This window comes from Saccopteryx leptura, chromosome 9, assembly GCF_036850995.1.
Source record: "Saccopteryx leptura isolate mSacLep1 chromosome 9, mSacLep1_pri_phased_curated, whole genome shotgun sequence".
In the NCBI taxonomy this organism is placed as follows: Eukaryota; Metazoa; Chordata; class Mammalia; order Chiroptera; family Emballonuridae; genus Saccopteryx; species Saccopteryx leptura.
This window is the reverse complement of record NC_089511.1, coordinates 86,488,126-86,560,214: the sequence shown is the minus strand read 5'-3', so window position 1 is coordinate 86,560,214 and position 72,089 is coordinate 86,488,126.

Genomic DNA, 72,089 nt, shown 5'->3' with positions numbered 1-72,089 from the left:
ACAGAAAGGTCAAAATAAATACTATTTGACAAACACCTAAGTTCCATTTAATGGGTAAATGTACCTGTTCCAACTTACATACAAATTCAACTTAAGAACAAGCCTACAGAACCCGTCTCATTCATCACTTGGGAAATGCCTCTATCCCAAAAGGGAGCAATGGGGAATTGGACTACCATGAGTCCTGCTTCAGAGTCAAAGAACACCACAAAGATAGCTCCACCCATTATGGCCCAGCAAGTCCTACACACAGGAAGGGGACTTAGAAAAATTTTAGGTCCACAATTCCAACAATTGAGACTCACATAGGACTAAGTCCAGGCTCAAGGAAGTTGCCTGCCAGTCCTGTCTGGTCACTGTCACCTAAGAGGGATACAGACAAGTTCAAAGAAAGCACTTCTATAAAGCACAGGACCTTGGACAGGGTTGTCACTACCCAGGAATCATGGAAAAAGAGGCTCCCTCCCTACCTATCTGAGCAAAGTTCCCTGAGTGACTTGCAATGAGGATGTAATGTGAAAGAGAAACAAATACTATTGCTTTGAGCCATTGAGATTTGAGATTGTTACCACAGCAACTTGGCCCATCCTGAATGATACACAGGATGACAGCTGTCACCAGGCACAGAATTGTCAGTCCAGACTAAAACATAATAATCAAACAGGAGGATGTGTTGAGGGGTATCAGTACAAATATGCCTTCTGCTGTTATCAATTTATTTATTGACCTGAGGGAGAGAAAAGGGGAAGAAGAATGAGAGAGAGAGAGAGAGAGAGAGAGAGAGAGAGAGAGAGAGGTTTGTTGTTGCACTTATTTATGCATTCATTGGTTGATTCTTGTATGTGCCCTGACCAGAAATCAAACTGGCAATGTTGGCAAATTGGGATGATGCTCTAACCAACTGAACTAACCTATCATGGCTGCTATTATCAATTTTTCAATATTTTTAATTGCTTATGTTTTGGCAAGCCTAACCCAGATTCGTGCATTTTAACTTGACAGGGCCATGCAATGATAATGTTCTTTCATTATAACACTGATTGCAGCCCCACTGAAGTGTCCTGTTTTGTCCTAACCCTGGAAATTGGCCATGTGAACTTAACATGGAAAAGTGATAACACTCCAATTCTCCTGACCATATTCCTGTGCCCACCTAGTGTCTTACCCATCCTGCCACCCTGCCACATGCCCCTTCAGGTCCAGAGCCTCCGCATAGCCTCTCCCATCGACATTCCCAGATGGTCTTGTATGAAACCTCAAGGACAAAGAAACTAAATAATGAACCAAAAGCCCCATTCACCTGATCTCCTCCTGCTGGTCAGGTGGCAGTTATAACACCTTTTCTTAACCTACTAATCAGTCTTCTCATTTATTTAAATATAACTTGGATACAATATTTGAAAAAAAAAGAAATCTAATCTCATTTCTTCCTGGGGCCTCCTTCCCTTTCGAGTTAACAACAAAGAAGCCCATAAACCAGTAGGGAGGCCTCCAGCTCCCACCCTGGTCACTGCAGACACCTTCAGTGGGCCACTGGGGACCTGCAATGCTCCCTTCAATGGCATGGGACACACTGCAGGAGTCTCTGCTAAGGATGACAATTCTGGGACAAAGAGAAATGTGCGCCACTCTTCCTGGACGCACATAGCAGCATTGCCCCTGAGACCTTGCTCCCTCGACAGAGCTGCACAAGGCAGTGTGTGGGTGGCTGACCCTCATCAGCCTTTCTGCTCCTGCCGGACCCTTTCCTGGGGCAGAGCAGGGCAGAACCACTCCCTCTTCTCTTTTTGCCTTTACAAACCTTTCACAGGATGTCTTCAATTTCAGGCTTTAGGAAAGTCAAAGCTTTGAAGACCATATTTTTTTTTTTGTATTTTTCTGAAGCTGGAAACGGGGAGAGACAGTCAGACAGACTCACTCATGTGCCCAACCAGGATCCACCCAGCACACTCACCAGGGGGCGACACTCTGCCCACCAGGGGGCGATGCTCTGCCCCTCCAGGGCATCACTCTGTTGCGACCAGAGCCACTCTAGTGCCTGGGGCAGAGGCCAAGGAGCCATCCCCAGTGCCCGGGCCATCTTTACTCCAATGGAGCCTCGGCTGCGGGAGGGGAAGAGAAAGACAGAGAGGAAGGAGAGGGGGAGGGGTGGAGAAGCAGATGGGCGTTTCTCCTATGTGCCCTGGCTGGGAATTGAACCCAGGACTTCTGCACGCCAGGCCGATGCTCTACCACTGAGCCAACCGGCCAGGGCCAGAAGACCACATTTTAAAAGTCACTGCTGGCCCTGGCCGGAATGTTAGATTCAGGGAGTACTGGGGCTGCCAAAGAGTGTAACTATTGAAGGAACAGGGAGTGTTGCAAAGAGTGTAACTATTGAAGGAACAGTAAGTGCTGATATGGCTCCTGTGAGGCTGAGAACAAAGAAAGTCAGAGACCCTTATCAGAAGTTTATGTTTGAAATTCGCCACTAAGCTAAAACCGGCCCCTGTTGCTATGCCAGCCCCTGTTGCTATGCTGCGTGTGACCTCCCTAGCCAATAGCTAAACTGCCACATCTGACTTGCTCACTTAGGATATATAAGGGCCTGGCTGTAAGCTCCAGGTGCGGCTTCCATTTGCAGCTCCTTGTGGGCATGGTGTCTCCGGACATCTTGGGAGTTCGCCCTTGCGCAGGTTAAACTGGCCAATAAAGTAACATCTTAACTCCTGAAAGTCTCCAACGTTTGTTCTCATACCTGGTGGATGCTAAATTTTGAGGGCTCGCCCAGGATTCTCCCTTGGCGGAGTTTTGGGTCAGAGACCAGAAGGACAGCTCAAGCTGAGTAAGTATTCACAGAGGATCCTCGTTTGGTTTGGCTTTTGGGCTCCGGAGCACATAATCCTGAGGTAGTAGGTCGGACGCTGCCGGTAACCTACCCACTCTCTGAAATTTGGATATTTGGATTTGTTAACTTTGGAGTGACCAGTCACATTAGGAATCCATTTTGTGCTGCACTGCATTTTGTCTGAGCTCAAATGACTGAGTTGAGTGTGAGAGAGACAAGTGTGTTCCTGGTGTTAATAGTGTGTGTTGCCTGTATCCTACCCTTTCTCATTATTCCTGAGTCATCTAGGATGGGACAACAGGAGTCTGTGCCAGGATCCCTGCTTGAGTGCCTGTTGAAGAATTTTTCTGAATTCCAGAAGAGGGCTCAGGGGTACGGAGGTCCGCAGCCGAGTCCAGGTTTCCTCTGGATCTTGAGCCAGCTAGAATGGCCTGCATTTAATATGGGATGGCCCACAGAGGGCACTTTTGACCTTCCAATTTTGTTTGCTATCAGAGCCATGGTCTATAGGGCTCCCCACCCAGACCAATACCTGTATATGGATGTGTGGGTAGATACAGCCATTTTTGCCTCCTCTTCCGGGAGGCGCAGCATTTTGTTTCCTCCTCTGGGAGGCGCAGCCATTTTGTCTCCTCCTCCAGGAGGAGCAGCCATTTTGCCTCTCCAGGAGGTGCCGCCAGCACCAGATGCTGGCCTACGGGCACCTCCTCGCCTCATCTATGTGCCTTTTTCCACTAGTGATTTATACAATTGGAAACATCAGAATCCCCCATTTTCCAAGAAACCTCAGGGACTAATATCTCTCCTTGAGACCATTTTTAGGACCCATCAGCCCATGTGGGATGATTGTCAGCAGATTTTACAAACCCTCTTCACTTCCGAAGAAAGGGACAGAATAATGAGAGAAGCTGCTAAGGCGGTATTAGGAGAAGAAAAGGAAACTTGGGAGGGAAGAAGGGAAATAGAAGATGTTCTCCTATCTCAACCTCCTACCTAGGACCCTAATACCGCTGGGGGGAAGGGACATGCTCCTCCAGTATTGCCGGGCTCTGTTGAGGGGGCTCAAGGCAGCAGCTAGAAAGTCAACCAACTTTAGCAAAGTAAGTGAAGTCATCCAGGGAAGAGAGGAATCCCCAGCAGCCTTTCTAGAGAAACTCATAGAGGCTTATAGAGCATATACCCCTCTAGATCCTGAGGCAGAAGAGAACAGGAGACTAGTAAATATAGCCTTTGTGACTCAGGCCACTTCAGATATTAGGAAAAAGCTTCAGAAGATTGAGGGGTTCAAGGGAGAGAATAGAAGCAAGCTATTAGAGATAGCCCAGAAGGTGTATGTCAATAGGGATGATCTGGAGGTTGGCAGAGCGAAGGAAGTTGCCAAAATTCTGATCGCTGCCACTACCCAGAAACCTCCCCCCAAAGGGAAAGGGGGACAGAGGAAGGGTCAAGGACAGCGAATAGACAAGGATCAATGCACCTATTACAAGGAGAAAGGACACTAGAAAAGAGAGTGTCCAAGGTTGAAGGCTGACAGCCAAGGGCCAAGAGGTCTTGCTCCAAACCTTAGACTGACAGGGCCAGGGCTCCATTCCCGTTGGCTCCCAGGAGCCCATGGTCACCTTAACAGTTGAAGGAAAGCCAATAGACTTCCTAGTCGACACAGGAGCCACCTACTCAGTTCTAAAGAAACCACAGGGCCAGATGCAGAAGACAACTACTAAGATAAGAGGGGCAACGGACAAAGCAGAAGCCTACCCATGGGCCACCGCAAGAATTACTGACTTAGGTCGAGGTGCCATCACCCACTCTTTCCTAGTCATCCCAGACTGCCCTTACCCACTGCTTGGAAGGGACTTATTGCAGAAACTTCAGGCCACCATAACCTTCCGACGGGAGGAAAGCCCTATGGGGAACAAAGAGGCAGAGGTCAGCATGGAAGTAACTGTCCCACTGTCTGAAGAACACTTACTTGCCACTGTCCTAGAAGGTAAGGAGGCCGAGGAAGGGGTTCCAGACACCCTGTGTGCCTGGGTACCTGAGGTTTGGGTGGAAACCAATCCCCCAGGTTTGGCTGCTCACCAACCGCCTGTCCTGGTGCAACTGCTTAGCACTGCTAGACCAGTTAAGATCAGGCAGTACCCGGTCCCAGCCTGAGCTAGAGAGGGAATCACCCAGCATTTGCAACGCCTGCTGGAGGCAGGCATCCTTCGAAGGTGCCAATCAGCCTGGAACACCCCGCTGCTTCACGTCCAGAAACCGGGGAGCCAAACTATCATCCGGTCCAGGACTTGCGGGAGGTGAATGCACAGGTAGAGACTATTCATCCCACGGTGCCCAACCCATATACCTTACTGAGCTCATTGCCCCCAACCCATACCTATTATTCTGTCCTGGATTTGAAGGATGCCTTCTTTTGTATTCCCCTGGCACCTCAGAGCCAAGGGATCTTTGCCTTTGAATGGAATGACCCGGATAATAGACTGGTGGGGCAGTTCACTTGGACCAGACTACCACAAGGGTTTAAGAATTCCCCCACCATTTTTAATGAAGCCCTCAGCAAAGATCTGCAGGCTTTCTGCTCCTCCCATCCATCAATTGTACTGCTCCAGTATGTGGATAATATCCTCATAGCTGCCAAGAATGAAGGAGAGTGTGAGGAAGCTACCTTGGACGTGCTACAAGATCTTGGGTGAATGGGGTATTGAGTCTCCGCCAAGAAGGCCCAGATTGTGACACAAACTGTAAGTTATTTGGGGTATAACTTACAGGAAGGGCAAAGGACATCGTCCAGCCAGCGAATTCAGATGGTCTTGCAGATCCCCGAGCCACTAACAAGAGACAGGTACGAGAATTCCTGGGTGCAGTAGGATACTGCCGACTGTAGATATTAGGCTTTGCAGAACTAGCTAAACCCCTGCACAAACTGACCAGGGGTAAGGAAGAGCAGTTCACATGGACAGATAAGGAGAAGCAAGTGTTCCAAGCGCTGAAAGAGGCCCTGGCGGCTGCCCCGGCTTTGGCCCTGCCAGATCTGGCCAAACCCTTTCAGCTATTTATAGCAGAAAGGGGTAGGGTAGCCTTAGGAGTACTGAGCCAGGAACTTGGGCCGTATAAGAGGCCTGTCACCTATCTGTCCAAGAAACTTGATCCTGTAGCCTCGGGATGGCCAACATGTCTGAGGGCACTTGCTGCCACCTCCATACTAGTCAAGGAGGCTAGTAAATTAACTTTAGGGCAGGACATCAAAGTCATTGAGGAACACTACGTAGAGCAAGTGCTGCAAGCACCTCCTGACAGGTGGCTATCTAATGTGCAGCTAATGCAGTATCAGGCTCAGATGCTGAACCCTCCATCTGTTCAGTTCCTCAAAACTGCTGCCCTGAACCCAGCGACTCCACTTTGGTCCACAGTTGCAAACAAATCCTTGACACAGTGTCTGGCTCCGGCTCGGACTTAAGGGATCAAGCATACGGGAAGGCAGACCTGACCCTCTTTACAGATGGGAGCAGTTTTATTAAGGATGGACAGCAACATGCAGGGGCAGCAGTGGCCATGGAAAATAAGGTCCTGTAGCAGAAAGCACTGCCCGCAGGAACATCTGCACAAAGGGCAGAGCTAATAGGACTAACCTGAGCCTTACAGATAGCAGAGGGAAAAGTTGCCAACATCTACACTGACAGCCGGTATGCATTCACCACTGCCCATGTCCACGGAGCCATATACAAGGAGAGAGGCTTACTGACAGCAGGGGGGAAAGACATTAAAAATCACAATGAAATTCTTGCCCTCCTAAACGCCATTTGGCTACCTACCAAAGTTGCCATCATCCACTGCAAAGGACACCAGAGAGGGAACTCACCTATTGTAAAGGGTAACAACCTAGCAGACTCAGCTGCAAAAGAGGCAGCCACTAGGCCACAAGAAAGTCTTCTGCCATTGGTTCCTAAGCCAACACTACCTCTGGATCCTAGATATTCCCCAGAAGAGCAGGAAGGGATGCAGTTGAAAGGGAAGAAAAATCAGCAGGGATAGATAGAGCTTCCTGACTCTCGGCTCTATTTACCCCAAGGAATAGTAAGAGAAATAGTAGGAGATATTTATACTAGTACCCATCTAGGACAAAACAAGCTAGAACAACTTATCAGAAAGTATTATGTAGGGCCCAACATCAGGGATATTGTCCACTCCATTGTCTCGAGGTGCAGCATCTGTGCCAGAGTAAATGCGCAGAATAAGAAGCTACCCCCCGGCCCTGGCTGGTTGGCTCAGCGGTAGAGCGTCGGCCTAGCGTGCGGAGGACCCGGGTTCGATTCCCAGCCAGGGCACACAGGAGAAGCGCCCATTTGCTTCTCCACCCCTCTGCCGCGCTTTCCTCTCTGTCTCTCTCTTCCCCTCCCGCAGCCAAGGCTCCATTGGAGCAAAGATGGCCCGGGCGCTGGGGATGGCTCTGTGGCCTCTGCCCCAGGCGCTAGAGTGGCTCTGGTCGCAACATGGCGACGCCCAGGATGGGCAGAGCATCGCCCCCTGGTGGGCAGAGCGTCGCCCCTGGTGGGCGTGCCGGGTGGATCCCGGTCGGGCGCATGCGGGAGTCTGTCTGACTGTCTCTCCCTGTTTCCAGCTTCAGAAAAATACAAAAAAAAAAAAAAAAAAAAAAAAAAAAAGAAGCTACCCCCCTTTGTAAGGTATCGAGGGAAAGCTCCGGGAGAACTGTAGAAAATAGATTTCAGAGAGATGACCCCTGGGAAGTCAGGTTATAAGTATCTATTAGTATTATTAGACACCTTCTCAGTATGGGTGGAAGCATTCCCCACACGAGGAGAGGCTGCTTCCACAGTCTGCAAAGTCTTATTAAGGGAAATCATACCTAGATATGTCATTCCCCTAGCCCTAGGATCAGACAATAGACCTGCATTCATATCCAGGATATCTCAAGAATTAGCCACTAAGTTTGGTATTAATTAGAAATTGCATTGCATTTATAGGCCCCAAAGTTCAGCACAGGTAGAAAGAATAAACAGGATTCTGAAGGAAACTATAATTAAGCTGAGAGGGGAGACCGGCAAAAACTAGGTTGAGCTCCTCCCTTTTGTCCTTTTTAGAACCACATGTACCCCTTATCTCAATAAATAGACCCCTTATAAAATCTTATTTGGGGAACCTGTGCCCCTTGTACCTCAATTGACCAGAGGGGAACTAGAGATTTCTAATCATAATTTCCTCAAGTCCTTGTAGGCCCTGCTCCAGAGTAGAAAAAAAGGTCATTAAACTGAAGCCTGCCAGGCTTCCTGGCCCCATCAAGGGACACGTCTATACTGTGGAAAGAGGGACATGAGAAGGTTTTACAGGTTACTCAGCAAACTGTTCAAAGACTGTCCAAGAGGCACTTCTAGCAGTACACCACCCAAGGACTGACTCCCACGTAGACGGGTCCACACACCATGATCCTGAGCACCCCCACTACTGCCAAGGTAGAAGGCATACCCGCCTGGGTCCACCGCAGCCAGCTGAAGCTTGCAGTCCCAGCAGAGACACCTTTGTGGACAGTGAAGACTGACCCCGCCAACCCTTGTAAGCTGACCCTGAGAAGGACAGCATGCCCTGCTTCAGCCATAAACCAGAAGTTAACTGGTCCATGCATGGCTAATGCCTAGAGGAACTAACTAAGGACTCTTTTAATCAGGCTTTAGGAAAGGAGAAACTAGGATAAAAAGAAAGTCAACTTAATTGTCACTAAAGGTTAAAGATTTTTAAATCAAGAGTTTTGACTAGAAAGGAATTGTATGGTTTTGATAATAGAAAATATGAAGTGTAGAGGTACTTTTGAAAAGAAAACGGAAAAGCAAGCTGTTGTGAAGGCCAGTTATTTCTAGATAAGAAAATGCATAAAAGTTGAAGGTTTATGTAAGTTGCAGAAGGTTTGTGCAAGTTGTAAGAAGTTAGTGCAGAGAAGAAAAATACAAGGCAGGACACATTCCTTGTGTATCAGCCCTGCGGATATTGCAGGAAAGTAGTTTATTATCTTAAAACAATGTGTGCTTGTGTACTTTTGCAAAGATATTGTACAAATGTGCTGAAAACATTGTAACCTTGTAGGCTTCACCTCTCCCCCTGAGCTCATCGCTGACCATTATGAGAGGCATAGTAGGCTAATCACTAGCCAGTGTATAAGACCCAATTAGCTTATAGCTACAGCTAAAGTAGAAAATTCTCATGAGCCCCAGCCTTATACCATTCTCCCCACTGATGAAGAATCAAGGGTTTGACTTATGCCCAAAAGAGATGGCGGAATGCTAGATTCAGGGAGTACTGGGGCTGCCAAAGAGTGTAACTATTGAAGGAACAGGGAGTGTTGCAAAGAGTGTAACTATTGAAGGAACAGTAAGTGCTGATATGGCTCCTGTGAGGCTGAGAACAAAGAAGGTCAGAGACCCTTATCAGAAGTTTATGTTTGAAATTCGCCACTAAGCTAAAATCGGCCCCTGTTGCTATGCCGGCCCCTGTTGCTATGCTGCATGTGACCTCCCTAGCCAATAGCTAAACTGCCACATCTGCTTCTGTACTATGCTTGCTCACTTAGGATATATAAGGGCCTGGCTGTAAGCTCCAGGTGCAGCTTCCGTTTGCAGCTCCTTGTGGGCACGGTGTCTCCGGACATCTTGGGAGTTCGCTCCTGTGCAGGTTAAACTGGCCAATAAAGTAACATCTTAACTCCTGAAAGTCTCCGACGTTTGTTCTCATACCCAGTGGATGCTACAGTTGGCTCAGTGGTAGAGTGTCGGCCTGGTGTGCGGAAGTCCCGGGTTTGATTCCCGGCCAGGGCACACAGGAGAGGCGCCCATCTGCTTCTCCACCCCTCCCCCTCTCCTTCCTCTCAGTCTCTCTCTTCCCCTCCTGCAGCCGAGGCTCCATTGGAGCAAAAGATGGCCCGGGCACTGGAGATGGCTCCTTGGCCTCTGCTTCAGGCGCTAGAGTGGCTCTGGTCGTGACAGAGCGATGCCCCGGATGGGCAGAGCATCGCCCCCTGGTGGGCGTGCCGGGTGGATCCCAGTCGGGCGCATGCGGGAGTCTGTCTGACTGCCTCCTCGTTTCCAGCTTCAGAAAAATACAAAAAAAAAAGTCACTGCTGTTTTGGACCCTGTAATTCATTGCCTGTTTCATTCCTTATGTCTGCCAGCCAAGTCAAGGACATAATAGACTGTTAACCTTCGTGGACTGGCGTACAAAGGTGGACAAATACAGAGAGAACCCCTGAAATTAATGTCCCTCTAAAGAGCAGAGAAACACAGGCTAGAAATGCCCCAGACGGGTACACATAAAACTGACACATGCATGTCCAGCTTGGAGACCCACAGAAACAAGCATCAGAGACTAAAGAACAGAGCATCTGAACCTGTAATTTTCAAGTTCAGTCAAGTCCAGGCAGAACTCCTGGGATAATTTCTTATGAATCTAGTGCTTGATGTTGGTGGATTCAGAGCATTTAACAGGTACCTCTGATAAGTGGTCCTAGAAGCCACTGCCCCTTTTGTCTAATTTAGTTACTTCACTGGATCAAATCCCATTTTGGGGCTACAAAGTGCAAAGCCAACAATGAAAAGTGTACTTGCAAAGTGAAGTAAAAAAGGTTTACTCAGACTTCAGAACCCAATTGTCTGTAATGAAGCTCATGCCTCTGCCTCTCCCACCGGCTCCATCTGGAGCATCCATCTCTCCCACCACGCACACCGCACTTACTCTATCATTAGTTACAGCCATGCTCACCTCAAGCCCCGCACTTGTGGGCTTCTTGCATTTCTCAGTGAATAGCCTAAAAAAGAACATTTTGCAAATTACTACTCTGTAGCTCGAAATCGTCAATTCTCTTTTAAAACAACTGCAGCACCCTATTTTGAAAATGACTATTGTTATATAGTCGTTTTTTTTTTATGTAATAAAAAGACCAACATTATTGAATACAGCTATTGAAAGCAATTTAGACCCATTTCATGCCTGCCATATTTATTCCTGCTCCTCAATGGAGGTGTGGTATGTGAGTATTTAACACCCTTTGCAGAGAGGAATGACAGGCTGGCTGTGCATTCTTAATGGGTCTGCCTCTACAGTCCAGGAATGAAATGGGGGACCTAATTTCATGTGCAAGTACTGTCTTTGATACACACAGAAAATGAGCTGCAGCCAATCTGGGCAGGACCTGGTGTGGGTATTTGTAAAAGTGTACGTAAATGCATAGAACTTTCCCTGTGTGTACAAGTAGGAATGACTGGTGTAATGCCTATGGCCAAGGCCAGGCAGATCCACATTGGATTTGGGCAGACAGTAGAGAAACTGCAGAGCCAGAAAGTGTTGGACCATTCCCGTTTAACAGATTCTCCCAATAGTGGATGAGCACACAGGCAGAGGAAAACTGCTTCTCAGGCAAAATAACAGCAAATTGACCCCTCACAGTGGTGGGCAGGCAATCCACAATCCACCATCCACCATCCGCCATCCTCCATTCACCTTTTGCCCTGAGGGCAAGCATCCATAGCCTTACATAGACTATACATACATGGGTCTGCCACGTGCTCACATACTAATCAGACAAAATACAAACAAGTAAGTCTAACACAACTGTTTTCCCAACAACTGGGCAGGTGTGACTTCTGTGTGTGGTGGACCCTGAAATACAGGGAAATGGAAGAAGTATGGGACCCTCCTGATGACACACTTTAAGCATGTTCAACTAGCTATTGCACAGGTGTGGATGGTTAGCAAACCACCCTCTGCCATGTGCAGGTAAGTGTGGTAGATTAAAAGGACTCCTATTTTTGGAGCTAAGAGTGGGGAGAAAATATGCAGGCCCTGGGACACACGAGGGGAAGCCAGAGCAGGTTTCTAATTTTCTTATCTTAGGGAGGCAAGAAGCATGCATCTGTGGTCATGGCCGGTCAAGAGGGGGCTGGTTTGCATCTAGTGGCCTCATTCACATATCTCACAAGTGTGGCCAGGACTGTTGGCACTCAGTTTTCTCTCCACGTGGTTTGCTTGGTCTTCTCCATGAGCTGGGTCCCAAGAGGGCAGGCCCCAGTGTACAGGTATGGAGCAAGCCTAAACTCACATCACAGTCGCTGGTGTCCCAATGAGCAAAGCAAGCAGTGGTCTGGCCCAGAGTCACATGAAGGGGTCTGTACAAGCTAATGGACACAGGAATGTGTGGTTCTTGGAGGACCATTCATGAAACAACTACCACAAACTGTACGGTACTTCGGAAACCCCTTTGGAACTGGTGAGCCAGCTCCCTCCTCATCCCCCCAACACAGTTGGTTCTCTAGCTGGCCTGGGATAGGCAGCACTCTGCAAGAAGCCAGAGTTTTGTCCAATGGGCTGTGCAGAAGATGCTCTTGGTAATGATGCAGCATGAGTCCTCTGTCACAACCATTGGGTGGTTATTATGATTTCCATGGCATTGCCCAGGGTCACCTTGAGCACAAGCAACCTGGCCAATGACTCGCTACAAAGTTCGTCACACCAAAGAAGTGTGCCCTGCTCCTTCCGCAGAGCCAGATGAGCGTACACAGCACTGAGAGTGCTGTGCTCAATGCTTATTATTTCCCTTAACCATGCACACACAACCCTGCAGAGCAGCAATCATCCAACCCACCTTATGCATTGGTAACCTGAGGCTCAACACACAGCAACTTAATCAAAGTCTCAAGGCTGGTGATTCCAAGCTTTGTTTCTCTCCGAAACCTGTGTGAGACTGCATACCTCCTTGTCTTTGAAAAGATGCTCTGCACTTGGACTTCTATCCAAACTCCAGGAATGCTCAGTGTTCTAGCCCATGGGCCTGCGACATTTGGGGTGGCTCTGCAGGGTGCTGGAGCAATTGAAGATGTGGCTTTGAAGCATGATTGCCAGGGTTTGAATAGACTGCCTCTATCGTAGGCTGTTTTCTAAGCTGTACAATTGGATTATCATAGTCCTACCTTAGAGTGTTATTTAAGGCTTAAATAAGTTAGGTGGCAGAAAGTACTTTAAAAGAGCACCAGACTCAATATATATTCATAACTACAATTATTACAGGCTGGGCTCCATCCTATCACTTAAGTGCAGATGAATTGTACATTATCCCAGGACACAACCAGGTAAGGCAAAATCAACAGGAAGAGAATTGGTGCAGAACAACAGTGTGAGTTAAGGTAATGTTGAAAATGGACCCTGTGTGGTACGGGACAGGCAGTGACCATTCTGAATAGACCTAAAGGTTAACAATCAGCATGTCAGCCCATAGTGACAGACTAAACATAAGCCCTCAAGCTACAGACTTGGCCAGAGAGGCTGGGAAGAGGGCTTCCCAAGGCTTTTGGCTGCTCAAAGCCAGCCCTGGGATGGGGGGGGGGGGGCTGGGAGCAGGGCCCCACTAATGCTAGCTGATCTGGATGGACACTCTTGCCAAGGAAAAGAAGGAGTCCTCAGAAGACAGAATCCAGGAGATGACGTCAGAGTAATGGCGTGGTAGGAAGCGATACCGATAAATCTCCCCAAAAACTCAACAAGATCTTCAACCAGAAACAGAAAAACCTATCCTTGGAGGCTTCAGATGCTTCACAACACACCCAAAGGTATGGTAGAGTGAAAGATTGGCTAGATATATGGTCAAACCCCGGGGGAAATAGGGAGTAAGAAATGCTCCGCATTCCTCGCTAACCCAAACAGGACGGCTTTCACTGAGAACTGAGAATATAGAAACTAAGGCGGGCAAAGGGAGTGAATAGATCCAGGCCGCGATACAAACGACCGAACCAGGCTGTGGCACGGAGATCTAAGCTGAGGAAAAACCCGGGCAATTCAAGATAACACACGTGCCAAACCGAGACAAAGAAAGACAAGTGGGGCAGCCGTTTTCCCCATCTCCTGGTTGGTGCGCGTGGATAGTGGGCGAGAGATTCCTACGAACACCTCAGGGGTGGGCGACGCCCATGCTAATCCACAGAGAGGCAGAGTCAGAGGCCTTTGTGTGGGCCAAAAGCAGAATCTCCAAGGAGCCCCAGCGCCCTGAGGGGGCCAGGCACGGAGAGGGAGCTGGAGCCAATTCCAACGCTGGAACTTTTCTGTGCGGGTGGAGGCCTTTCTCGGAGTAAGAGGCTGCTGGCCTGATATCCTGGTCAGTGCGCACATGGAGAGTGGGCAGGAGATTCCTCCGATCACCTCAGGGGTGGGCGCCCGTGTTATACCACAGAGAGGCAGAGTCAGGGGCCTGTGTTTGGGCCAAAAGCGGAATCTCCGAACCACTCCAGTGCCCTGAAAAAGCCACACACAGGAACGGAGCTAGAGCCAATTCCAACGCTGGAACTTTTCCGTGCCGGCGGAGGGCTTTCTCGGAGTGAGAGACGACTGGCCTGATATCCAGGTTGGCACGCACGGAGATTGGGCAAGATATTCCTCCGAACACCTCAGGGGTGGGCGCCCATGTTTTCCCACAGAGGGACAGAGTCAGAGGCCTGTGAGCGGGCCAGGAGCGGAATCTCCGAACCGCCCCAGCACCTTGAGGGGGCCATACATGGGGAGAGAGCGAGAGCCAATTCCAACGCTGGAGCTTTTCCGTGCAGGCAGGGGTTTCACTCAAAGTGTGACGCGGCTGGTCTGACATCCTGGTCAGCACACATGGAGAGTGGGCAAGAGATTCCTCCGAATACCTTAGGAGTGGGCACCCGTGTTATCCCACAGAGGGGCAGAGTTAGAGGTCTCTGTGTGGGTGGAAGCCCCACCTGATTATGCTAGCAGCTCTGACTGAGCCTTACCCAGAGCCCTGTGCTGAGTGGGAATAGAGTGGGGAGTTGCCAGCTCTTTGAGCCTCTTACTATCCAGGCAGAGGCAGCAGCAACCCCATAGCTGGATTATCAGGCTTCTAATTGTGGAAGGAAAGACTAGGAGACAGGCTCCAGGAACACGGACCCTCTCACTGTCGAAGCCTATAAACGCTAATGAACCTCGACTGTCAACGAGACTGAAGCCCAATACATGACATCACCATAGAGAATTATAAACTGCAAACCTCTACCAGAGCGTGCCACAGGGGCAGAACCCAGGGTACAAAGTCACCGACCAGGAAGAGAGACAGAAAAGAAAAAGCAAGACGATAACCTCTCAAAATCAAGAATTACCCGCAGACTTTATAACCTATCCCATTTTATTTTATTTGTTCGTCTGTGTCTCTTATCTTCATTCTCGATTTTTCTTTTTTCCTCTTCCAACTTGGTCGTTTAATTCTCTGTCAGTCTTACTCTCGCCTCTCTTTGAACTACACTACCCATAAGTGTTACATCTCCCATTATCTTTTCTTTGCTCTTTCTTTCTCTCTATGAGGGTTGCACTCCAAAACCCCTAACTCTCTCTCTCTCCTCCTTTTTCTTTTTTCGTCTTTTAGTGGTTCTGTCTTTTCTCTCTCTTTCTCTCTCTTTTCTCCCTCTATATTAGTATCTTCCTTCCTCCTTTAGGTTTTCTCTCATTCAAACCTCAATAATGAACAAATTATCTTATCTGGGACTCAAACTTATGTTTGTGGCATTTTGGGGGTTTTTTTACTTCACCTTTTTAACTCATTAGCAGTGCTCCCATCCCTGGTTCTCCATTTTACCTACTTCTTGTTCCACTAAATACAATACTAATTTTTTAATTCCCCCCCCCTTTTTTCCTATTTCCCTCTTATTCCTCTCATCATAACTCTTAGTCAGCCAACACCTAAAAGCAAATCATTTTATTCTTGACCCAAATTTTTTCCTTATTTGCTTTTTGTGAGTCTATACCGCCACCACTTTTTTTTAATATATATATGTTTTTATTTTTATTTTTATTTTTTTCTTTTTCCTTTACCCCTTTATTACTTCTTCCCAATTCAGGCCCTCCATTACAGGCATTGTTTGTTCTATTTAGTACAATATAATTCACAGTTCACCACAAGATTTTCTCAAGAAAGAGGGAAGAGGAGAGGAGAGGGAAAAAAAAGGAAGAAATAATTCCTTTTTTCTCAAATTTTTATTTTATTTTATTTTTCTTTATTTAAAGATTAATTTTTTAAAAAACCTCAATTTTTTATTTTTATTCTTATTTTTTAACTTTTTATTCTTTATTAAATATCATTAATACTATCAACAAAACCACCCTCAGATGCCATTAAAGAAGAGAAAATCTAAAATCATGGATACAAAAGAAAGAGAGGTAACACAGATAGATGAGGAAAAATCTATGGAGAAAAAATTTAACATATTGGAAACCTTGGAGTTAAACGACAGAGAGTTTAAAATAGAAATCGTAAAAATACTCAGAGATATACAAGAAAACACAGAAAGGCAATTGAGGGAGCTCAGAAAACAACTCAATGAACACAAAGAGTATATTTCCAAGGAAATTGAAACTATAAAAACAAATCAAACAGAGATAAAAAACTCAATTCACAAGATGAAAAATGAGGTAAAAAGCTTAGCTAATAGAATAGGCCAGATAGAAGGTAGGATTAGTGCAGCAGTCTCAAACTCGTGGCCGTGTGGCCCACCCACCAATTTTGTGCGGCCCGCAGACTAATCAAACTTCGTGGATTAGTCTGCAGGCCAGTCTGCGGGCTGCACAAAATTGGTGGGTGGGACGCATGCGGCCCATGGGCCGCGAGTTTGAGACCCCTGGATTAGTGAAATAGAAGACAAGCAACTTGAGGCACAACAGAAAGAAGAAGAAAGAGACTCAAAAATTAAAAAAAAATAAGATAGCCCTACAGGAATTATCTGACTCCATCAAAAAGAATAACATAAGAATAATAGGTATATCAGAGGGAGAAGAGAGAGAAAATGGAATGGAAAACATACTCAAACAAATAATAGATGACAACTTCCCAAGCCTGTGGAAAGAACTAAAGCCTCAAATTCTAGAAGCAAACAGAACTCCAAGTTTTCTTAACCCCAACAAACCTACTTAAAGGCACATCATAAAGAAATTGGCACAAACCAACAACAAAGAAAAAATTCTCAAGGCAGCAAGGGAAAAGAAGAATACAACATATAAAGGAAGGCCCATTAGATTATTATCAGATTTCTCAACAGAAAATTTACAAGCTAGAAGAGAGTGGACCCCAATATTTAAAGTCTTGAAACAGAGGAACTTCCAGCCACGAATACTATATCCATCAAAGCTATCCATCAAATATGAAGGAGAAATAAAAACATTCAGATACAAAAAAGATGAGAGAATTTATCATCAGAAAACCCCCACTCCAGGAAATACTAAAGGGGGTTCTCCAATCATATACACAGAATAAAAACAAAAAAGGCACAAGTAAAAGCTCCAAGAAGAACACAATAAGACCAACTTTAAACAGTGACAACAAAAAGAAAGGGGGGGAGAGGATGGAGATTAACAGTAGCAAAGGGCGATGCAGTGCAAAAGTACTCACAAAATAGTGCACTACAATGAACAGGGTAGGAACCCTTTTCATTACTCAAAGGTAACCACCATTGAAAAAAACCCCACAGAAGCACATGAAATAAGAAAGATAGCAACAGAGGAAAGATGTATGGAACACAACCAAATAAAAACAAAAGATAGAAAAATGAAAGAGAAGGATCAAACAAGACACAAAACTAACAGAAAGCAATCTATAAAATGGCAATCGGGAACTCACAAGTGTCAATAATTACACTAAATGTAAACGGATTAAACTCACCAATAAAAAGGCACAGAGTAGCAGAATGGATCAAAAAAGAAAATCCAACTGTATGTTGCCTACAAGAAACTCATCTAGGTAACAAGGATAAAAACAAATTCAAAGTCAAAGGCTGGAAAACAATACTCCAAGCAAATAACATCCAAAAAAAAGCAGCCGTAGCAATACTCATATCTGATAATGCTGACTACAAGACAACAAAAGTACTCAGAGACAAAAATGGCCATTTCATAATGGCTAAGGGGACACTGAATCAAGAAGACATAACAATTCTTAATATATATGCACCAAACCAAGGAGCGCCAAAATATATAAGACAGCTACTTGTTGACCTTAAAACAAAAACTGACAAAAATACAATCATACTTGGAGACCTCAATACACCGCTGACGGCTCTAGATAGGTCATCCAAACAGAGAATCAACAAAGATATAGTGGCTTTAAACAAAACACTAGAGCACCTGGATATGATAGACATCTACAGGACATTTCATCCCAAAGTGACTGAGTATACATTTTTCTCCAATATACATGGATCATTCTCAAGAATTGACCATATGTTGGGTCACAAAAACAACATCAGCAAATTCAGAAAAATCAAAGTTGTACCAAGCATATTTTCTGATCATAAAGCCTTGAAACTAGAATTCAACTGCAAAAAAGAGGAAAAAAATCCCACAAAAATGTGGAAACTAAACAACATACTTTTAAAAAATGAATAGGTCAAAGAAGAAATAAATGCAGAGATCAAAAGATATATACAGACTAATGAAAATGACAATACGACATATCAGAATCTATGGGATGCAGCAAAAGCAGTGATAAGAGGGAAGTTCAAATCACTTCAGGCATATATGAACAAACAAGAGAGAGCCCAAGTGAACCACTTAACTTCACACCTTAAGGAAAAAGAAAAAGAAGAACAAAGACAACCCAAAACCAGCCAAAGAAAGGAGATAATAAAAATCAGAGCAGAAATAAATGAAATAAAGAACAGAAAAACTATAGAAAAAATTAATAGAACAAGGAGCTGGTTCTTTGAAAAGATCAACAAAATTGATAAACCCTTGGCAAGACTTAACAAAGAAAAAAGAGAAAGAACTCATATAAACAAAATCCAAAATGAAAGAGGAGAAATAACCACGGAAATCGTAGATATACAAAGAATTATTGTAGAATACTATGAAAAACTCTATGCCACTAAATTCAACAACCTAGAAGAAATGGATAAATTCCTAGAACAATACAACCTTCCTAGACTGAGTCATGAAGAAGCAGAAAGCCTAAACAGGCCTATTAGTAGAGAAGAACTAGAAAAAACCATTTAAAACCTCCCCCAAAATAAAAGTCCAGGTCCAGATGGCTATACCAGCGAATTTTATCAAACATTCAAAGAAGACTTGGTTCCTATTCTACTGAAAGTTTTCCAAAAAATTGAAGAAGAAGCAATACTTCCAAACACATTTTATGAGGGAAATATAACCCTTATACCAAAACCAGGCAAGGATGGCACAAAAAAAGAAAACTACAGACCAATATCTCTAATTAATACAGATGCTAAAATACTAAACAAAATACTAGCAAATCGAATACAACAACATATTAAAAAAATAATACATCATGATCAAGTGGGATTTATCCCAGAATCTCAAGGATGATTCAACATACGTAAAACGGTTAACGTAATACACCATATCAACGAAACAAAGAACAAAAACCACATGATCTTATCAATAGATGCAGAAAAGGCTTTGGATAAAATACAACACAATTTTATGTTTAAGACTCTCAACAAAATGGGTATAGAAGGAAAATATCTCAACATGATAAAGGCCATATATGATAAACCATCAGCTAACATCATACTAAATGGCACAAAACTGAAGGCTTTCCCCCTTAAATCAGGAACAAGACAGGGTTGTCCACTCTCTCCACTCTTATTTAATGTAGTACTAGAGGTTCTAGCCACAGCAATCAGACAAGACAAAGAAATAAAAAGCATCCATATTGGAAAAGAAGAAGTAAAGGTATCACTTTTTGCAGATGATATGATCCTATACATCGAAAACCCCAAAGAATCCACAAAAAGACTACTAGAAACAATAAGCCAATACAGTAAGGTGGCAGGATACAAAATTAACATACAGAAGTCAATAGCCTTTGTATATGCCAACAATAAAACATTTGAGAATGAACTCAAAAGAATAATCCCCTTCACGATTGCAACAAAAAAATAAAACACTTAGGAATAAACATAACAAAGAATGTAAAGGACTTATACAATGAAAATTATAAACCATAGTTAAGGGAAATCGAAAATGATATTATGAGATGGAAGAATATTCCTTGTTCTTGGTTAGGTAGAATAAATATAATCAAGATGGCCATATTACCCAAAGCAATATACAGATTTAATGCAATTCCCATCAAAATTCCAATGAAATTTTTTAAAGAAATGGAGCAAAACATCATCAGATTTATATGGAACTATAAAAAATCCCGAATAGCCGAAGCAATCCTAAAGAAAAAGAATGAAGCTGGGGACATTACAATACCTGACTTCAAACTATATTATAGGGCCACGACAATCAAAACAGCATGGTATTGGCAGAAAAATAGACTCTCAGACAAATGGAACAGAATAGAAAGTCCAGAAATAAAACCACATATATAAAGTCAAATAATTTTTGATGAAGGGGTCAACAACACACAATGGAGAAAAGAAAGCCTCTTCAATAAATGGTGCTGGGAAAACTGGAAAGCCACATGCAAAAGAATGAAACTGGACTACTGGCTGTCCCCCTGTACTAAAATTAACTCAAAATGGATCAAAGATCTAAACATAAGACCTGAAACAATTAAGTACATAGAAGAAGACATAGGTACTCAACTCATGGACCTGGGCTTTAAAGAGCATTTTATGAATTTGACTCCACAGGCAAGAGAAGTGAAAGCAAAAATTAATGAATGGGACTACATCAGACTAAGAAGTTTTTGCTCAGCAAGAGAAACTGATAACAAGATAAACAGACAGCCAATTAATTGGGAAATGATATTTTTAAACACCTGCTCAGATAAGGGCCTAATATCCAAAATATACAAAGAAGTCCTAAAACTCAACAACAAACAAACAATCCAATAAAAAAATAGGAAGAGGATATGAACAGACACTTCTCCCAGGAAGAAATACAAATGGCCAACAGATATATGAAAAGATGCTCATCTTCTTTAGTTATTAGAGAAATGAAAATCAAAACTGCAATGAGATACCACCTCACACCTGTTAGATTAGCTATTATTAACAAGACAGGTAATAGCAAATGTTGGAGAGGTTGTGGAGAAAAAGGAACCCTCATCCACTGTTGGTGGGAATGTAAAGTAGTACAACCATTATGGAAGAAAGTATGGTGGTTCCTCAAAAAACTGAAAATAGAATTACTTTATGACCCAGCCATCCCTCTGCTGGGTATATACCCCAAAAACTCAGAAACATTGATTTGTAAAGACACATGCAGCCCCATGTTCATTGCAGCATTGTTCACAGTGGCCAGGACATGGAAACAACCAAAAAGCCCGTCAATAGATGACTAGATAAAGAAGAGGTGGCACATATACACTATGGAATACTACTCAGCCATAAGAAATGATGACATTGGATCATTTATAGCAAAATTGTGGGATCTTGATAACATTATACGGAGTGAAATAAGTAAATCAGAAAAAACCAGGAACTGCATTATTCCATACGTAGATGGGACATAAAAGTGAGACCAAGAGACATTGATAAGAGTGTGGTGGTTACGGGAGGAGGGGGGAGCGGGAGAGAGAAGGGGAGGGGGAGGGGCACAAAGAGAACTAGATAGAAAGTGACAGAGGATAATCTGACTTTGGGTGATGGGTATGCAACATAATTGAACGACAAGATAACCTGGACATGTTATCTTTGAATATATGTATCTTTATTTTACTGATGTCACCCCATTTAAAAATAAATAAATAAATAAAATTATAAAAAAAAAAAAAAGGAGACAGAATCCACTAATCTTACCAGAGTCCTGGGGAGGCCTGGGACTGGGAACATGGCCGGAACCACATCAAAGAGAATGATCCTGGAGGGACTGCAGATCCTTTATTCTGCTGGCTCAGGTCTGTATTATCTCAAGAGCCTGTCTGCCCCCAGAGTAGGAGCCTAGGGATGGAGGAACAAAGGAGAGAGGGCTCGAAAGCCATAAATAAAACAGGCCTGTCCGACTTCCCCTCTGAGAAGCCACCTGGCACTGTGGATTCTGCCGCAGGTGGATACCCAAGTGGCCCAGCTCAGCCAAGACAGGGTGGGTGTGGTCTTTCCCTCTCTCCTCCATGGTTAACAAGCCTACTCTTCCTAGCAGAAGCACACTGTGGGCAGTAACAATAGCAGGAGCATTAGCACTGCAGCCTCAGAGTTCACCCTGCCACCGCCACCTCCCTGCCGCTCTGACCTTCCTTCTTCCTCCCTCTACACTGAAGTTCCCATTAATCACCTGATCCCACTTCACTGATGGCCCTTCTCAGACCCTTCAGTCTTCTCCACATGGGAAGGACACTGGAGAAGACCCAAGGATGGACCTTGGCTTTCCTCTCTGGGTTTGTGTGGGAAAACCTGCTTTGGCTGAGGTACTTCTGCTGTCGCAAAGGCTGATCATGAACACCTGGGAGGGGCAAGTGCTTTCAAAGATCATTTGGCTACTGACCCCTTCAAAGCAGCATAGCCAGAAGGCTGACCCCCCACAAATGCAAAGGGGTCAACCCCACGTCCTCTACCAGGGCAGTGGGACTTGGAGACGATCATACAGACCTACGTTCTGGAACCAAGAACTACAACCTTGAGACATGACTTCACTGTGAGCCTGTTTCTTTGTCAGCAAAACAGAGATAAAAATGTCACTACCTCTTAAAAGTTGAAAGAAGATTAAACAAAATAACCTAGAGAAAGTGTCCTTCCTGCAATTGATGCCCAATGCAGCTTCACTGCCATCCTTTGTCCTCCTTCCCATTCCTATAACAGTGGTAACAAATCCTTTCCTTTCCTCCTAGAAGGTTCAGTGGAGCCAGAATTGTAAGCAGTATCCCAGACTCATGTTCACTGGTATTTCACTGCCTGAGTGAGCTATTCATCTGGCTAAACAGAGGCTCCCCATTCTCCCCCCTGCTAGTGCCCATTATTTAACATAGTTTGCAGCTCCCACCTAGGCCATTTTTATAATGCCCATGAATGCATCTTACCTCCCTTAACCTTCCTAAGCCCCAAACTGAAAAAAGCTGTCTTTTTTCATTCTCCCTGACCATGTCTGAATGTACAAATCACTTAGCATCCAAAGAAATAATAAATTTTCTCCAATTCTGCTGAGGCTACCCACCATGGGCCATTAAAAGGATACTCATTTTTAAAATATACTTGACAGTCTGGAAGATATATTTGAGATATCAGAAAACTGAGCCCATTGTGGAGCACTTAGAATATGTTTGTGGTGATATATTTCTAAAATGGGCAATACACTTTATGAATTTTTATTGCATACATGGCACTTAGGTATTTGTGTTATTTGCCCTCTGCAGATCCAAAGTTTCTAAATGACTTCCCTGTTTAAGCTTTCCTTTCTTCTCATTGGGTCTCTGGCCAACATAGCAGGAAAATAAAAAAGACATGAATGCAGAGTTCAAGGTCAGTTAGTTGTTGATTTCTCACCAAGTAGCACCATGGAGCCAGAGGAGTGCAGAGAAGGCAGGTGCTCCTGTTTGCCGGATGCACTCATATGTACACCGCCCAAGATTACATGCATTAGGCAGGAGCTAATTTTCCCATTCTAAAATTGAGCAAACTGAGGCTAGAGCAGTGAAGTCACTTACTCTTATTTATGTAATTTATAAGGGGAAGAGAAGTGATGACATCCCAGGCCACCCAGATGCTGAAAATGCACAACTGCCCATGATACCTCACTGCTCTCAAAGAAGCGCTCAAGGGCCAAAGGCCACTGTCAGGTAGGGATGACAGTGATAATGGCACAGGATTCAAATCTGAGACACAGAGGACATGAAAGCTCCTCATCAGGACTTCTTGGGCTTGGTTGGATAGAGATGAGACTAAAGGGAGTAGGCTAGAGGAGAAGAATACAGTAGCAAAACTTGAACCCCTTCACGTGGCATGCAAAGCCTACTCAGCCTAGCCTCAAGTTTCCTGTCTTATCTGCTCTCTCCTTTTTACCCATTATATGCCCCAGAAATGCTTTGTCAAGTCTTTCAGCTAAGGCTTCCCAGTGTCATTTTTGCCTTTGAACAACCTCTTCAGCTTATAGTTCCTGGTCATCAACTTCAGTCCTCCTCCAGGTCTTTCCTAACCCACAATCCTGATGGCCCTCTCTTCAGGTGGCATTCACCATGTTCCTGCCATCAACACTTACCTTTCACATGTTCACTGTGTCATACCCTAAATTCCCACTCATCTACCTAAAGACCAGGCCCAGATGACATGCTCAGTGAACACCTATCAGATGAAATGAATACTCTGGAAACCAATTGTCTCTTCTCATTTTGGGTTTATTTATATTTTTCTGAATTGCTCAGAATCATGCTCCAGGGCTTCCCAGAGAATGCAGACTTTTGAGAAAGGCCTTTTTTCTCTGGGTAGTACATTCAACTCCAGTTTTTTTCCCTGGATGTTGAAAAGATAGGGGATGAAGTCAGAGTATGGTGGCATAAGAGATGCATTTTATCTCTGTGAAGGAACTCCAGCTGGACTCACAGGTGTGCCTGAAAGATCTGTCTACCAAATCCACTAAAGGTGGGAAGTGCTGAGAAATGAACAGAAAATAAGACACTCTTGTGGTTGGTCCAGAGAGGAGAGAAACCAGGAGTGACTGGGTCTTCTTCTTCCTGGAGGAATGGAAATATTGGCAGGGGCAGGGAGCATTAGTGTGATACTGAACCAAAGCAGTAGAGCATGGGGTCACCACCAGTGCTCCCGCAGTCAGTTAGCAGCCCACAACCAGACAGAGACACAAAAATACAAAGTGTGGCCCCCCACCATCCCAGATCCTGCCTCCCTTTCTGGTGGATACAGAGAGTGCCAGAGATTTACCCAACAGATGAAGAAGAGAGGTGCTCTGTGTCTGTCTGGTCCCCTTTCCTGTTGAGACACAGGGAGGAGCACCCGAGGTCTGAGCTCACCATGGCTCAAGCCATAAAGCCATAAAAACAGGTCCCACCCATCATCACTACTGCAGCCCCACCTCCATCGTTGTGACGGCAGCTTCTCAGCAGAGTTCCTCTTAGAATTTTACAGAGCTAACACTTATAATTCAGCACCACCTACTGGAAAAAGGATAGGAAAACCTCCTGTAAATGTTTTTATCTTATAATATTTTGTTTTTCTTTAGTTTATGTTGTTATTTGTTTATAATTATTGGGGGGTTTTTGGTTTTTATTTGGGGTGGTTTTTCTCTTTAATTTTTTATTTTTTACTTGTATTTTATTTTATTTATACATATTTTTGTTGTTGTTGTTTTTGCTTGCTTTCTAACAATGCCACTCTCCAAGAGAATACCATATCCATCAAAATTATTCTTAAAATATGAAGAAGTAAAATATTTTCCAGATATGCAGAAGTTGAGGGAATTTATACCAGAAAACCTCCACAGAAGGAAATATTTAAAGGGTTACTTTACTGGATACAAAGAACAAAACAAAACAAAACTACAAGTAAAAGCTCCAACAAGGTTATAATATAAACAAAAATAATCTATGACAACAAAAACATAAAAGAGGAAAGGATAAAGTTCTGAAGTAGCAAAGGAGGATGGACTGCAGAAGCACTCATAAGACAGAGGACTCTTGTATATATGAAAACTTTCCTCTTAATAACCTAATGGTAATCACCCATTAAAAAACTAACATTAAAAAACATAGCATAAACAAAGAAGAAATGGGGGAAAGAAGGAGGGAATGTCACCAAACAAAAACAACTGATATAAAAACAAAAGAGAAGAGCCAAAAAAGACACAGAGCTGCTAGAAAACAAAACATAAAATGGCTATAAAAAATCCTCAAGTGTCAATAATTGCCCTACATGTAAATGAACTGAAATCACCAATAAAAAGGCACAGGGTAGGATTACAACTTAATTTTAAGAACCATCATCTGGAAAAACCAACTTTGGACTAAACTAAGAGGACTTTTTAACCAAGGAACACTGAAGAAGCCACATTGAGACTGCTAGGAAAAGCAGAAATGCAGAGAGGGCTGCCCAGCTCCCAGGAGCAAACGGCAGCCCAGAGAGACTCATGTGGTGGGAAGTGAGTTTAGCAGAGAGGAGAGGGTCCTGAGTCCCAGGAACAATGCCCCAGCCTGAAGCACCAGAGCCTAGAAGAAGCATATGGACAGTATTTAGCTGGAAACAAGTCAAGATATTGTTTGTGCAAAAGAGACAGATTTCTCAGACCCAGGATTATTCTTAAAGGGACAATGCAAAAACCTCTCTCACAACCACTCACCCGGGGCTCTGGAAGATGGGGAGAGAGGAGAGAACTGGAGAGCAGGAAGAGAGTGTAATCTAGAAGGCACAGGCAGAAACTCTTTGAGGGACAGCCACCCTAACCCCTGGGCTGAGTAACTCCCCAAATCTGAAGTGAATATTTCCCCTGGAAACAGCAATACCAGCAAAGAGAGCAGGACACCAGCCAAACAAGCTCTCCCACAGCACTCAGAGCAGACTAGCTTAGGAGGGAGCTTTCAGGACTATAGTATGGAATGTTAGGATCTGAGCTGCAGAACGCCCACCCACACAGCTGAGGGCTCGCCTAAGGGCAGGTGGCGGCAGGATGCGGAAGCACAGCTCCATCAAGGTCAGAGGCTGGCCTGCCACAACTGAGGCCCAGGTGTGAGCTCAGTCTTGCTCAGCTACAGGCCCACCTACAATCCTGCCTGCGGGGGAAGGGCGGGAGCCCCAGAAGGAGCAGAGACCGGCCACTGAGCAAGGGCATGCAGGTGCGTAACATTGCCTGGCCCAGAGAACCGAGGCTTGCAGCCCGACACATGAGCTGGCTCCTCCTGTGGGGATGGGGATAAAGCCCAGAACAGGTGGAGTCCCACAAATGAGCATGAGCACACATCCCTGCCCAGCCCACAGAGCCAAGGCTTGCAGCCGACCAGTGAGCAGGCTCCTCCTGCAAGGGCAAGGCAAAAGCCTAGAAACAGGTAGAGACCTGCAGCTGAGCAAAGGTGCTCACCCCTGCCTGCTATACTACGGCTTGCTGCCCGGGGGCACAGAACATAACCCCACCTGTGGGGGCAGGGCAAAGGCCAAAGCCGCAGAGGCGTGTAGACTCCAGCACTTGATCACAGTCCCTCCCATGGAGGAGAGGCAAAAACCACAGTGACAGCCTCAGTAGGTTGGCACCTGCAACACCCATACCGGAAAACCCTAGGCAGCAGCGGCAGAAGGGGGGGCGGGCCTGTAGTAAGAACACACCTAGGGAACACAGAGGCCACACCCATTGGACTCCAGTGGCCAAAACCTTCATATACACAGACAAAATGGGAAGGCAAAGAAATGCAACACAAATGAATCAAGAGTAATCCCCAGAAAAGGACGTGAATAAGTCAGATATAACCAAATTCCCGGATACAGAGTTTAAAATAACGATTGTTAAAATGCTCAAAGATCTTAGAACAACAATAGATGGCATTAGAACACTTAAATAAAGACATAGCAAATATTTAAAAAAAGGACATTGAAATAATAAAAAAGAATCAGTCAGAAATGACAAATCAATATCAGAAATGAAAACCAAAATGGAAAAAATTAAAAGCAAGATAGATGAAGCTGAGGACTGAATCAGCAAGTTAGAGAACAAAATAAATGAAGGCATGGAAGCAGAGCAGAAAAAAGAAAAGAAATTCAAAAAGTCTGAGGAATCCCTAAGACAGCTCTGTGACAACATGAAGAGAAATAACATCTGCATCATATGGTTCCTGAAGAAGAAGAGAAAGAACAAGAGATAGAGACATTGTTCAATCATATCAGAGCAGAAAAATTTCCTAAATTAATACAGGAAAAAGTCCACAAGTTCAAGAAGCACAGAGAATTCCATTAAAGAGAAACCCAAAGAAATCTACACCAAGACACATCATAATTAAAATACCAAAGCTAAGTGATAAAGAGAAAATATGAAAAGCTGCTAGAGGAAAAAAGACAATCACCTACAAAAAAAGCCCCCATAGGGATGACATCCAACTTATCAACAGAAACACTTGAGGCCAGAAGGGAATGGCAATAAATATTCAAAATAAAGCAGAACAAGAGCCTACAAACAAGACTACTTTAACAAGCAAGGCTATCATTTAAAATTGAAGGAGAAATAAAAAGCTTTCCAGACAAAAAAGCTCAAGGAATTCAATACAACCAAACCAATGCTGCAAAAAATGCTAAGGGGCCTGTTATAAACAGAACAAAGTGGAAAAAGAATACAGCAAAAGAGGAATACAGTTTTAAAGAATAAAATGGCAATAAACAACTACATATCAATAATAACCTTAAATGTAAATGGATTAAATAATCCGATCAAAAGGCATAGGGTAGCTGCATGGATAAGAAAACAGGACCCATAGATATTCTGTCTACAAGGGACAAACCTTAAAACAAAAGATGCACATGGACTGAAAATAAAAGGATAAAAAAAATTTCATGCAAATGTTAATGAAAAAAAAGCTGGGGTAGCAATACTTATATCAGACAAAATGGACTTTAAAACAAAGGATATAAGACAGGTGCTGAGGATGGCTCTGTGGCCTCTGCCTCAGGCTCTAGAATGGCTCTGATTATGGCAGAGCGACGCCCCAAGATGGGCAGAGCATCGCCCTCTGGTGGGCATTACGGGTGGATCCTGGTGGGACGCATGCGGGAATCTGTCTGACTGCCTCCCTGTTTCCAACTCCGGAGAAAAAAAAGGCTATAATAAGAGATAAATAAAGTCACTACATAATGATAAAGGGAGCAATCAAACAGGAAGATATAACCATTACAAATATCTACGCATGTACTATAGGAGCACCTAAATATATAAAGTAGACTTTGATGGATTTAAATGGTGAGGTCAACAGCAATACTATAATAGTAGGGGATTTCAATACCCCATTAACATCACTAGATAGACCCTCAAGAAAGAAAATTAACAAAGAAACAGCAGATTTAACAAACACACTAGATCAACTTGATTTAATAAATATATTCAGAACCTTTCACCCTAAAGCAGCAGAATATACATTTTTTTCAAATGCTCATGGTGCATTCTCTAGGATAGACACATGTAAGAGCATAAAAGCGATGTCAACAAATGTAAGAAGATTAAAATCATATCAAGCATTATTTCTCATCACAATGTCATGAAATTAGAAATCAACCATAACAGAAAAACTGAAAAATACTCAAACACGTGGGAACTAAATAGCATGTTATTAATAATGAATGGGTTAACAATGAGATCAAAGAAGAAATAAAAAAAATTCCAGAAACTAATGATAATGAGTATACATCAACTCAAAATTTATGGGGCACAGCAAAAGAAGTCCTGAGAGGGAAGTTCATAGCATTACAGGAATACCTTAAGAAGCTAAAAAAAAGCCCTGGCCAGTTGGTTCAGTGGTAGAGCATCAGCCTGGCATGCAGAAGTCCCAGGTTTGATTCCCGGCCAGGGCACACAGGAGAAGCACCCATCTGCTTCTCCACCCCACCCCCTCTCCTTCATCTCTGTCTCTCTTTTTCCCTCCCACAGCCGAGACTCCATTGGAGCAAATTTGGCCTGGGCACTGAGGATGACTCCATGGCCTCTGCTTCTGGCACTAGAATGGTTCTGGTTGCAACACAACAACGCCCTAGAAGGGCAGAGCATCGCCCCCTGGTGAGCATGCTGGGTAGATCCTGGTCGGGTGCATGCGGGAGTTAGTCTGACTGCCTCCCCATTTCCAACTTCAGAAAAATACAAAAGAAAAAAAAAGAAGCTATAAAAAGTTCAAATAAACAACTTGACCCTGCATCTAAAAGAATTAGAAGAAGAACAGCAAATAAATCTCAGAGGTACTAGAAGAAAGAAAATAATAAAGATCAGAGCAGAAATAAATGACATAGAGACTAAAGAAATAATACACAGAATCAACGAAACCAGGAGCTGATTCTTTGAAAAGGTAAACAAGATTGATGAACCTTTAACCAAACTCACCAAGAAAAAAAAAGAGAGGACTCAAATAAATAAACTTAGAAATAAGAGTGGAGAAATAACAACTGACACAACAGAAATACAAAATATTATAAGAAAATACTATGAAGAATTCTATGCAAAAAAATATTAGACAACCTAGAAGAAATGGAAAAATTTCTTGAAACATAAAATTTTGCAAAAATTAATCTAGAAGAATCTGAAAACCTAAACAGACTGATTACAACAAATGAGATCAAAACAGTTATCAAAAATCTCCCAACAAAGAAAAGTCCTGGGCCTGATGGCTTCACAAGTGAATTCTACCAAATATTCAAAGAAGAACTAACTCCTACCCTTCTCAAGCTATTTCAAAAAATTCAAGAGGAAGGAAGACTTCTAAGCTCCTTTTATGAGGCGAGCATAATTCTGATTCCAAAACCAGGCAAAGACAACACAAAGAAAGAAAATTATAGGCCAATATCCCTGATGACTTTAGATGCTAACATGATCCAGCAATATATGAAAAAAATCATACATAATGATCAAGTGGGATTTATTCTGGGGAGGCAAGGCTGGTACAATATTCACAAGTCAATCAATGTGATTCATCACATAAACCAAAGGAAGGAGAAAAACCACATGATAATTTCAATAGATGCAGAAAAAGCATTTGATAAAATTCAGCACCCATTCATAATCAAAACTCTCAGCAAAGTGGGAATACAGGGAACATACCTCACAAGATAAAAGCCATCTATGACAAACCCACAGCCAACAGCATACTTTATGGGCAAAAATTAAAAGCAATCCCCTTAAGATCAAGAAGAAGTCAGGGGTGCCCCCTTTCACCACTCTTATTTAACATAGTTCTGGAAGTCCTAGCCACAGCAATCAGACAAGAAGAAAAAATAAAAAGCATCCAAATTGGAAAAGAAGAAGTGAAACTATCATTATTTTCAGATGATATGATATTGTATATAAAAAACCCTAAATTCTCAGTCAAAAAACTACTGGACCTGATAAATGAATTCAGCAAAGTGGCAGGATATAAAATTAATACTCAGAAATCAGAGGCAGTTTTTATATGTCACCAATGAACTGTCAGAAAGAAAAATTAAGGAAACATTCACTTTTACTATTGCAACCAAAAAAATAAAGTATCTAGGAGTATATGTAACCAAGGAGATTAAAGACTTGTACTTGAAAAATTATAAAACATTGATAAAAAAAATCAGGAAGATACAATCAAGTGGAAACATATACCATGTTCATAGTTAGGAAGAATAAACATCATGAGAATGTCTATATTACCCAACGTAATTTATAAATTCAATGCAATACCAATTAAAATACAAAAGACATACTTCAAAGATATAGAACACATATTCCAAAAATTTATAGGAACCAAAAAAGAACACAAATAGCCTCAGCAATCTTGAAAGGGAAGAATAAAGTGGGAGTTATCAAACTTCCTGATATCAAGTTATACAACAAGGCCATTGTAATTAAAACAGCCTGGTACTGGCATAAGAACAGGCATATAGATCAATGGAACAGAACAGAGAACCCAGAAATAAACCCACACCTTTATGGACAACTGATATTTGACAAAGGAGGTCAGAGCATACAATGGAATAAAGACAGCCTCTTTAACAAATGGTGTTGGAAAAACTGGACATCTACTTGCAAAAAATAACACTAGACCACCAACTTACACCATTCACAAAAATAAACTTAAAATAGATAAAAGACTTAAATGTAAGCCGTGAAACCATAAGCATCTTAGAAGAAAACCTAGGCTTTAAACTCTCTGACATCTCTCGCAGCAATATATTTGCTGATTTATCTCCACGGGCAAGTGAAATAAAAGACAGGATAGAATATTGGTCATGACGTCAGAGTAATGGCGTGGTAGGAAGCGATAAAAATAAATCTCCCCCAAAACTCAACAAGATCTTCAACCAGAAACAGAAAAACCTATCCTTGGAGCCTCCAGATGTTTTGCAATACACCCGAAGGTACGGTCGAGTGAAAAATCGGCTAAATATATAATCAAACCCCGAAGAAAATAGGGAGTAAGAAATGCTCCGCCTTCCTCACTAACCTAAAAAGGGCGGCTTTCACTGGGAACTGAGAATATAGAAACTGAGGTGGGCAAAAGGGGTGAATAGATCCAGGCCGCGGCACAAACGGCCGAACCAGGCTGTGGCACAGAGATCCAAGCCGAGGAAAAACTGTTCCTGTGGCAACCCGGGCAATACAAGCTAAAACTCGCGCCTAAGCCAGACAAAGAAAGACAAGCGGGGCAGCCATTTTCCCCGATACCTGGTCGGCGCACGCAGATAGTGGGCGAGAGATTCCTTCCAAAGCCCCGAGAGTGTGCGCCCGTGTTGTCCCACAGAGAGGCAGAGTCAGAGGCCTTTGTGTGGGCTGAAAGCGGAATCTCCGGGCCACCCCAGCACCCTGGGCAAGCCGTGCATGGAGAGGGAGCAAGAACTAATTCCAATGCTGGAACTTTTCATTGTGGGACGGGGATTCACTCAGAGGGTGAGGAGGCTGGCCTGATATACTGGTCAGCGCGCACGGAGAGTGAGCGAGAGATTCCTCCCAGCACCTCAGGAGTGGGCGCCTGTGTTACCCCACAGAGGAGCAGAGTCAGAGACCTCTGTGTGGGCCGAAAGCGGAATCTCCAGGCCACCCCAGCACCCTGGGAAAGCCGCGTACGGGGACGGAGCGAGAGTCAATTCCAACGCTAAAACTTTTCCGTGCGGGAGGGGGTTTCACTCAGAGGGTGAGGCAGCTAACCTGATATCCTGGTCTGCGTGTGCAGATAGTGAGCGAGAGATTCCTCCAAGTGTCTCGGTAGCGCCTGCCCGTGTTATCGCACAGAGGGGCAGAGTCAGGGGCCTTGGTGTGGGCCAAAAAGCAGAATCTCGGGACGCCCCAGCGCCTTGAAAAAGCCACTCCCAGGGACGGAGCGAGAGCCAATTCCAATGCTGGAACTTTTCTGTGCGGGTTGGGGTTTCACTCAGAGCGTGAGACTGCTGGCCTAATATCCTAATCTGCGCATGCACATAGTGGGCAAGAGATTCCTCCAAGTGCCTCGGCAGTGCGAGCACATGTTATCCCACAGAGTGGCAGAGCCAGAGGTCTTTGAGTGGGCAGAAGCACCGCTTGATTATGCTAGCAGCTCTGACTGACTGAGCCTTACCCAGAGCCCGGTGCTGAGTTGGAATAGACGGGGGAGTTGCCAGCTCTTTGAGCCTCTTACTATCCAGGCAGGGGCAGCAGCAACCCCATAGCTGGATTATCAGGCTACTAATTGAGGAAGGAAAGACTAGGAGAAAGGCTCCAGGAACACGGACTCTCTCACTGGCGGAGCCTATAAATGCTAATGAGCCTCGACTTCCAACAAGACTGAAGCACAATACAAGACATCGCCATAGAGACTTATCAACTGCAAACCTCTACCTGAGCATGCCAAAGGGGCAGAACCCAAGGTACAGAGTCACCAACCAGAAAGAGGGAGATAAAAGAAAAAGCAAGAAGATAACCTCTCAAAATCAAGAATAATCTGCAGACTTTATAGCCTATCCCATTTTATTATATTTGTTCGTTTGTTCTCTTATCTTCATTCTTGATATTTTTCATTCCTCCTCCAATTTGGTCATTTAACTCTCTGCCAGTCTTACTCTTTCCTCTCCTTGAACTACACTACTCATAAGTGTTACATCTCCCATTATCTTTTCATTCCTCTTCCTTTCTCTCTATGAGGATTGCACTCCAAAACCCTTAACTCTCTCTCTCTCTCTCTCATTTTTCTTTTTTCTTCTTTTAGTGGTTCCCTCTTTTTTCTCTCTCTCTCTCTTTCTTTTCTCCCTCTATATTAGTTTCTTCCTTTCTCCTTTACGTCTCCTCTCATTCAAACCTCAATAATGAACAATATCTTATCTTGGACTCAAACTTATCTTTGCGGCATGTTGGGGGGGGGGGTTTTACTTCACCTTTTTAACTCATTAGCAGTGCTCCCATCCCTGGCTCTCCATTTTATCTAGTTCTTGTTCCACTAAATACAATAGTAATTTTTTAATTTGTCCCCCTATTTTCCTGTTTCGCTCTTATTCCACTCATCATAACTCTTAGTCAACCAATACCTAAAAGCAAATCATTTTATTCTTGACCCAATTTTTTTTTTCTTATTTGTTTTTTGTGGGTCCATACGGCCTTTTTATTATTTAATTTTTTGTTTGCCCCTTTATTACTTCTCCCCAATTCAGGCCCTCCAATACAGGCATTGTTTATTCTATTTAGTACAATAAAATTCACAATTCACCACAAGATTTTCTCAAGAAAGAGGAGAGAAGAGAAAAAAAGGAGGGGGAAATAATTTCCGTTTTTTTTTTTTATTTTAATTTAATTTTATTTTTCTTTATTTCATTATTAATTTTTTTTAAAAAAAACAACTCTATTCAATTTTTTATGTTTTTAACCTTTTATTCTTTATTAAATGTCATTAATACTATCAACAAAACCACCCTCAGATGCCATTAAGGAAGAGAAAATTGAATATCATGGATACAAAAGAAAGAGAGGTAACACAGCTAGATGAGGAAATATCTATGGAGAAAAAATTTAATATATTGGAAACCTTGGAGCTAAATTACAGAGAATTTAAGATAGAAATCTTAAAAATCCTCTGAGATATACAAGAAAACACAGAAAGGCAATTTAGGGAGCTCATAAAACAACTCGATGGACATAAAGAATATATTTCCAAGGAAATTGAAACTATAAAAACAAATCAAACAGAGATGAAAAACTTAATTCACGAGCTGAAAAACGAGGTAACAAGCTTAGCTAATAGAACAGGCCAGATAGAAGAGAGGATTAGTGAAATAGAAGACAAGTAACTTGAGGCACAACAAAGAGAAGAAGAAAGAGACTCAAAAGTTAAAAAAAATGAGATAGCCCTACAAGAATTATCTGACTCCATCAAAGAGAATAACATAAGAATAATAGGTATATCAGAGGGAGAAGAGAGAGAAAATGGAATGGAGAACATACTCAAACAAATAATAGATGACAACTTCCCAAGCCTGTGGAAAGAACTAAAGCCTCAAATTCAAGAAGCAAACAGAACTCCGAGTTTTCTTAACCCCAACAAACCTACTCCAAGGCATATCATAATGAAATTGGCACAAACCAACGGCAAAGAAAAAATTCTCAAGGCAGCCAGAAAAGAATAATACAACATATAAAAAAAGGCCCATTAGATTATCATCAGATTTCTCAGCAGAAACTCTACAAGCTAGAAGAGAGTGGACCCCAATATTTAAAGTCCTGAAAGAGAGGAACTTCCAGCCATGAATACTATACCCATCAAAACTATCCTTCACATATAAAGGAGAAATAAAAACATTCACAGATACAGAAAAGATGAGGGAATTTATGATCAAGAAAACCCCACTCCAGGAATTACTGAAGGGGGTTCTCCAATCAGATACAGAGAAAAAAAAACACAAAGCCACAAGTAAAAGCTCCAAGAAGAACACAATAAAACCAAATTTAAACTGTGACAACAACAAAAAGAAGGGGGGGGGGGGAGAGGATGGAGATTAATAGTAGCAAAGGAAGATAAAGTGCAAAAATACTCACAAAATAGTGCATTACACCAAACAGGATAGGAACCCTTTTCATTACTTAAAGGTAACCACCATTGAAAAAACCACCACAGATTCACATGAGATAAAAAAGATAGCAACAGAGGAAAGATGTATGGAATACAACCAAATAAAAACAAAAGATAGAAAAACGAAAGAGAAGGATCAAACAAGACACAAAACTAACAGAAAGAAATCTATAAAATGGCAATAGAAAATCACAAGTGTCAATAATTATACTAAATGTAAACGGATTAAACTCACCAATAAAAAGGCACAGAGTAGCAGAATGGATCAAAAAAGAAAATCCAACTGTATGCTGCCTACAGGAAACTCATCTAAGTAACAAGGATAAAAACAAATTCAAAGTGAAAGGCTGGAAAACAATACTCCAAGCAAATAACATAAAAAAAAAGCAGGCGTAGCAATACTCATATCTGATAATGCTGACTACAAGACAGAAAAAGTACTCAGAGACAGAAATGGCTATTTCATAATGGCTAAGGGGACACTGAATCAAGAAGACATAACAATTCTTAATATATATGCACCAAACCAAGGAGCACCAAAATATATAAGACAGCTACTTGTTGACCTTAAAACAAAAACTGACAAAAATACAATCATACTTGGAGACCTCAATACACCGCTGACGGCTCTAGATAGGTCATCCAAACAGAGAATCAACAAAGATATAGTGGCCTTAAACAAAACACTAGAGCAACTGGATATGATAGACATCTACAGGACATTTGATCCCACAGTGACGGAGTATACATTTTTCTCCAATGTACATGGATCATTCTCAAGAATTGACCATATGTTAGGCCACAAAAACAACATCAGGAAATTTAGAAAAATCAAAGTTGTACCAAACATATTTTCTGATCATAAAGCCTTGAAACTAGAATTCAACTGCAAAAAAGAGGATAAAAATCCCACAAAAATATGGAAACTAAACAACATACTTTTAAAAAATGAATGGGTCAAAGAAGAAATAAGTGCAGAGATCAAAAGATATATACAGACTAATGAAAATGACAATACGACATACCAGAATCTATGGGATGCAGCAAAAGCAGTGATAAGAGGGAAGTTCATATCACTTCAGGCATATATGAACAAACAAGAGAGAGCCCAAGTGAACCACTTAACTTCACACCTTAAGGAACTAGAAAAAGAAGAATAAAGACAACCCAAAAACAGCCGAAGAAAGGAGATAATAAAAATTAGAGCAGAAATAAATGAAATAGAGAACAGAAAAACTATAGAAAAAATTAATAGAACAAGGAGCTGGTTCTTTGAAAAGATCAACAAAATTGACAAACCCTTGGCAAGACTTACCAAGGAAAAAAGAGAAAGAACTCATATAAACAAAATCCAAAATGAAAGAGGAGAAATCACCACGGACACCGTAGATATACAAAGAATTATTGTAGAATACTATGAAAAACTTTATGCCACTAAATTCAACAACCTAGAAGAAATGGATAAATTCCTAGAGCAATACAACCTTCCTAGACTGAGTCAAAAAGAAGAGAAAGCCTTAACAGGCCTGTTAGTAGAGAATAAATAGAAAAAACCATTAAAAACTTCCCCAAAAATAAAAGTCCAGGCCCTGATGGCTATACCAGCGAATTTTATCAAACATTCAAAGAAGACTTGGTTCCTGTTCTACTGAAAGTCTTCAAAAAAATTGAAGAAGAAGCAATACTTCCAAACACATTTTATGAGGTCAACATAACCCTCATTCCAAAACCAGGCAAGGACTGCACAAATAAAGAAAATTACAAACCAATATCTCCAATGAATACAGATGCTAAAATACTAAACAAAATACTAGCAAATCGAATACAACTACATATTAAAAAGATAATACATCATGATCAAGTAGGATTCATCCCAGAATCTCAAGGATGATTCAACATACGTAAAACGGTTAACGTAATACACCATATCAACAAAACAAAGAACAAAAACCACATGATCTTATCAATAGACGCAGAAAAGGCTTTCGATAAAATACAACACAATTTTATGTTGAAGACTCTCAACAAAATGGGTATAGAAGGAAAATATCTCAACATGATAAAGGCCATATATGATAAACCATCAGCTAACATCATATTAAATGGCACTAAACTGAAGGTTTTCCCCCTTAAATCAGGAACAAGACAGGGTTGTCCACTCTCTCCACTCTTATTTAATGTAGTACTAGAGGTTCTAGCCAGAGCAATCAGAGAAGACAAAGAAATAAAAGGCATCCATATCGGAAAAGAAGAAGTAAAGGTATCACTTTTTGCTGATGATATGATCCTATACATCGAAAACCCCAAAGAATCCACAAAAAGACTACTAGAAACAATAAGCCAATACAGTAAGGTGGCAGGATACAAAATTAACATACAGAAGTCAATAGCCTTTCTATATGCCAACAATGAAACATTTGAGAATGAACTCAAAAGAACAATCCCCTTCACGATTGCAACAAAAAAAATAAAATAATTTTATTAGGAATAAACATAACAAAGAATGTAAAGGACTTATACAATGAAAACTATAAACCATTGTTAAAGGAAATCGAAAAAGATATAATGAGATGGAAGAATATACCTTGTTCTTGGTTAGGAAGAATAAATATAATCAAGATGGCCATATTACCCAAAGCAATATACAAATTTAATGCAATTCACATCAAAATTCCAATGACATTTTTTAAAGAAATGGAGCAAAACATCATCAGATTTATATGGAACTATAAAAAACCCCGAATAACCAAAGCAATCCTAAAGAAAAAGAATAAAGCTGGGGGCATTACAATATCTGACTTCAAACTATATTATAGGGCCACGACAATCAAAACAGCATGGTATTGACAGAAAAATAGACACTCAGACCAATGGAACAGAATAGATAGTCCAGAAATAAAACCACATATATATAGTCAAATAATTTTTTATAAAGGCACCAAAAACACACAATGGAGAAAAGAAAGCCTCTTCAATAAATGGTGCTGGGAAAACTGGAAAGCCACATGCAAAAGAATGAAACTTGACTGCAGTCTGTCCCCCTGTACGAAAATTAACTCAAAATGGATCAAAGATCTAAACATAAGACCTGAAACAATTAAGTGCATAGAAGAAGACATAGGTACTAAACTCATGGACCTGGGTTTTAAAGAGCATTTTATGAATTTGACTCCAATAGCAAGAGAAGTGAAGGCAAAAATTAATGAATGGGACTACATCAGACTAAGAAGTTTTTGCTCAGCAAGAGAAACTGATAACAAAATAAACAGACAGCCAACTAAATGAGAAATGATATTTTCAAACAACAGCTCAGATAAGGGCCTAATATCCAAAATATACAAAGAAGTCCTAAAACTCAACAACAAACAAACAAACAATCCAATAAAAAAATGGGAAGACGACATGAAGAGACACTTCTCCCAGGAAGAAATACAAATGGCCAACAGATATATGAAAAGATGCTCATCTTCTTTAGTTATTAGAGAAATGCAAATCAAAACTGCAATGAGATACCACCTCACACCTGTTAGATCGGCTATTATTAACAAGACAGGTAATAACAAATGTTGGAGAGGCTGTGGAGAAAAAGGAACCCTCATACACTGTTGGTGGGAATGTAAAGTAGTACAACCACTATGGAAGAAAGTATGGTGGTTCCTCAAAAAACTGAAAATAGAATTACCTTATGACCCAGCAATCCCTCTACTTGGTATATACCCCAAAAACTCAGAAACATTGATATGTAAAGACACATGCAGCCCCATGTTCATTGCAGCATTGTTCAGTGGCCAGGACATGGAAACAACCAAAAAGCCTGTCAATAGATGACTGGATAAAAAGATGTGGCACATATACACTATGGAATACTACTGAGCCATAAGAAATGTTGACATCGGATCATTTACAGCAAAATGGTGGGATCTTGATAACATTATACAAAGTGAAATAAGTAAATCAGAAAAAACAGGAACTGCATTATTCCATATGTAGGTGGGACATAAAAGTGAAACTAAGAGACATTGATAAGAATGTGGTGGTTACAGGAGGAGGAGGGAGAGGGAGAGGGAAAGGGGGAGGGGAGGGGCACAAAGAAAACTAGATAGAAGGTGACAGAGGACAATCTGACTTTGGGTTATGGGTATGCAACATGAGTGAACGACAAGATAACCTGGAGTTGTTATCTTTGAATATATGTATCCTGATTTATTGATGTCGCCCCATTAAAAATAAAATTATTTAAAATAAATAAATAAATAAAAATAATAAAAGACAGGATAAACAAATAGGACTATATCAACTAAAAACTTTTTGCACAGCTAAAGAGAATAAGAACAGAATAAAAAGACAAACTACACAATGGAAGACATTTGAAAATACATCTGATAAGAGGTTAATAACCAAAATGTATAAAGAACTTGTAAAACTAAACCCCAGGAAGACAAACAATCCAATCAAATATGAGCAAAAGAAATGAATAGACACTTCTCCAAAGAGGACATACAGATGGCCAATAGGCATATAAAAAAATGCTCAACATCACTAATCAGTAGAGAGATGCAAATTAAAACCACAATGAGATATCACATCATTCCAGTCAGAATGGCACTCATTGACAAAACAACACATGATAGGTGCTGGCGAAGACGTGGAGAAAGGGGAACCCTCCTGCACTGCTGGTGGGAATGTAGACTGATGCAGCCAGTATGGAAAATAGTATGGAGATGTCTCAAAAAATTAAAAATTGAACTATCTTTTGGCCCAGCTATCCTACTTTTAGGAATATACCCCAAGAATACCATAGCACTGTTTCAAAAGGAGAAATGTTCCCCCATGATTATGGCCGTATTGTTCACAATAACAAAGATCTGGAAACAGCCCAAGTGTCTGTCAGTGGACAAGTGGATTTAAAAGCTTTGGTACATATATACTATGGAATACTACTCAGCCATAAAAAATGATGACATGAGATCATTTACAACAACATGAATGGACCTTGATAACATTATACTGAGTGAAATAAGTAAATCAGAAAAAATAAGAAGTATATGATTCCATACATAGGTGAGATATAAAAATGAGACTCAGAGGCATGGACAAGAGGGTGGTGGTTATGGGGAAAGGGGTAGAGGGGCACAAAGAAAACCAGTTAGAAGGTGATGGAAGACAATTTGACTATGGGTGATGGGAATGCAACATAATCAAATGTCAAAATTACCAGGAGATATTTTCTCTGAACATATGTACCCTGATTTATCAATGTCACCCATTAAAATTAATAATAATAATATTTATAATAAAGAAAATAAAAGGCACAGGGTAGCAGATTGTACCAAAAAGCAAAACCCAACAATATGCTGCCTTCAAGAGACATATTTAGGCTGCAGAGACAAAAGTAGACTCAATGTGAAAAGTTGGAAAATGATAACTCAAGCAAATAATACCCAAAGAAAAGCAGGTATAGTCATACTTACATGTGACAACACTGAATTCCAGACAACAAAGGGAACAAAAGACAAAGATGAACATTTTATAATGATAAAAATGACACTACATGAAGATGACATAACACTTCTTAATATACATATACCAAATCAGGGAGCACCAAAATATATAAGACATCAACTGAGAGATCTAAAAATAGAAACAGACAAAAGCACAGTTATAGTGGGAGAACTCAACACAACATTGATGGCTTTAGATAGATTATCCAAACAGAACATCAATAAAGAAATATCACTCTTAAAGAACACAGCAGACTAAAGGGACATAACAAACATTTACAGAACATTTCATCAAGAACATCAGATTATACATTCTTTTCCAGTGTTCATGAAACATTCTCAAGGATAGACCATATTTTGGGCACAAAATTAACATCAACAAGTTCAGGAAGATTGAAATTATACCAAGCATATTTTCTGACCATAAGGCTTTGAAATTAGAATTCAATTGCAAAAAGGAAGTAAAGAAACCCACAAAAATGTGGAAATTAAACAATGTGCTTCTAAAAAAATGACTGGATCAAAGAAGAAATAAAAGTAGAGATCAAAAGATATATACCAACAAACAAGAATGAAAACACGACATACCAAAATTTCTGGGGTGCAGCAAAAGCAGTAATAAGAGGGAAGTTTATGTCATTACAGTCTTATATCAGGAAACAAAGAGACCTCAAGTAAATAACCTAACATCACATCTGAAAAAAACTAGAAAAAGAAGAATAAAGGCAACCCAAATTCATCAGAAGAAGGGAAATAGTAAAAATTAGAGGAGAACTAAATAAAATAAAGAACAAAAAAGTATAGAAAAAAATAATACAACCAAGAGCTGGTTCATTGAAAAGTTAAATAAAATTGACTAACCCCTGGCCAGACTCACTAAGGAAGAAAGAGAAAGGACTCATATAAACAAAATCCAAAATGAAAGAAGAGAAATTACCACAGACATTATAGATATACAAAGAATTTAGAATACTATGAAAGATTACATGCCATCAAATTCAATAATCTAGAAGAAATAAATAAATTCCTAGAACTATACAATCTTCCTAGGCTGAATCATGAAGAAGTGGAAAATCTAAATAGACCCAAAAGCAGGTAGGAAATAGAAACAACTATCAAAAACCTCACCAAGCCTGACCAGGTGGTGGTGCAGTGGATAGAGTGTAGGACTGGGATGCGGAAGGACCTAGGTTCAAGACCCCAAGTTTGCCAGCTTGAGCACGGGCTCAACTGGTTTGAGCAAAAGCTCACCAGCTTGGACCCAAGGTCACTGGCTCGAGCAAGGGAGGCCTGTGGTCAAGGCACATATGAGAAAGCAATCAATGAACAAATAAGGTATCACAATGAAAAACTGATGATTGATGCTTCTCATATCTCTCCATTCCTGTCTGTCTGTCCCTATCTATCCCTCTCTCTGATTCTCTCTCTGTCTCTGTAAATATTATATATATATATATATATATATATATATATATATATATATATATATATATATATGAGGGAAGTTTATGTATATATACACACACAATGCCAAGAACTACACTAATGAATTCTACCAAACAGTTGAAGAAGATTTGGTACCTATTCTTCTCAAAGTTTTCAAAAAAATTGAAAAAGAAGCAATACTTTCTAACACATTTTATGAGGCCAACATAATCCTGATACCAAAACCTGGCAAGTAAAGAACAACTACCACAAAACAATAAACTATAAAACAATATCTTTAATGAACACAGATGCAAAAATCCTAAATAAAATACTAGCATATCAAATACAACAATACATTAAAAAAAATAAATCACGATCAAGTGGGATTCATCCCAAGAGCACAAGGATGGTTCAACATATGCAAATCAATCAATGTAACACACCACATCAATAAAACAAAAGACAAAACTTATATGATCTTATCAATAATTGCAGAAAAGGCATTCGATAGATACAAGATCCATTTATGTTTAAAACACTCAATTAAATGGATATAAAAGAAAAGTACCTCAACATAATAAAGGACAAATATGACAAATCATAAGCCAATATCATAATAAATGGTGAAAAGTTGAACTTTCCCTCTAAAATCAGGAACAAAGTAAGGATGACCTTTCTCTCCAGTCTTATTCAACATAGTTCTGGAAGGTTTAGCAAGAGCAATCAGGCAAGAGAAAGAAATAAAAAGGCATCCATATTGAGAAAGACATACAGACCAATGGAACAGAATCAAGAACCCAGAATTAAAACCACATATATACGGACAAATTATCTTTAACAAAAGAGCCAAAACACACAATGGAGAAAAGAAAATTTCTTCAATAAATGGTTCTGGGAAAATTGAAAATCCACGTGCAAAAAAATAAAATTTGTGCATTTGTCCCCATGCACAAAAATTAATTCAAAATGGATCAAAGACCTAAATATCAGTTCTGAAACAATAAATTCCATAGAAGAAAACAGAGTTACTAAACTTATGAACCGTGGCCGTAGAGAAAATTTTATGAATTTGACCCCAGAGGCAAAGGAAGTAAAGGCAATTATAAATGAACCAGACTATATCAAACTAAAAAGCTTTTGCACAGCAAAAGAAACCAACAACAAAACAAACAGGCAGCCAACCAAATGGGAGATGATATTCACAAACAACAGCTCTGATAAAAAGTTAATATCAAAATTATATAAAGAACTCACAAAGATCAACAACAAACAAGCAAACAGTCCAATTAAAAATTAGGGCAAAAAAAAAATTGGGTCGAGAACCTAAACAGACAATTCTTCCAAGAAGACATACAAATGCCCAACAGATATATAAAAAGATGTTCATCTTTGCTAGCTATTACAGAAATACAAATCAAAAAACTACAATGCAATACTACCTCGCACCTGTTAGATTGGCTGTTATCAAGATAGGTAATGACAAGTGCTGGAGAGGCTTAGAGAAAAAGGAACCCTCATTCACTGCTGGTGGGAATGTAAACTAGTACAGCCATTATGGAAGAAAGTATGGTGGTTCCTCAAAAAATTAAGACTAGCCCTGGCCGGTTGGCTCAGCAGTAGAGCATCAGCCTGGCGTGCGGGGGACCCGGGTTCGATTCCTGGCCAGGGCACATAGGAGAAGCACCCATTTCCTTCTCCACCCCCACCCCCTCCTTCCTCTCTGTCTCTCTCTTCCCCTCCCGCAGCCAAGGCTCCATTGGAGCAAAGATGGCCCGGGCGCTGGGGATGGCTCCTTGGCCTCTGCCCCAGGCGCTAGAGTGGCTCTGGTCGCGGCAGAGCGATGACCCAGAGGGGCAGAGCATCGCCCCCTGGTGGGCAGAGCATCGCCCCTGGTGGGCGTGCTGGGTGGATCCCGGTCGGGCGCATGCGGGAGTCTGTCTGACTGTCTCTCCCCGTTTACAGCTTCAGAAAATAAAAAAAAAGAAAAATTAAGACTAGAACCACCATATGACCCAGCAATCCCTCTACTGGGTATCTACCCCCAAAACTCGAAAACATTGGTACATAAGGTCACATGCAGCCCCATGTTCATTGCAGCATTATTTACAGTGGCCAAGACATGGAAACAACAAAAGTATCCTTTGACAGAGGATTGGATAAAGGAGATGTGGTACATATATACAGTGGAATACTACTCAGCGATAAGAAATTATGGCATATTGTCACTTATGACAATATGGATGGACATCAAGAACATAATACTAAGAGAAATAAGTAAATCAGAAAAAGCTAAGAACTATACGATCTCACACATAGGTGGGACATAAAACTGAAACTCATAGATACAGATAAAATTTAAGCAGTAACCAAAAAGAGGGTGGGAGGAGGAGGAGTGTATAGAGGGACAAATATACAGTGAAGGAAAATAATTTGACTTTGGGTGATGGGCATACAACACAATCAACAATTCAAATACTGTAGAGATTCATCTAAAATCTATGTACTCTTATTAATCAATGTCACCCCATTAAATTTAATTTCTAAAAAAATGAAATTTAAATAATAATTAAAAAAGAAAAGACAGAGACTCTCCTACTACCCCTCCGAGACTGAAACCCAAGACTATAAAGAATGGAGTGTGTAGTGTAATAATTCATCGCATGACCCTGTATGGGAACACAGTTAACAAGAAAAGAATGTTTTGCCAAGAGAATTGTTTTGTGATTCAAAGGTGAGTCACTGGAACAAGTCTATGTGGCCGAAGGTGGTTGCTAGACTCTCTTCTCAGTAAAACATTCTCATAAGATTTTACTCTTCCCGGCCCTGGCCAGTTGGCTCAGTGGTAGAGCATCGGCCTGGTGTGCAGAAGTCCCGGGTTCGATTCCCGGCCAGGGCACACAGGAGAAGCGCCCATCTGCTTCTCCACCCCTCCCCCTCTCCTTCCTCTCTGTCTCTCTCTTCCCCTCCCGCAGCTGAGCCTCCACTGGAGCAAAGATGGCCCGGGCGCTGGGGATGGCTCCTTGGCCTCTGCCCCAGGTGCTGGAGTGGCTCTGGTTGCAACAGAGTGACACCCTGGAGGGGCAGAGCGTCACCCCCTGGTGGGCGTGCTGGTTGGATCCCAGTTGGGTGCATGCGGGAGTCTGTCTGACTGTCTCTCCCCGTTTCCAGCTTCAGAAAAATACAAAAAAAAAAAAAGATTTTACTCTTCCCTTCAAGGCTATTCCTTGAGATAAAGAAAGGAATGTTGTGGGAACCAAAAAGCAATAGCAGTTAATGCCTTTTGATATTATATTGTTATTAAGCTATCATGCAGATGTATCCCATGTATCTTTAAGTAAAGGTTATGCTTGATGCTCTGCCAATTTCTAAGTAAACAAGCTTTTTGAAATTTTGTGAATAAAAATAGGACACAGCATGAACTTGGCGCCATTTGCTTGAGCAAGCAGTAGTCCTTTGCTAGTTCACTGACATTTCGCCTGCTGATTTCTCTCTGCGCCCATGACTCACAAGAACAGGAGTGTTAAAAGGAATGGAATGCAGTGGGAAACATTCCTGACTGCCCAGTGTGGTCCTGCTGTTTCATGGCCATTCCCCAGCCCAGCAGGAGCTACTTCATCCTGTAGGAAAGGGACCCAACCACAGGTCCCCATAGTTCTGAGCCAGCCACATCTTCCCCAATGTCCACTCTGTCTCTGTTTGCTATGTATTGAATCCTACTTCATCAATCCAGCCTCTGCTTCCTCATAGACCCATGCTGTTGGGGTCTCAGGATGCCTCTGGAGTTACCTGGCAATCTGAGTTGTAAAGGGATGAATGGAGAGTATGTCAGAGGACACAGGGAAGTGTAGCTATGATGAGTTCACCGTCAACATCACTGAGCTTCTTGGTGGAACAGAGAAGGAACTCATCTATTTGTAGTAAGGAGCTCAGGTGGATCCCTTGTCTTTCCCACTGGCATATAGGCTTCATGAGGGCTGGGATGTCAGTGTTTTCACAGTCTGTGTCTCTAGTACAATGAACAGTCCTATCAGGAGTTCAATAACTACTTCTATTAAATGAATAAATTGCTTTAAGGGGAGATTGTGAATTTGAGCTAAAAGGGGAGAGACAGGAGTGTTCAGTGGCTCTTCAGTGAAAGAAGAGAGAGTTCAAGGATGAGCATGCCATGACCTCTTTCTTGATGATCTGGGCTCATGCCCTGTGGGTGAAAGGGCTTGGGACCAAAAGTCGAAGAAATCAGATTTTAAGAACAAGAGGTCTAAGAGGACCTTGGGCAAAATAACTGGGGTGATATGGTCGACAGCCTATGGATAAGGCCATCTTCTCTTTCCACTCAGAGCTGTAACAAGATACTGTCAGAATGACAGAGCACCTCTGGCCTAGCTGGCCTGCCCAGCAGAGGGACAGCTTCTCCCTAGTGGAGGCCCCCACAGCAAGCACAGCAGTGAAATGCCTCCCTTAGGCTGCAGAACAAGTCCCTGAGATTCCCAAGAACTCAAGGGACTTACTGCTAAGACCATGAGAGGCAATTCTTGGACTCCCAGAAATCCCTGGGAAGCTGAGTCAGCAAGAGAGGTCTGCAGCCAGTCAGGGTGCTACACAAGCAAAGTTCAGACATGCATTGTGACATGAGTGCTCTGAGGTCCCCTGACTGGCAGAGCACGGGATTCTCAGGGTATCCTCCACTGTCTGGCACAGCAGCATGCAACCAAGGACACAGGGCACAGATCCTGGAGGAAGAGCCAGAGAGAACCACCCAGGCACAGAGGCCTAGGATAAGAAGCATGCTGACACAAGGGTGGTCAACAGGAGCAGCACCAGCACCAATTGGTGTTCATGAGCTCCCGTCCCATGTTTGCAAAGGCCCTTCCATTTATAGGTGCACATAACCCCTTGGCAGCAGCATCCCTGCTCAGGCTCCACAGTATGAGCATTGCACCCATCAACATGCCAGGTAGAGTATTAGAGGAAGAGTGAGCCTAACAGCCTGAGCAGGACAGATATCAGGGAACGAGCCCTGGGTCGGGCCTTTTGGAGCTGGGGCTCCCATTGTATCCCCCAGTGGAAGTTGTAAGGTTCACCCCACCTGATCCCTAAAAGAGAATGTCAAGAGCCAAGTGTCTGCTAAACCCCGGGGAGTTGGCAACCAGAAAGGGTAAGAGAACGTCTGAGGCCACAGGGCTGAAGCTGGTGGGTGAGGAGGCTGAGCAATGCTAAGCCTGGGCAGCTGTGGGAGCCTCCGGGGGACTCAGGACAACCCTCCTGTCACAAAGATGGCTCTGCCAGCACCCACCTCAGCACTTGAAAGGGCTTCAAATCGCTAAGGATTTCCTTCTGCTTTGTCCTTGGAGTACACTCTGCTGCCTTTGCACAAATAAAACTAAATTCCCACAACTGGCACTCAAAAAGCTTTTAAGACCTCAGCACCACAAAATTGCTGAACCTTGGGGAATATGCTCACTTTGAGCAAAGCCACTCTGCTCATCTAACGCTTCAGGGAGAAGAACTGTTCTGACCCAGGAAGTACCATTTTACAGCCAAAAGGACACATGGACAGGGTGACTTAAGCAGCCCCCATGATGCCCAGAATTAGGTGGGTTTGTCCTACAGGGACTCTGACCAATGGGGTTTAGTTCTGAAAGCTAAGCCCCAAGGCTGGTGGGGGGGGAGCAAACCCACCCCCTTCCACCCTGTGACATTGTTCTAGCCCAAACCCCAAGTACAGTAGCTTGAGGCTATTTCTGTCCCTTGACAAGAGTTAGAGTCGCCATTGAGCCCAGGAATGTAGGGGTTTGCTAGGAGGACCCTGAAACAGATCCAGAGGAAGAAGCCACAGCTTCTGACTACAGAGCCTTGGAAACAGCCAGAGAGGTGTGAACCCTGAGAAGTACAGGAACCGCAAGAACAGAAGCAAGACACACAAAGTGCGAAATACTAGTCCACAGAGCACAAAACTTGAAGCCATCAGGAGTTGCTGAAGGGTCTGGCAGCAGAAGGGACATGCGCAGAGCTGTCCTCTCAGTGGCTTCTAGCTGGTGACCATAGTCCTGCCCATGACATCTGTGTTCTCTGAGGAGAGCAGACCACTAAACCCTGCAACTCACACGAGGGTTTCCAGGAAAGATTGCAGCCTAGCATCAGGTGGTCTAATTAGAGGACTAAGGTTACACGCCGTTCATTTAAAGACCATAAAACACACATTTTTACATTGTTCTCATGTAAGAGTCATCTTCAGAGATTACGCACATATGAATATGACTGCCAATATCATGTCTAACCACAATTGTTACCTGCCCACATGGCAGGAATCATGGCATTAACCAGTCCTCCTAGATTTGTGTTGGCTGCACCTCCGTATACTCACTCAAAGAACAGGGATGCTCTGGGTAATCTGCACAGACATGGCATCATCTAGTGCCTTCCAGTCCTCTAATTTCTACTCCCAGCCCCACCCAGACGGCTGTCAGCCTGCTCTGTATCTATGAGTCTGTCTCAGTTTTGCTAGTTAGTTCACTTTGTTCATTAGATTCCCCATATGTGTGAAATCATTTGTCCTTCTCTGCCTGGCTTATTTCTCTTAGTTCAATACCCTCTAGGTCCATTCATGCTGTTGCAAAAGGTAAGATTTCCTTCTTTTTTATTGCCAAGTAGTATTCCATTGTGTCATTGTAACCACAGCTTTTTCATATACTTGTCCACTGATGGGCAGTTGGATTGCTTCTTATATTTGGCTATTATAAATAATGCTGTCAATGAACATAGGGGTGCATATATTCTTTTGAATTACTGTTTTGGGTTTTTTTGGATATACTCTCAGAAGTGGGATCACTAGATCAAAAGAAGCATTTATTTTTAAATTTTTGAGAAACTCCATCATGTCTTCTACAGTGGCTACATGAGTTTGCATTCCCACAAGCAGTGCAGGAGGGTTCCCTTTTCTCCACATCCTTGCCAACACCTGTTGTTTTGTTGATTTATTGATAGCCATTCTGACAGGTGTGAGGTGATATCTCATTGTTGTTTTAATTTGCAGCTCTCTGATGATTAGTAATGTTGGTATATTTTAGTCATGTGCATAACCCTACCTACATAGTAGACATTCAATAAATTTTTGTTAAATCAATAAAAGATCTTAAGCACAGGCTAGCGAGGAGACACAGTATCCACAGAATGGTATAATAATTGTTCTCTTACCACAGAAGAGTTCTCATCCTGTTGAGCTGGCCTTTTTTCACATCAGGGAATGCACATCCTCGTGGTCCTAAAAACTCTGATTTCCTATCCCCCCCCCCCTGCTCATGATGTTGATTTATTCTTCATAGAAAATATCAGACCAGAACTCCCTTTATTTTCTACCTTCAAATTTACCAAAATCTAGATTGGTCTCCAAATTCTCCTTCTTTCTTCCTGTTACGATGTAGACACAGTCCTTCTTCCTGAAAAATACTGATCCCCATGTGGACCCTGCATACAACCCTTCCCACTCCCTCAAGAACCTCACCCCAATTATGCTCCCTCTTCTCACGTGCACCCTTACCTGTTTCAATGCTGTTGAACTGTTTGAGCTGCACTAGGACATATTTTGTCCCTAACAAATAATCGCTTGAACCTCACATCTTTCTTCTTGCTAACACCTCATTTCTCTATTTTCAAACCAAACTTCATCAAAGTTGTGACTACAAAATGTAGTTCCATTTCCCTACTTTTTATGTGGCATTTAACCCATTCTTATCCGTGTTCTATGGCCACTAGGCATCTAAAATGGTCCTGATATTTTCATTTCATTCTCTCAACATGTAATTATTGGTTTCCCAGTACCAATGCCAGAAACTATTCTCAGAACAAAATATAGAACACAAACCATAAGACAAATCAAACAAACAAGGTCTTCGGACATTTTCTTTGTAGCTTTCATCTAACTTGGCCCCCCTCAGCGTCAGGTGCCCATGGCCACCAACCCCTTGTAGAAATGCCTTCTCTCCATGACTCCCTGGGCACTCCACTTATTCCTATCTCTCCAGACACTCCTGTTCAGTCTCCTTTGCTGGATCCTCCTCACAGTTCCATTGAGGTAAAATTCACATAACACAAAATTAACCATTTCATTTTAGTCTTTGAATGTTATCTTTTCTCTCAACTTCTCTTCTCTGCTTCCTCCAAGGGAACCTCATCTGCTCCTCTAATTTTAAGTGACTTCTATTTGTGTATCCCCTTTGCAGCCTGAAACTCTCTCCTTATGCCCAGGGACCAATAAACAATCATCTTCATCTGGTTACTTCACAAGGACTTCAAACACAGGATTTTTCCCTAAAACCTGCTCCTTCTCCAAGATTCCTATGGCACCATCTATTCCATTTCTCTAGTAGAAACCTTTGTAGATATTATTGACACTTTTCTGTTCCTCACAAATTCATGTCAATTTTAAAAAGCAAACCGCTTTCAAATTCATCTACTTGTCTCCATTGTCTTCCATTTCTCCCAATGACACCCTGCACTCTCAGCGTGCTGCATGATCCCCATCCCTCTCCCCACATCCATGCTCTCACCCTCACCTATTCCACTCTGCACATAGCAAAGTGGACTTTATCTTCCCTAACCAAGACAGCCCTCCAAGTATAAGCTTTCTCAACTTCTTCAACTTGATTTATTTTTTTACTATGTAAATTAAGTATTTCATGGTTACTTTTAATCCTCTCTTCACCCAGTAGAATTTGAGCTTCATGAGAACGGAAAGAGTGTTGGCCTTATTCTCAATGGTTTGCCTAATGTCTGATAAAATTTCATAAATAGAATAAATGCTTAAAAAATACTTGCTAAAAATTGTGGAATAAATACATCTTCTTCCTAAGCCTATTTCAAAACTTTACAAATAGCACTGATCACAACTAGCCAGTTAAGGGAAAGGCCTTGAATGCCAGCCTCAGTGTAGGTGTGACCCTCCTCCCTTTCTTCTGAGTCATAATTAAGGTTTTCATATTCTACCTGAAAAATTAATATTATAAGCTACAATCTAAGTACAGCTGACCCACCCCCACATTCATTAACAGACTCTTGCCTGGACTCTAACATAGTTACCTCAGTCACTCCCCTCTTGCCCCCTTCCACACCACCCTCGATGCAGCAGCCCAATGTAGGACTGCCTTTTTCCAGTCCATCCAGATTCTCCCACTGCTCCTGGAGAAAGTAAAAATCCTCAGAAGGCCAATGAGGCTCAGCCTTTCCAGCCTCTTTTGGTGTATTTTTCCTCTCATTCCCTCTGCTTTCTCTGAATACTCTGTGCGCCACTTCCTTGGGGCCCTCATCATCCTCGGGGTCCTCCCACACACTGCCTGAAGTGATCCTGCCTAAAGCTGCTTCTTCTGACACCCTCACCTGATCACTGCCTGCTCCTCCTTCACATTGTAGCTGAAGTGCCCCTTTCTCTATGAGACCTTTCTCATTCTTCCCAGGCCAAGTCGATAGGGTTGTCATACATTCATAACATTTGTACTTTTCCTTCTGCTATATGTAGCAAAGCAATCCTTAAATAGTTGTTTCTGCATCGTTTAAGCGATTCCTCTCGCCCTCAGATGAAAGCCCGGGTCCCTGTAGCACATTGGTTAGACAATCTGATCGAGAGCCAGACCTCAGAGTTTGAACATCTGCTCTGTTGCTAATACTGATATGATAAATGTTCAAAATATTGGAAATTATTATTGCTTTCATAGTAAAAAAAAAAATACAGAGGATAGAACTCCAACATAGTAGTCATTCATTAAACGTGGTGAATGAGGTAAGAAAAAAATAAATTTCTAAGCTTGGTACAATGATTCCCCTGATGACAAAACAACAACAAAACAATTTAGAATGTGTATGTGTATAAAATCCAGAAAAATAAGTACATATAAATGACAAACATGAAGAAAGATATAAACCATAACGAAAGACATAAAGCAAAGAGAGCTTTGAATAAATGGAGAAATATGCTACGTTGGGTGACTCGGTGTTCTATCCACACCAGTTAGCAGGATAGAAAAATGTCTCTAGGCAATGACATGAATTGGGTGAGGAGATATGATGATAAATATAGATGACTTGTTGTGGGAGGTGATTAGAAATTTTACAAAAGGACTAACTTTCAAAGAGTGTAAAGAATTCTACTAGAACTGGAACAAACAAGGTTGGGGGGGGGGAACAGGGAGAGAGCTCAGAAATGCAGTAGAACCAGAGTTCTGAATTGGAAGTGTCTTTAAAGGTCATTAATTCAGTCAGTGAGTATTAGAAAACCTAAATACAAGCAGCTTAAACACATTAGATATTCAGTCTTTTACATAATGAGCTCCTTCACAGAAGGAGGTCCCCAGCTAACACTTCCAGGGCCATGAAAAGCTTCCTTACTGCTCTTTTTATTCTTCCTTCAAGGTCTCAGGATTCTTGCACTCATTTCAAATATCAAGCTCTACCAACACCCTGACAAAGTAGGAAGAAAAGGACATTTTTCTTCAACCTACTCTTATCAGAGAGAAAAATCTTTCCCACAAGCTCCCCAGTGAACTACCACTTACATCTTATTGCTCAGAAGTGGTCACAGGCTAGTCTAATTTCTGTTGCTACATAATAAAGCACCCTAAAACATAGTGACATAGAACAACAACCATTTTACTTTACTCTTAGATTGTGAGGGTCAGGAACTGTGACAGGGCACTGCTCCATGAGATATGGCACCTCAGCTTGGAAGACTATTGGTGAGGTGACTCAAAGAACTGTGGCACTCATTTGGAAGCTTCTTCACTCCTATGTTTGACATTGGAGCTTGGAAGATGCAAAGCTTGGGCTTAGCTGGGAGTGTGGACCAGCACACCAACATGTATCCTCTCCATATGACTTGAGCTTCCTCACAGTGTAGTGGAGAAATCCCAAGAGGAAGTATTCAAATAAAATTCAGTACAAGGAGCTGTTAAATTCCCAAGCAGGGTCTTGATCAGACAAAGATGACATTCTAGGCACAAGCTTTACTAAAATTAACTTCTTAATTTTCCTTCTAAGTGATTCTTAAGCCATTTGCAGACACAGCAGTATGAGCAGAATCGTAACCTGCAGACAGTTCTTACTGGACACATTCCAGCTGGAATTCATTACCCCATCACTGAAACTTGCTCAGATTCCTGTGTTTGCAACCTCAGTCAATGTCACCCCCTTCTAGCTGGTCACTGAACCCAAAATTCTGGACTGGTTCTTAAGTTGTCCCTCTCTTCTTTCTTGCCAACATTCCATCTTGCACTAAATCCTGTCCAGACTGTCTCAGCAGTGTTTTTTCTCCATCCCCATTGGTACTGGTTTGCTCGGAGAATCATTGTCTGCCTGCTGGGCTCTTGCTGAAACTTCATGTCCTGCCTTCCTTCTCCAGGGCCTGCCTCACCCCTGCTGCCAGAGGAAGTCAATGCCATCACTTACCCACAAACCTCTGACTCCCCCTGTGCTTACAAGATTAGGCTCACTCTTCAGCTCCACACACAAGACCTTGGATGTATGATCTGGTCACAATCTGCTTGTCCAGTCTCATCTCCTGACACCCCTAATGTGTAGGCCTTTTCACTATTTGTCAAATATATCAAATTTCCAATTCTTGCCTTTACATAAAGCTGTGTATTATCTCTGTCTGAAAGTACACATTACACTGGGGAACAATTTATTTTTCATTTTCTGTTGCATGCAGTTTTAGAACTGTTAATATATACTTCTGCATTGCTGATTCCAAATTTGAAATCCCTTTTTAGGTGCATGCTCTAGTTTTTATGCAATTTTAATTTCTTTTTGTTACAGTTAATGTCATGCATTGGTTTTTAAATTGGAGTTAAAAGGGCAACGACTCTTGGATTGAACATAACCACAAGGCAATTAATGTTTTACAAACATCACTGTTACATAATTGTAGTTGTTTTTAAATGTAAAAAATTATTATCTGATAAAAATACCCTCTTATTTTGTTTTAAGATTGAATCATGGCTTCTTTGAATAGGCGTAAATGTAAGAATAGTCCTGACACTTTCTGTTATATATGTGGCTGTTACACACTTCAACATCAAAGGCGCAATATTTCATCAGTTGTGACACATGCATATATTGCCTATTTTCAAGTTTTCCTTCACGATCAAGACAAGAATTGGGTTCCTCATATTGTGTGTCATAATTGTGAGGAAATGCTTCGTGACTGGACAAGAGGAAAACACCCAAAGGAATGCTTTTTGGTGTTCCTGTAGTTTGGTGTGAACCTAAGGACCACAGCAGTGATTATTATTTCTGTCTGATTCATACAAAGGGCATCGGCAAGAAAAAACAGCATGTGATCGCATATCCTAATATTCCTTCAGCAATACGACCTATCCCACACTCTGAGACACTCCTGGTTCCAGTTTTGAATGGTTTTATTTCTTCTAAGGACAAAGAAAGTGAACATGGTGATCAAGTGTATTTTGATAAGATGCATGAGGAAATGGTTGTAGAATCTGAAGGGTCTTCTTCTGATGCCAAGCAGTCATTAACCCCTCAGCAGTTTAGCCAACCCAAATTGAATGACTTAGTAAGAGATTTGGGCCTATCAAAGAAAGCAGCTGAGTTATTAGCCTCCAGGCTTCAAGAAAAGAATGTACTTCACTGGTCAGCTAAAGTATCCCATTTCAGGAAGCGTAAACAAATTTTTGTGGGCTTTTTTTCCGAAGACAAACACTTTGCTTACTGTCATGATATCAGTAGTTCTCTCAGCCAGCTAGGTGTTACCACTTACAGTCCAACAGAATGGCAGCTATTTCTTGACAGCTCTAAACAGAATCTGAAATGTGTTCTCCTACACAATGGTAATGTTTATGCAGCGGTTCCAATTGCTTATTTAACTCATCTGTGAGAAGATTATAATGACATAAAAATTATCCTTGACTTTTTGAAGTATGAGAAGCATAACTAGATCATGGATTTGTGTGGATCTTAAAATGGTAAATTTCCTGCTAGGACAACAGAGAGGTTTCACGAAGTATCCTTGTTTTCTATGTTTGTGGGACAACCGAGCTTGGGAGAAACACTGGACACAGAAGAAGTGGCCGAAACGTGAAGCTCTGGAAGTAGGGATGCAAAATATTGTGAATGAACTTGTAGTTAATCGAGACAGGATCATTTTTCCCCCACTTCACATCAAACTTGGCTTAATGAAGCAGTTTGTTCAGACTTTGAATAGAGAAAGTGAATGCTTTCAACATATTATTTCTGCTTTTCCTGCCTTGTCTTTTGAGAAGATAAAAGCAGGTGTATTCGATGCACCTCAAATTCGAACCCTCATATGTGATGAAGAATTTGCCAGGAAGATGAATAAGGAGGAGAAAGCAGCATTGCATTCTTTTGTGGCAGTTACAAAGAACTTCCTTGGCAACAAAAAAGCAGGAAAATATGAACTTCTGGTTCAAAGGATGCTGTTGGCTTTTTGCAACATTGGATGTAACATGAGCATTAAGATTCACTTCCTGAACAGTCACCTTGATAAGTTTCCCAAAAATCTTGGAGCTGTTAGTGATGAGCAGACTACTGCTGGAGCATCAAACGAGATTGTCCTCAACAAGTACACAAACGCAAGGGCTTTACAAAGGCAAATCTTTGCCTGAATAGAATTTAAATAAGTTTTGCGCAAATTTTGTGATTAAAATAAGTTTTAAGCCCTGGCCGGTTGGCTCAGCGGTAGAGCGTCGGCCTAGCGTGCGGAGGACCCGGGTTCGATTCCCAGCCAGGGCACATAGGAGAAGCGCCCATTTGCTTCTCCACCCCTCCGCCGCGCTTTCCTCTCTGTCTCTCTCTTCCCCTCCCGCAGCCGAGGCTCCATTGGAGCAAAGATGGCCCGGGCGCTGGGGATGGCTCTGTGGCCTCTGCCTCAGGCGCTAGAGTGGCTCTGGTCACAATATGGCGACGCCCAGGATGGGCAGAGCATCGCCCCCTGGGGGGCAGAGCACAGCCCCTGGTGGGCGTGCCGGGTGGATCCCGGTCGGGCGCATGTGGGAGTCTGTCTGACTGTCTCTCCCTGTTTCCAGCTTCAGAAAAATGAAAAAAAAAAATAAAAAAAAAATAATAAGTTTTAATATGTTCTATTTTGAAACTGTAGACAAATTCTGATGCAGTCATATCTTTTAGTGTATTAGTGTACTTACTGCATTATATAAATTATTATATTTTCACAAAGATGATGCCCAAGAAGACATTCTACTTCATTATGTTAAACTAAATATTGAAAATTTTACAATAAGATGAAAACCTAAAATCTTGAATTGAAAAAAAAACTGTAGCTTACAGAGAAAAACTAATGTCATATTTGAGATCAGCACACTCGAGTTAGGTAAGAACAAGTGCTTTTGTGGATGCAACAAAAATTTTGTTCCCCAGTGTTACCTGTACTCTACACTGGGCCATATATTTACAGATCTAAATTAAACATCACCTTCTTTGTTTTTATTGTTTTATAATTACATTCAGTATTTATTGAGCATAAACTGTAGGGAAGCCTCTATGCTAAACCTCAGAGTGATTATCTCATTTAGTATTCACATCAATCCTGTGAGTTATGGAGATGAGGAGCTGAGACTTGGGAAGGCTCACTGGCTCAGGTTCACAGAGCTAGAATTCCAAAGCCAGTGCTCATAACCACAGTGAACCCTGCTGGAGATAAATCCAGGAGTCACTTCCCAATGAGCTATGCCATAAATGTCCGCACCTCTGCTACAGTACCCAGCATGTAGTAAAACTTACCCACTTATTTTTGCATGGATACCGATTCCAGCAAACCAGTTGTTCAATAGCACACATATTTATAGAACAATCAAGAAAATTTGATTAACTGGATATTTGATGATACTAAGGAATTGTTGCTAATTATTGGTCCTGCAGTTATATTTTAAGTCACTATCATTAGAGATATACTAGATTATTTAGAGATGAAATGATATGAAGGCAGGATATGCTTCAGTAGACATTATGTGGGAGTAGATAGATAACGCCTTCTGGCATTATGTTGATTACTATAAAAATGGAAGTCATTCTATGATTCACTCTACTTCTGTGTATGCTTGAAATTCTCGTTAATGAAAATATCCTGTAGACTTTCTCAGACAGATGAGCTTGTGTGTTTATCGTCCTGCTTTGGGTTGATAGTAAGCAGAAGGCATTCAAGACTTGGCCAGCTGTATAGCTGTATGAATCTATGTCAGTAACTGGCACAGAATAGTAACTCAGCTAATGTTCCTTTTGATGAGGTAGTAAATATGAAGGTCATTTCCAAAGGCAGAGGACAGCGCTGCCTGTCCTCCAGATTGACTGATTGCAAACCAAAGTCTCCATTGCTCCAGCATTATGAATGGGCCCCCAGGGAGAGCTGAGACTAGCTACTAGAATTGGACTATCTTCTCCAATCCCAGCTTTCCTGAATTTAACCTGTGTGCACACTGATCTGGTCCCTCTTAGGTTCCTATGTCACAGCTCTTCAAAATCAATTAGCTATTGTGTATCTCTTGGGAAGTCTCAGGGATTGTGGCTTAAATTTCTCTAAGTGCTTTTCTTATAAGCTAACCCTCAGGTCTCAGGCAGGGCCATCAGAGCCCAGTTTGACAAGAAAGAGATTTGACTTAAACCCTTAAAATATGACTACTAACCTATCCTCATGGCTTGGTTTGACCAGTGGAGAGTAATTTGAAGCTAGGTATGTTTTCTTTAGAGTGACACCAATTTGTGAACTAAAGGGAGACCACATTCCAGACAAGAATGGACTCAATCAACACTTCTGGCTTCCATTACTGCCTCCTCTGGTGGGTAACTTCATCAGGTAACCGTAGCCTGCCTATCTGGTGTATGGCACCTTCCAAGGCCCACAGCTGAAGCTGCAGAGGGAATTCAAGGCAGCTTGGCATTTCCCTAGCAGTGAGGGGTCAGGCTTTTGCTATGCTCAATTCACCATGCTCCATGGTCATCACAACTGCTCTTGGAGTGAGGCAGGGCACTTCCTGCTGAAGAGAAGGAGGAACAGTGGGGCAGGGGACAGTGGTGAACAAGCAGGGCCAGAGTGAGGCATTGCTCCAACACAGCAGATTCTGGAAAGCCTAATATTCAAATCAAGCTAAACAACAGCTCCCAAAGCAAAAGGAGATAGCCTCATGGGGAAGAGAGAGCAGCAGTAAGCCGAGGAGCACCTGAATCAGGCACACAGATCCGCAGTGAGCAAGACGTTTTTAGGGGCTTCCACTATTGAAGTCACATTCTACTGTATTCTGGGTAAAGGACATATGCTGTGTCTAGTCCAAATTTCCATCTGAGATAGACAGCAGTTCAGAATTGCCATTACTTTGGAGGAAAGTATTGTAGAGAAAACTTGATATTTAATGGTATGGTAGAAGCTCTGAGGTACCACCAGACCCCTACAGAAATGAAGAACTTATTCATTTTCCCAACTGCTGAAAGTGCTGCCACCAAATTCCCTCAGCTGTCCTCTTCAGGGAGTAAGCCAACTGAAGGAGGGCTTCTTACCCAGGTCATGCGCCCTTCCCAGTGATCATCCAGTGATGACACACATGGTGGTATAAAGACTCAGCTCCCTCTTCCCAAATGGGGACAACTTTGAAGACTCATCCCATCTTCAGATCTCCCTGTAGGATCAGCTGAAGTTTCCACAGGGACTGAATCATAGATCAACTTCTCCTTTTATCCAATCCTGTCCCTTCTGTTTCTTCCCCTTCCTTCCCTTTCCCTTCTGATCTTTTTCTTCACTTCCACAGGTGTTGACCAAAAAGCACTCCTTAATAAACCCTTTGAGTTCAACAGCCTCATTCTACATTTCTCCTGTGCATCAAGACTATGAATAGAGCAAGTGACAGAAAGTACACAAGATGCAGTCCTTACCTCCAAGAAGCCCATTGGAAACACACAACATACATGTCTGTGCTAGGCTGTTAGTACAGTGAGCAGCATGACAGTTAGAGTAAAGCTTTTGAGTCAAACAGACCTGGTCTCAAATACCATCTCTGCCATTTGCTGGCTGTGTAATCTTGGAAAAGTCACTTAACCTTTCTATGGCTCATTTTCTCAACAGCAAAGTGTCAATAATAACACCTACTGGACTGGTTGTCATAGAGATTAAATGAGATACGTATACAAGAATAGTTTATTACAGTGTTGGGCTCTATAAGTGATGTGATACATACAAAAATTGAAGTATGCTAAGAAAGAAAACAGTCTAAAGAAAGGGATAGAGAAGCAGAGGTGGTGAGGCCAGACCTGGGAATGAATTTGTTTATGGAGGAATTTGTTCATAGGAAAGGACATGATGAGACATTAAAATCAATGACAGTACAGAAAAGTTGGGGGGGGGAAGAAACAGGGAATTCCGGTACACAGGCCAGCCCAAGAAGACCCTCCCCCACTTAGCAGGAGTGACAAAACCGTGAGGATTGTCAAGGACCCAGGCACACTCTGCCTTCTTCAGGAGAGACTTTCGTGCAGATAAAACAGAACTATGACAAAGGAGCCACATTGGTTAGGAAGTGCTCAGCTGCAAGTGACAGAAAAATAAAACCCTCAGAACCTTTTCAAGGCTAAGTAAATGTGTTCTCACAAAAGAAGTCCACCCATGGGCCCTGTCCCTGTTCTGTGGTGGCCCCGGCTTTGCCTGCTCCATGTCTTGGCATGGCCCTCAGGAAGCCTCCTGGTGACCACAGGCAGTTCGGCAACCCCAAGCATCACACCCAGACATGAGAGTCCAGAGACAGAAAGGGGCTTGTCTCTTCTTTGTGCTTCTTTTTAAAAGCAAAGACTTTCTCATTAGTCCCCACAGCTCACTGATCAGATTATGCCTCTTGCCCATGATAGTCACCAACAGTAATAACTTAATATGTATACGTAATCTTTTCCCCTTACCTTTTTATGTCTTCATTTATTGAGCTAGTTTATTCTTTTCTAACAGCTCCACAGAATTCTAGTAGGAGAGTGAAACTAAAATGAGTAGTATATACAAAGAGAAACCCACCCTCTTGAGACAGAGGATTAGTCCATCTTCCCTAAAACACAAATGCCATGCAGAGTAGGGTGGACACCTTCACAAAGCCAGGAACTTGTTTATCAGGAAGACACTGGTAAAAAGAATGGGCTAGCTCAATATATAAAAACATGGAAAGTTGGGGCGGGGATGTTACGTAAGACATAGGATATTATCATTTATGTGAAACAAATACTCTATACATGTGTGTATACAAGTACATAAATAGACATGTATGTGTGTGCACATGTCTAAATAATATATAGTATATGTATATGTGTATGTGTCTCCACAGTAAAAGATGGATTATAGCTCTGAATTCAAGCAAGGGAGTTTAGATTTAAAGAAATATAAAAGAAGAAGAAAACCACTAGAGCAAAGCTATGCTTTCAAATGATCGGTGTAGAAAGTTGTACAGTGTAAAGTAAGGAGGTTAAGACTTGAGTCAGGTTGCCTGAAGGTTTTAAGAACACTAAAGCTGGTTGTAGTGAGGGTTGATGAGACATGACAAGTATGGATGAGAACAACCAGAGGAGGGATTTGGAGTGATTTGGTGACTATATATATAACCAGAAAAAAAGATGATAATAACTAGCATTCACTGACAGTGCCTACCTTATGCTTCTTGGGATTGGAAGATATACATAGACAGACAGACAGACAGATATAAATTGATACTCATTCAAACCTTACTCATATTCCTAGGAATTATGTACTATTTTTGTCCCCATCTTACAAATGAGGAAACTGAGGGAAAGGCCGATTAAAGCAACTTGTTCAGGGTCCCAGCTAAGGAGCACAGTTTGGGGATGGAACCCAGACAGTCTGTCTCTTGAACTGGAGCATTTTCAAGTTGAAGCATTTGTCCTTGAAGGTTGAGCAGAGATAAGAGTCTAGCATTCAGAGGATTCTTCTAGTAAGTGCCCTATTTTTGTGAGTTTTGTTTCTTTTTTTATTCATTTATGTATTTATTCTTTACAGCTTAAATATTCTTAAAAATAATGTCCTACTTCCCGACATTCTGTCTTTCTGGGATGCATGCAGGGCTGCTGACTTCAGAGTGAATTTTCAAGTGCAATCCTTTTTAAGTCTTGTGTGGACTCAGTTCCTTCCTCACGCCCCCACGTCAGCCCCTCTTCCCCTGAACAAGTACTCTGTGTTTTAGATCTTGGTGCTTGTTTTTCTCCCTGTGCATGGTGATTGCTATTTCCCTTGGGCTCCAACAGGCCTCTCAGGGGAGACAGGCTGTTTCTTTCCCAAGGCCATTTAAGGGTTTCTTATTAGTATCAGGGTGATCTGGAGCCTGCTTTGGAGTAAAAGCAGAAGCTGCACCCCACCCCCACTCCACATCCTTACCACCACTTCTCACCTACAATGCCCTACTTCCTGTCTCACGCCGTACTTCCTGTCTCCTGCCCCCAGCTCTCAGCTCTCAGCTCTCCCCTGTGCTTCCCAGGACAGACGTCCTGATAGACCCAGCCAAAGGCAGGTTTCAGGGTAGCCATTTCAATCACTTCCTTACTGATAGCGTCCATCGCTTGGCGTCATCACAGCTGCCTGGCAAGAGCCCAGCCCACAACCCCACCTGCCAGGGATCCCACAGGCACCCAGAGCTGACAAAACCACACTCATGGGCACCACCTCCTGGGGTCCATGGTGCCTCCTGGCTCACCTTCTTCCCCAAGTCAGTTCCATCTCCAGGTCAAAACACAGAGGAGCAGGCTAGAGCAAAACTTAGCAGCAAATTATGTAAAGGAAAATATGTATTTCTGCCATTGAAAATGAAGAATATAGCTAAATTATTATCAAGCTAAGGAGATTTTCAAGAAATCAAGAAAAAAATAATAAATCCAAAAAATTATTTACTATACAAGAAGAGGAGAAAATATAAACAAAGCCAAGAGATTATACTTTAAAAATATATTAAAATAGATACATTTCAGGATAATCAAGACATATAGACATATAAGTAATAAAAATCATAAATGAGAACTAAAATATAGTAACAAACAGCAAGGGCAAAAATACATTTAGAGTTGTGAGTATATAAAACACAGTTTATCTTTATATTATTTATTAATTATTGTATTATTTTTCATACAAACTATAAACCTACTTTTGCCTACCCCTATATAAAACATATTTACAAACTGTATAAAGATTTTGTTTTTTTATGAAGTGAGAAGCAGGGAGGCAGAGAGACAGACACCCACGTGTACCTGACTGGGATCCACCCGAATATCCACCAGGGGGCGATGCTCTGCCCATCTGGAGCAATGCTCTGTTGCAACCAGAGCCATTCTAGCACCTGAAGTGGAAGCCATGGAGCCATCCTCAGCGCCTGGGGCCAAGTTTGTTCCAATGGAGCCTTGGCTGAGGGAGGGGAAGAGAGAGATAAAGAAAAAGGAGGCCCTGGCCAGTTGGCTCAGCGGTAGAGCGTCGGCCTAGCGTGCGGAGGACCCAGGTTCGATTCCCGGCCAGGGCACACAGGAGAAGCGCCCATTTGCTTCTCCACCCCTCCGCCGCACTTTCCTCTCTGTCTCTCTCTTCCCCTCCTGCAGCCAAGGCTCCATTGGAGCAAAGATGGCCCGGGCGCTGGGGATGGCTCTGTGGCCTCTGCCCCAGGCGCTAGAGTGGCTCTGGTCGCAATATGGCGACGCCCAGGATGGGCAGAGCATCGCCCCATGGTGGGCGTGCCGGGTGGATCCCGGTCGGGCGCATGCGGGAGTCTGTCTGACTGTCTCTCCCCGTTTCCAGCTTCAGAAAAATGAAAAAAAAAAAAAAAAAAAAAAAAAAAAAGAAAAAGGAGAGGGAGAAGGGTGGAGAAGTAGATGGGTGCTTTTCCTGTGTGCCCTGGTCAGGAATCGAACCCAGAATATCCACATGCCAGGCCAACACTCTACCACTGAGCCAACCAGTCAGGGCCCAAATTGTATAAAGATATTAATGTCTACTTTTGTAAATATGAAAATTATCAGTATTTAATGAGTTCCTAAGAAATACAGAGTTACCAAAATATTTCAAGAAAAAGTAAATATTCTGAATGGATCAATAACAGTGGAAGAAACTTAGTCAAGAATGAATCTTCAACTCAAGAGTTAAGGTCTGTGTCCCCTTCCTCTGAACCTGAGCAGGAGGCAGGCAAAAGTACAGCCTTAACAAACAGAATGTGGCAGAATGAGGTTCCATGACTTCTCGTGTTAAGTTTGAACAGGTCATGTATATTATTAGTTTCTCTGGGAGCCTCCAGGGGAAATCTGATCACCCGGGGCCACATGTTGGAGAGACCACATACAAAGTGAGAGATGCCCACAGAGCCCCATGTGCTCCAGCCCCAGCAATGTGAGTCTTAACTTCCCAGGAACCAGACATGACAGTGAGAAAGCCTTCAAAGTGACCCCAGCCCAGCCATCATCTGTCAGTCTGCAAACACATGAATTATCACAAGCTGGAACTGCCTCACTGAGTCTGGTCAACCCACAAGTTCATAAGAAAAATAAATGGTTATTGTTTTAAGCCACTGCTTCAGGGCAATTCGTTCCACAGTAATAGACAACTGGAGCATATATAATTCTCAAATATAGTGAATAAATTAATATAATAATATGTGATAATATTCATGTGTGACCCTCACAAAGGCATTTGATAAAATTAAACATCTATTCCTAATTTAGAACTCTTAGTAAGTAATGAAAGGAAAGAGAGTCTTTGAACGTGATCATAAATCTCTGTCCAGAATATGAACTAACACTGTGTACACTGTGAGCATTAGCATTCATTCCCATTAAAATCCGAAACAAGAATTAAAACATCAAAATGACATGACAGTGAAAGGCCAGGATGAACAAATGGGACTATATCAAACTAAAAAGCTTTTGCACAGCTAAAGACAATAAGAACAAAATAAAAGACAACCCACACAATGGGAGAACATATTTGCCAATACGTCTGATAAAGGGTTAATAACCAAAATTTATAAAGAACTTCTAAAACTTAACATCAGAAAGGTAAACAATCCAATTTAAAAATGGGCAATAGAACTAAATAGACATCTCTTCAAAGAGGACATACAGATGGCCAATTAGGCATATGAAAAAATGTTCAACGTCACTAATCATCAGAGAAATGCAAATTAAAACCACAATGAGATACCAGCTCACACCTGTCAGAACAGCGCTAATTAACAAAAACCATGTGGAGGAATAAAGAAAATCACATTGTTCAACCTCACTGATAAAATCAAAGGAATGTAAAATTACACAACAATGAAATAATATTTGCCTATAAAAATGACAAAGTTTTATTTTGTTTTGTTTTAACAAACAGTTTGTTCTCCATGCTCACAAAGAGACAGAAAATGGGAAATCTCATATGCTGCTGCTGGTGGTTAATCACTACAAACATTTGGTAAAGCAATTAATTACAGTTTTAGATAAGTAACTCATTTCTAGAAACCTATGCTTAAGGAGTTAATCAAATTTGGGGACAAAGATGAATGTATGTACAAATGTAAATCACCAAGTCTAAATAAATAATGTTTGAAGAATATTCTTGAAATATATCAATAGAATAAATACCATTCTTTGGGTTGTTTTTTTTTAATAGGACTAATACTTTTTCGAGTTACTTAAGCTTATTTTTCATGAAAAATGATTTGAACATTTGCAATAATGGATTTTAGGTGGGAACCTCATGAGATAACATTAAATAAAAAATAGTATTTAAAATTATATATGTTCAGTGCCATTCTACTTTTTCATATACTGTATTTTATGCAAGTGCATGTTTGTCTTACTGGTACCAGAAAACTTCATCCCACCCATTTGTTAGGATCGATGCTGGACATGATGCTTCCCTCTCTGCAGTGGTCATGGATCCTGACCTTGGGTCATGAGATAGAGAGCAGTAGAACTGTAACTAAGATCTTACTAAGAACAATGGAACTGAGTCACCAGATATGTATCGAGGAGGGACAACACAAAACAGTACATACCCTTCCTCCGACCCCCTGCTTACCTGCTTGCTTACACATAGAGAAAAAGTTTTGCTTGAATAACTGCCCAGGGCTTAGCTGTTTAAACTACAACCCCACCCAGCAGTGCATAGAACTTTCACCTGACTGGCAGCCATTGGTGCTGCCCTGTATGTAAGTAATAAAGGCTAGATCCACTCCATCTGATCCTCCTTGTGGTTTCTTTGGGGTTCCACAACAATGCCAGACCCATCTTCCAGTTCTGGAACACCTGCATTACACATCAAATAACTGTAGTCTCTCTAGTTCTTAATGACAAACAAGACATGGAAAACTATTTAAACCAAAGAATATTAAGGTTATTTTATCAATATATCACCACTGGAGCAGTCTATGCCCCTTCGTGAATTTGATGCTAAAACAGGAACACTTTAATTAAGAACCCCCTGCCTTATTACAATATCCTCTCAGTTGTCTTGGTCTGTATAATGCTGTCCTTCTCAGGACCTTCCTGGTACTGCAGAGCTGAAAGCCCATAAACTACATTCCCATGGTTCCCTTGCTATCAGGATTTTAGTTAGATTTAGCACTGAAAGGCGTTTGTCTGAGACCTTAAAGGCAGAAGGGAAGGAGGAGCCATTACTCTGTCCCACGGTCGTTCCTGGGTCAGCAGACAGCATTTATGAGGATGCACAACAACAGCTTCCATGTTTCCTCCTAAAACTGGCTCTCGGTGCTGCTACAAGCTGCTGAGACTGTCAGTAACAAACCGCCTGGGGTTCCTGCAGCCTTCTGATCTCCAAGGAAGTTACTCTACGATTCCTGCTTTCCATATGTCCTGAAAGCCAGCAGCACCCTCCTTGACCTTCACTCTCCTGCCTAGCTCTTCAAAGGACTCTGTAAGCTCCTAGTTCTCTGTAGTAACTTTCTTTCTGATCAAAACACCTGGAGAGCTTGCCCCGTTTTCAGACCTCTCCAGTCTCTATAGCAACCCTCATTCTGTCAAACAAGGCATTGACTAGAAACAAAATATAGGAATACAGTTCTTGATACTCATGTTTTAAGAAAGTTCATCAGCATATTTACCTTCCTGACATTTTATGATGCAAAATATGACCAATGAAGAGTCCAGAGATTCTGGCATTCCTACCGTGTAGGGCTCAGCAGGACGCATTCTTGCCCAGGTTGATGTTGTCCTCTTCCACTCTGGGACATTTGGCAGTGTCTGGAGGCATTTTTGGTTATCACACTGGGGAGAAGGGGTTTCATTACTGACATGCGGTAGCCACAGATGCCATCCAAACATCTGGCAAAGCCCCACATCACAAAGAATCACCTGGTCAGTAAGGTCTTCGCTGTCGAGGCTGAGAAACGCCGCCGCTGATCTCTGTCATCCATCTTCCAGGATCATTACAACAAAGCTCAAGTTACTCAAGTTTTATCTTCTATGTGCTAAGGGAAGAGAAATCTCTGCAATTAATTCCAAAAATGGGCTGCAGTCAGAACCTGTGATATTAATGAGGAAAGAATGCTTTTAACCTAGATAACAAAGGAACTAGAGGGGGTGCTAATAACAGAACAAAGAGAACAAAAAAAAGACTTTTAAGCATAGAAATTAGGCCATCTCTATCCCTCGAAATAATGACAGCGTTTATTTCAATGTGGACAATTATGGATGCCATCTCTTTCCCTCTGTGCATTTCTCCATATTTTCCAAATTTTACATAATGGCCATACATTACTTCTATAATTCTATAAAAAAAAATCAAGAAGCATCACATTTTTAAATAGAATGAGAATCAGCAACCCCTTTGAGGAAATATTTCAGTCATAGTGCAGCAAGTACTTCACAGCATCTCTGAAAATCCTCATGGGAAATAGTGATGAATAGAAAAATTATGCAACTCCCACCAACCTTATTGTTCTGCTTTGTAACGATGCACTCTTTACCAAACTGTATTAACAAGATTTCTCAGATGTACCCAAGACGGTCAGGAATGAATTGTAAATTCTCCCTCAGCGACAGTGGTGTGCAGGACAAAGGATCTTACCCTGTTCGGATCAAGATTGTTGTTCCGAGGACACAGAGTCCTCATGAGAGAAGGAAAGGGACAATTTCACCCTCAGTATCTCACGAGAGGCAGACCAGGCAATCAAACGTGATTTGTAAGGCCCCTGAGTATGGAATTCTGTCAGCTCAGAGTTATGTGTGTCCACTCACGGCAGCAGTGTTTGTGACTAAAGGCCAGCTTCCCAGTGGCTGAGTCCTGCAGATTCCCCTGTGATCCCCATGGGGCAAAACGAGAGCAAGGGCTCCCACAAAGTGACTCACAGTGCTGTGTGGGGACTGGGGGGGCGGGACTGGATGTCACAGCTGGGCTCTCTCTCCCCACTGTGGGAACAGGGGCTGGAGGAGGACAGTGAGGTGAGCATGAGCTGCTCCTCCTCCTCTTCTAGTGCAGCCTGGTGTGGTCTTTGTGGCTGGGGGGTGCATCAGCCTCAGCCCTGTGTCCCAGGGCTCCCTTGGGGCTGTCTTGGCCATGAACATTTGTTAGCTGTTCTTCATAGGGGGGCAAAGTCAGGAACAACCTATGCTGTCATCTTGGTGACATCACTCCAAGGCTAGCTTTTAATCAGTGAATTTCAAGGATGCAGCTCATTCCTGAATTTTAAAGGCCCATGAAATATTTATTTTGTTATTTTAAACATATGAATTATTTACATACTATTGGCTCCTATTGGCTCCTACTTAGAACTAGGCCAACTGAAGCTATCTCTCTCTCTCTCTCTCTCTCTCTCTCTCTCATCTGTGGCACAACTTCCTCCCAGATCTGAGAGGAAGAGAATAGTTGCAGCAAGAGTACTCCCCGGCCATGAGATGCTTGTAAGACCCCCCCCCTTTTATTTTGTATTTTTCTGAAGTTGGAAACGGGGAGGCAGACAGACTCCCTCATGCGCCCGACCAGGATCCACCCAGCATGCGCACCAGGGGGCGATGCTCTGCCCATCTGGGGCGTTGCTCTGTTGCAACCAGAGCCATTCTAGTGCCTGAGGCAGAGGCCAAAGAGCCATCCTTAGCACCCGGGCAAACTTTGCTCCACTGGAGCCTCGGCTGCAGGAGGGGAAGAGAGAGAAAGAGAGGAAGGAGAGGGGGAGGGGTGGAGAAGCAGATGGGTGTTTCTCCTGTGTGCCCTGGCCAGGAATTGAACCCGGGACTCCCGCACACCAGGCCGACACTCTACCACTGAGCCAACTGGCCAGGGCAAGACCCCTTATAAATACAGTTGATACTGTCTTTAGACCCTCCTGAAATCTCATTAGTTGCAGTTAACCTGCCCCCAGAAGGTAACTGTGCAGGGGGTTGTCCTGTCTACAGCACCATCTTGAGCTTGTCCTTGACAAAAACCAGGGTGAATGACTTCTCCAATTAGGTGACCTACTCCCAGTGCACATCTAACAGGATTGGACAGGTTCTGTGGCAAGGAAACATAATATGTTATTTACAATCTCTTCCCTGCCTTCTATAGGAAATAAAATCGAAAAGACCCCTTTGTTTACTGACAACGGTAATGGGTGTAAGGATGCAAGATTGGAGAAACCAAGAGAACAATGGATAAATTCTGCACTCAAGACAGGCAGAAATATAGAGTGATGGGTATGACAGTAGGGAAGGTTAGGTTAGATCAGCAAGGTAGGAAGAGATTTTAAGAGCATTTATAAGAGGAACTTTGTGAGAGAGAAATGGTGAATTGAGTATATCTCTAAATCAAATGTGTGATGGGTAATATAATCTTATCTTCTATTTCCCTTTAAAATCTTAATTAAAACCTAGACATTTGGGGCCCTGGCAGGTTGGCTAAGTGGTAGAGCATTGGCCTGAAATATGGATGTCCCAGGTTTGAGTCCCAGTCAGGACACACACAGAAGCAACCATCTGCTTCTCTATCCCTCCCCCTCCCCTTCTCTCTCTTTTCCTCTCTTAGCCATGGCTCCATCCACTCAAGTGAGTTGGCCTCGGGCTCTGATGGCTCTGTGGCCTCCATCTGGGCACTAAAAAAAAAAAAAAAAAAAATGGCTTGGTTGCTGAGCAACAGAGCAACAAACCCAGATGGGCAGAACATCGCCCCCTAGTGGGCTTGCCAGGTGGATCCTGGTCAGGGCACATGTGAGAGTCTGTCTCTCTGACTCCCCTCCTCTCATTAAAAAAAGAAATAAAAAATTTTTTTAAATTAAAACCTAGACACTTTGCTAAAGAGCCTTATATATTATAAATATTTAACAAATATTTGTTGAATAAATGAACAAAATATCATTTAATGGAGTTGGAATTTTCCCTCTGGGAAGGTGCACAGAAAATGCTGAGTCTTTCCCTGGCCAGATGCCTCCATTGGTTAGACATTATCCCGAAGCACAGAGTAATCGATGTTCCTCTCTCTCTTCTTCTCTCTCTTTCTCTAAAATCAATCAATACAATAAACATTTTTTTTAAATGCTGAGTCTTGTGGTTTTTAAGACTGCATAAACTCCAACTACAGTTGACATGCTATAATTTACTTATTTGTTGTAATTCATTTTTCTATCAGAGGCAGTGCCACAATGAACATTTTGGACACAAAGCCTTTATCTGCATACGTACTAACAAATTGCTTTTCCAATGTTATAGTACCAGCATATGTCAACAGCCACGAGTCAGCTGGGGAATCACAGTTTGAACCAGGTAGAAAGCTCCCAGCAAGCAGTTCCAGTGGATGGTCTTCACAGAAGCTGGGTAAACCCGTGTACTGGTCACTGCATACACTTATCTAAGGCCGTTCCATGCCAAGCCCAGTATTATGTCCTGAGAATATGAAACTGCCTCCAAGATCCTTGGTCCACTGAGGGAGCAACATCTGAGCAAGTGGTTAAACATAGTAAGATGAATGCTCTTACAAAGGGAAGCTGAGAGTATTTTTGAAAATACAAGATTATCAGCATCTAATTTAACTTGGAATGAAAAGGAGAGAAAATGTCAGGGAAGAGTTCTGCAGGACGTAGTATCTACACCCATCTTAGAGGAAATATGGAAGAATCCAGTTGAGAAATGGAAGGGTAGTGACTTCCAGACAAGAAAAACTACACGTAAAGGCACAAAAATGAAAAAGAAAGTATTATGGGGCAAAAAGCGTGAAATGTCATGTTTGTAATGGGCATTAGAGATGGAGATGAAGGAAAGAAATGGCTGAGAAGATAAGGGTTCTTGAGTATACTTCTGGCTGTTTGGCCATCTCACTACAGGCAAAGCAGCTGCAAGCCCAAGGCTGGCTGGTGTGCTCAGATTTGCTCCATGTGACGGTCACTGGAGGGTGAGGAAAATCAGAGCCAGGAGGGCAGACAAGAGTAATCCAGGAGTTGTGTTGGGGGAGGGCCTCAGTGGCGGAAGCCTCATAGAAGATAGTCACCACCTCTATTTCTCAGGGAAGGTAAACCCATGTGTAAGGAACTGCAAAACTCAGCCATACACACACACACACACACACACACACACACACACACACACACACACTTACACAAAACTAGATTATAAGAGTTTTAAAATATTAATGAAAAAATATTAAATAATACCTAACAAAAACAATAAAACTGTTATTTAAGATATTTTCCATATTGCTTCTTGATTGGCATCCTCAATTGCATTTTTTTTCACCTATGGACATACTGAATATTTCTACAGGTGCTTAGAATATGCTATTGTGCAGATTAATGTTAAAAAAGAGTAAAGAATGTAAATTTGTGATTTCCACATCGGGCAGCTGCCCAGGCACCCACCTTAGAAAGAACCCTGATTATAAGTGCCATTTTAACAGCCAGTTTGCCAAACTCAACAAAAAATTAGGTGTAGGCTCTGTTGAACTGGTACGAACCAGCTGAATCCCGCCACTGCTTGGAGGTCTTGGATACACCAGTCTCAGAGCTATGGTGTTCGACAGGATAGCTACATGCTGAAATATAGTTAGTCTGAATTAAGAAGTGCTATAATAGCAAAATACCAGATTTCAAACAAAGGTTTAGTACCAAAAAAAAAGAAAGAATATTTCATGACTATTTTTATACTGATTATATATTGAATGACAATGTTTAGGTATACTGGGCTAAGTAAATTATATTATTATTAAGGTTAATTTTACCTGTTTCCTTTTACTTTTCTAAAATAGATGCTAGAAAATGTCAAATCCTATAGGTGGTTTGCATTCCATTTCCATTGGCCAGTGGTACTTTAGAGGAGTATCAATTAGCAAGGGTTAAGGGTGGCATCAGGATACAATTTTAGTCCTAATGAAGTACAGCTGGACTAACGGGATGTGGGGCCTTGAACACTCATATGGGTTGAGCTTGCACTGCTGGGAAGACGGGCCACATTTTTATCCACAGCCTCTTCAACACTTGTTACCTGTCATGTTGATAATAGCCAATCAAACAGGTGTGAGGTGCTATCTCAATATAATTTTGATTTGCATTTCTCTAACAGCTAGCAAAGATGAGTATCTTTTCATATATCTGTTGGCCATTTGTATGTCCTCTTGGTAGAAGTGTCTGTTCAGCTTCTCTCCCCATTTTTTTATTGGATTGTTTGCTTGTTTGTTGCTGAGTTTTGTGAGTCCTTTTTACATTTTGGATTTACTCCTTATCTAAGCTGTTGTTTGAAAACATCATCTCCCATTTAGTTGGCTGTTTATTTTGTTGTC